Genomic DNA, 64,778 nt, shown 5'->3' with positions numbered 1-64,778 from the left:
TAATTTCAATGTAAGTACTTATTGATTACTAAAATATGATTACTTTACTGCATACGTTTTTTTGTTAAAACAATTTTATTATTGTAACGAAGTAATCGTTTTTTATAAATCTGTTATTTATAATAAGATTAATAAAAATTAATTGTATCTCAATTTCTCAACTAAAAAAATTACTTAACCAATTGAAAGAGCCGAAAAAATAGGCGAAATAATTAAATTAAATTATTGATTTCTTTATAATATTATATGAGTATGTTATTTACTATTTCTTTTGATGTAAATTGTTTGAAGATTTGGGATAGTTGCAAATATACACTATATAGGCCTGTGCTATCCAGGGCTTTGTAAATTTATCTAAATAGCAATTTAATAGCATGTACCTATAAATAACATAAAATATACTAAATATTTTTAATTGAAATGCGCACAGGAAAAAGTGCATGAACATTCTATTAGCCTTAAGTCCAGGGTCCTCGAAATGGAAAATGCAGCTATGGAAAAAGACGGCCGGTACAACTAGTCTTTACAATTAATATAGATTATTTAATGTACTTACTACAAGTTTTTATTTTATTATTACTTATTCCCTTATAGTTTACGATATTAAATATAAGTGCTCTTACATACATGTATACTATTAAATAATATTAAATGTCATAATGTATTTATTCTTAAAATTATGTCATTTATATTTAGTTCATTTCCATATACATACATACATATGTACATTCTCACATACTTAAAATTTTCTACTGAATAAAATGGATGAAATTGCAAATTCTCATTCAAAATTATAAACTAAGAGTTTTTGATAATTATTTTATCAAAATTTAGGGTACAATTTGTATTCATAAATATTAGCATGCGAATTTTTTTAGTTTGCAAATTTTGATTTCTATTGTATTACGTACGTATATATGTAAGTATGTACATAAACTTATACAATGAAGTTAACAAGTAGCGATAGGCAACCGGAAAATCAGTAGTAATCATCAGTTGTGCTGTGCAGAAAATAATATAAAAAAAAACGCAAAACAAAATCCTTGATTTATTTTCTCTTTCTAACTCACTGTTTTCCTTTATTATAATAATTGAAAGTGAAAAATATTTCATTAAATAAATAATAATGGGCAACATATATACATATGTATGCACATAATGTTTGTATACATATTTGTTAATATAATATTTATTTACGTACGATACTCGGTAAAGTTTTCGCGTTTAAATGCGTTATATTTGAAATCATATGAGATTTACATAATCTGAATACTCCTATGGTGTAGTAAAGAGAATATGCATTAAAATCGAATATGTCAAAAGTAGAATATTAAAATTAACAAGCTTCGAAATTATGAATGAAAAGTCATTAAAAAATCACCGATTTACACTGGTCAACGTACTAAAATCTATCTTCTTGCTTAATTTTTACACTTCATTTTCTTAAAGGATGACAAAATTGATTAAAGAGATAACAAACAGTTTAAAAATAGAGAAGGAATTTTTTGTAAGAGAAATACGAGCACATTCTACGTGAAAACAATTTTAAGGTATACTTTACATATTCGACAAAATCTTAGATTAAATATACGATAAAGTCTGATGAGATCGTTTCATTTACATTTCAGACAGAAATTTTCTGATGGTGCTCAGAAGTTACGTCAAAATATGGAATAAATATTTGCTCTGCTGAAATCTTATTTCTTTATTAAATGATTAAAACTTGTGTCCTTAACAAAAGTGAATTAAAAATACATACATACATACTATTGTATGTACTACTTCTCTTAAATAATTTTTCAAATTACACTCGTATTATTTGATTTTTTTACCTACATAATAATGTATATATACACTCAGCAATAATGTATATAAGCATTTGTATAATATTACATATTATGTACACTTATAATTGTAAATAAGCGTACAATTTTATGTTGATGAGATAATTATAATGAAAGTTTATTTTTTTTTTGTTTTGCAATTTTAGATTGTGTGTACACATGTTCAATTAAATAAAAAATTGCTCTTCTTATTAACTTGCTTGTTTTTTTTTTTTTTATGAATTATGTAGTTATTTTAAATAAAGATCTGGTTTGTGGTCAAAAAAAAATTTTTTTAACCTTTTAAATACACTTAATCCATAACATGATTAAGTACATACATATTATATATATATACATGTTTTAGTGTTATGTATAGAAAAAGTAAACAAAATGTTTGCGTTTCGTAAAAAAAAAAAATTATTGTACATGCTTGTAAGTATACGAAAATTAATGGTTGGAAAAGTAGCACATTTCATGTTTACTTTAAGATTATTAAAATTGCATATTTATTTATACATATATATTTGTATATATATAAGCACAAGAATATTTTTATTTGCTGAGAAAACATTACGAAAAAATTACTCGAATGGAATTGACAGAAATTTTCTAAATCTTTTAGAATTTATTTAAGAATTTATTATATATTTTTCCTCGGGTATTTATTATTAATTCTCAATCTTTCTACTTTTCGATCTTGTTAGACTATAATAAATTCAGTTAAAGAATTTTATATTTACAAAAATCTCAAAACAAATTCATTAAATTTTTATTTTCTATCTGTAGGAGTACATATATGGCTCATATATAAGCCGACCCGACGAACAAATAAGCAGAACAAATTGAAATTAGAAAGCATATTTTTCCGAAATTTTTCTTGGAAATTTACTAAAAACAATAAAAAGAACAGGAAAAATAAATGAAAATTAAGAAATGTAAACAAAATATTTTTCATTCATATTAAAAAGAATACAATTTTTTTTTTTTTGTAATATTTCAATCAGAATCAAAACCAAATTATTCTATGTATTTAAAGGTGTTTCATATTATGTACCTATATGCACATACATAAGTATACATACATACATTATGCATACGTAATTAGCATTTATTGATAATTTTGTGGAAAAATTCTTAAAATTTATACACTAAATTTATTTCAATTAAAATGCGTACTGGGAATATTTATGTATGTTTGTATTGAAGAAAATGAGCACATTTGAGAAATTGCTTCAAATTTAAAAAATCGAATCAAATGAGAAATTAATTTTCGGAACTCATAGAGTTTAAACCAGCACAAAAATTTATATTATTTATAGGACAAAAATTTATGTATGTATGTATGTAAGGAATAATTTTAATTTTATTAATGGTTACTATAAAACAAAATTTGTCATTAAATTAAAAATTGTATGTGTATACGAATCTATCTATGCATATATGAATGTATGTAATTACCTAAATTTAATGCAATATTCTTTTATAGTAAATAAAAATTGTTGATAAGCAATAACATAATAAATTAGTTCTATTTTAATTTAATTTTTTTAGCGGGAAAACATTTAATGCGTAAGCTATGCATATATGTACATATTTATTTCAAGAATTACATAATTTTTTTTCAAGAATTAATAAAAATTTTATTGTCATTCTATTTAAGGTGAACTGACATACAAAATTTGTATAAAAAATTCAAAAATTACAAAACTGTTAAGCAGTTTTTCTTTTGAGCACATTTTGTTGCAATGCTCAATGGGCGCTGTAAAAGAAAGTGTTCAAAAACTTGCTAGCAGGGAGAGAGAGAGACAGAGAGAGACCACTTACAAAATAAAAAGCATAGTATATTAAAAAATATAATAAAATTTTTGATTGCAAGAGGATTTTAAATACCAATGACTGCACAGAGTGAGGATTAATTTTTATGATTGAATTGTAATCAAAAATTTTTTTTGTAAAATATATTTGAGATTAAAAAACTAAATGTCATACAAAATTTTAAATAATGCGTGTATGTATGTAGTGTGTATGAAATTTATGATTTTTATAGCTATAATTGATTTTGTGTTATGTAAAAATTTTTTGTCACAAATCGAGACACTTTAATCTTTTAACTTTGTTTTGTACTTTTATAGAAAGCTTTAAGATTTTGTGCACTTAAAATTTTTGACATTTTTTGTGTATAATTGCGAATTTTGACCTTTTTTTGAAAGGGTTCTCATAAAAAATTTACCTCATTAAAATGCATACGCATATATGTATGTACATATATATTTAAGTAAGTAAAACGTTAAAACGTATGTAACTCTATTGTTGTGTGTAGGTATAAATATTTTGTATGTAATTTAAAAAAAGTTTTAACATTTTAAGTGTAAACGTTTGGATATCTACACAAATGAATGCTCATGAAGAAATTTTTGATTTATTTTGTACAAAATTACTTACTTAATTCCAATATTTATAACATTTATAGGTACATACATATGTAAGTGCATAATATCATGAATTAATTATCGAGATTTTTTCTTTGTTTAAGAAGGTATTTAATAATTTTTTTTTATTTTTCGAAAAAAATAAACTTATTTATATCTTAATGTACTTACAAACATATTATATAAATTTCACGTACTTCTGTATACGTACTTGTTCACTGCGTATTAACGTCAGTAGCAGTGCAATGAAATAGATGTAAATAATGTGTGGTAATCTTAATATTATTGTAATTATGCATTAAGTCTTACCAACTTTACTGAAATCTGAAATTAAGTACTTATCATAAAGTTTTAGTTTAATTATGTAAAGAAGAGGGTTGTTTAAAGCCGCCAATTTTCTATTGCTAAATGGATAAGAATTTGGAAAATTCGAGAAATTTCAGTTTCTAAATTATTATGTATTTAGTTTACAAATTATATGTCAGTAGTTTTGGCTTACCTACCTTACCAATAGGTTATAGGATTTCTGTTTATATGTCATTTGCCTTTTATCTACATAATTATGTGGGCTGTACTTATGTATATATGTACATATAACACGAGTACATTATTTAGGCACTTATTTTAATTTTTCATTTTAGACAAACAAAATAAGCTTTGCATCATCAATAAATTGAAACAGGTGTTTTATTTTTTTCCTACGTATTTCACAATATTATTTTTTCGAATTAAAAACCAATTAAAAACAAAAAAAAAAAAATTCAATATTTGGATAAAAACAGCTTAAATTCATAAAGAATTAAAAAAAAATTTTTAATATTTTTATTTTTTGTATTTTTTGTTTTATTTTTTAAAAACAATAACGTGTCACGTAAAATCTGTTAATATTTAAGTAATGACGTTTTATTAAAAAAATTTTCCAATTAAAAGTGACAAATAGATTAGGGGCATCCTTTTTCAAAGTATTTAAATTTAAGCATAAATTACATGCATAAATATGTATGTATAATATGTATAATATTCATAATACGTACATATGTATGTAATAATGTAAAAATTAATTCATATTAATTTTTTAAATTTAATATTTTCCGTGGTCTATATCCAATATCCACATCTTAATCCTAATATAAGAAAAGGTATTTGACAATTCGTCAACGTAAATTATATCGTAATAATTTATGTATACGTATGCCTTACGTGTTTAATTGATTAACCGTTTGAATTTTATGTACCTACTTATTTGTGTATCTTATTTGCAAATCTAATGTTGAATTTTGGATTCTTTTCCATATTTTCCTATATCCTCATATATAAGTTTGTATAATTCATTCTCATAAATTTTGCCTTCAAAAATTTATTACGATCTTTAACATACGATATCACAATTGGGCTCTTTGTTAATAACTGAAATATGAAAAAATCGTATAATTAAAATGAATTTTTTTTAGTTTATTGGCAACAAAATTTTTATTATATAAAATAGTTACTAACTCATATTATATAAGTACTTAATTTGTAAATATTAACGAATAAAATAATATAATATAAAAATATTTAATACAAATATTTTTTCGAAAATTTTTAATATTTTTTTGTTCTATACTTATATTTACTTATTTTTTTTTGAAAATATTATTAACATTAAATAATTATTTAGATGTTTTTAATTTGAATTTTAATTTTATGATGCAATATTTGTTTTTCCTGCCACATACCACACATGTTACCATATTATTGGTAACATATGTATGTGACCGTTTTAAAAAATAATTTGAAAAATATATTTAAAAAAAGATTTTAATTAATTTTTTTGTTTCATTTTCGTCCGTCTGTTTGAATTAAGTGTTTTTAATGCTCTTATTTTATATGAGGGAATTGTTAATCGCAATGTGTATTAGATGAAACATAACTTAGTCTCGTATAGGTAAAGTAGGTGTCTTCAATTTCTGAAAATTTTCTAATGTCAATATCTAAAATCAATTTCTGTCAACTATTAACAAGCTTAAATAAATACCAGTTTTAGACTTAAATTTTGAAATGTGCTCTTTTACAAATCATGAGTTTGATCGAATACAATGTCAAAATTAATATAGAAATATTGAAGTTAATAAGTAACAAATTATTATTCTATAGTTATTTCGATTGCTATTTATTCTTATAATGCAATTTCATGTATATATTTTTAAATATTTCAATGTTATATTTTTTAATTAAAATTTTATTTTTTACATAAACATTATAAATTTTTCAGTTTTAATATAGATTCTAAACGAAAAGAGTATAGTCTAATCATTCTCAATTAATAAATTTTCTGCTCTTATAAATTAAATATTATAATATTTTATGATTTTGTAATTAATTATTTGACCTCGATTCTTTAACATTTTTATTTTTAGTTAATCGATTTTAAAATATGTATACATATATACTTATACATATTATTAATATATGTGATAAATAAGTATGAATAAATAAGCGTTGGCACATAAGTAATTAATAATAGTTCAATTTGATTTAGGGTTCAAGGACGCTTGTACTTAAACAACACAAGATTTTCAATAAGATTGAAACTAACTTTAATATAATAAACATATAAACAATATACAATATAAATATGTATATATATTGTGTACATATGTATGTATACAAATGTTAATATAGTTAAATAAATATTAATAATAATTTTTATTAATTTTTTAATTATTATTTTAATATTTTTAATTTTTAAAATTATTTATTGCGTATTTGATACGTATACTTTGAACGCCTAATATAAAAATGTATTAACTCAAAAAAAAAATTAATTTCGAAAAAATTACGGAAAAACTTCTTTCTTCGACTGACTAGTCACCTGTATAGTTAAAAATCAATGAACATCAAACCCAATGGATAACCATATGTTCCTATATTCTGGTAATATCAATTTTACATCTTAATTTGGGTATCTTAAAAGTTTTTGTATACATACATACTTTTGTATATAGAATATTGACATTTATACATTTCTGTAATTATATTTAGATGCAATATAAATTTTTTTAATATTATTTTAATTTTTAAGGAATAAAATTGATAAAATTTGAACATTAGGACAAATAATTGCAGCATTATTTATACGACCTGTTTTTTTTTTCAGTTTATTAATTGGGGCTCTTTACAATCCTGATTTATTACTTAGTCGAGTTGCTTGCATTGAATTCTAAATCTCTTGAGTCTAAACAGACTTTAAATTATTTGACCATTTGCACAATAGTTTTACAATTTGTACAATAGTCAGCTGTTTTCAATAATGCAATTTTAATTACCCTACCGTTGACAGCACTTTTTATCTATACATTATGGAAAAGTTTTGTGAATTTTTATTCCTATACTAAATTGAATCTGAAAAATTACATTTTCTAAATTTAAAACACTTTCATTTTAAGAATGATGAGAGGTTCGATTTATTCTTTTACTTGTACCTACGTGTACACCACATAAATTTCATAAATATTATTTTATTTTCTTTATTTTTAAGAAAAAAAAAAAATTTAAATAAAAAAATAAGAAACACTTGTCTTTATTTAAGATTTTTGATTATATTTAAAAAAAAAACAAGTAAAATTAAGTAAATAATTTTTAAAAAAATTTTTTTTTTTCTAATAACAAAATTTCAACAACACCATATAACGTTATTAATTTAAAACAAAAAAAAAAAAAAATTTTTTTTTTCCAAAAATAAAAAATAAAAAGTACTACAAAAATTTAACCATTTACGTGTTGTTGTTCAAATTCGTCTATCTATCGGTGTGAGCCGCGTACGGTGTAACATAAAAATTTCGAAAAAAATAAAAAATAAAATAATAACGATACCATAAGAGGAATTTATTAAATTGATCAGTTTAAGTGCGAATTGCATACAGAAAACTACTTTCTTTTTCATTATTAAATACTTACATATTCCGTATCAGAAAAGAGTCAAACTATTATACAAAATATAAAAGAAAATTAAACAAAAATTAAAAAATTTTAATAAAACAAGTAAAATTACAATAATAAAGTGAAAAAAATAAAACGGAAATACGCAAAATAAAAATAAAAAAATATTTTCTTTCTGCTTTTTGTATTTTTTTTTTAAATGTTTATTTTTAATTTTTAGTTTTATTTTTGATTACATTTATTAAAAAAAAAAATAACTTTTTAAAACAAAAAAAAAAAAGTTAAAAAAAAATTGCACTACAAAGAGTAAGAGACTTTCCTTCTTTAAAAAATACACAAAAATTTATTGACGTACGACGACGACGACAATTTAACGTGCATACGAAAAAAAAAAAATCAGAAACAAAATTTTCTTTTTTTGTTTTTTTTTTTACTCTTATTTATATATCACTACTTTTCATTTTACAATCCGCGCTGAATTGCTGCAACAGTGGCATAAACTTAAAAAATACAATTTTTGAATTGAGTTGAAAACAAAACAAGAGCGATTTTCCGCTTTTGTGGCGAAATGTCAAAATTCATATAGAATACACGAAATTACTGCCACGAAATTACCGCCACCAATTTTAACGTACCCACTGTCGGTTAGGTAACAAATAGCCTAAAATCTATTCTGGTTTAACAGCAATTAGTTCTGGATTAGCAACAGAATTTGTCCGCCGTTACCGTTCACCACTTTCAATCTGTTTTAACACAATTATTTATAAAAAAAATAAGCAGTAATTGAAACATTAAATTTTTTAGCCATTTCTCTAACTTACAAATTGTCACTTGCAATAATAATAATAATAAAATAATTCTTGTTATAAGAAGAAAATTATATTAAATCTCAAAAATTTTAAAATTAAATTTTCTCGAATATTGCAAATTTTAAGTTATTTCAGTGTTGCAGTAAAATTAGTGATGTGTGTATATGCATAATATATACATTTACCTGTTGTACTTGTACTCTCTTAAATTCAATAAATTTAAATTTTCTTTTTGCTATTGTTAATTTTTTTTTATTATTTAAAATTTTTTTCCTTTTTTGTAAAATCAAGTTTTGTTGTTATGTTATTACAACAGTAAATATCGTAATACCGGGTAATAATAATATTGAATAACATCAAAAAGTACAATTAAAATAAAAGAGAAAAAAAAAAAATCAAATTTTATAATTGTAACTTGTGTGTGTAGTCCGATCGAGTTTTTTTTCATGTCCAATTTTTGTTTTTAAGTTTAAAAAACTTTTTCAATTCAAATTGACAAAAAAAAAAACTCTCTTATTAAAATTACTGTTATTGTTGTACTCGATTGATGATTACTTTCTTACTCTTGTCTATAACTAAAACAAAAAATAATCGCAAGTAATCAAAGCTACTAATCTGAATTTTGTAAGCAAAAAAGAAAATGAAAAATATTGTAAACATTAAATGAAAAAATACAAAAAAGAAGAAAGAAGAAAAGCAGATAATAAAATTGTGTGCATTTTATTTTGATTATAGATTTTTGAAAAAATACAAATAAAAAAAAAAATACTATAAAATTATTTATACATATATATTTTTTTTCCTTCTTGTTTATTATATAAAACAGATAAATTAAAAACAAAAAAGGCGCCAATTTTAAAATCTTTTCTTTGTGTATTTTATTGTTTATATTGTAAAATTAAATAATCTATAATAATGTACGGAGCGATACGTAGAAGAAATTTATTTTATAATAATGATTTATATTTTAAAAATATGAGCATTTATAATAATAATAATAATGAAGGTGAAGAGGTAATTATTATTTTTTAAATATTTAATTTTTTGTTGTTTTGCAATTTAATTTATTTATTTGTTAATTTCGTCTTTCGGACAAAATGTTGACGGATATTTAGATTAGATTATAGGTACTGAATTTCTCACGAAATAGAATATTGAATTAAGATTTTCCCATAAAACAATTTAAAATTTTCCCTCAAATATTTCAACACATTCATAAAACATCAAAAAACACCAAAAAATCCGATAGTATAACAATAAAATGAAATATGACAAATGAATAGGCTTTTATATGAATATTATAATGAATAATGTTATATGTATGTATATAACGGTAGAAAAATTTTATATATACATACTTAAATATTCACCAATAAAACAAATTGTGGGAAACTCTTACAAATTTTGTTTTGTAAATTTATTCAATTCTAAAAATCTGTTATATGTAGATCAGTATTGTAAATGGTGAAAACTATTGTAATTTATAAAAATTCCCATACCAATAAATTTTTTATAAAATTTAATAAAAAAGTTACCCTTTTTCAAATTTTTTTGTTCAAATTCCCATAAGTAATATGGGAAAAATCCCGCAATATTATAATACTTGCCTTGGCTCAATATTGTAATACCTGCCTTGAAATTCAAACAAATTTCTCTAAAAGAAATAAAATGATGCCATAGTTTAAAGGAAGATTGAAAAAATAATGTTTGTGTCCCCATTTACGCTATATTGGGTCCCCATTATGCTATACCGAAACAGAAATCAATTAAAAACAGTTATCTTATTATAATAACAATTTTGTTATAATAAAATTTAAATAAAGAACGAAAACAGAATTTTATTTCGAAAATGTAAATCTTACCGTTACATTGTACCAAATTGGTTAATTTTAATTAATTTGTCAAAAAAGGCGACATATAAATGGTCCACCCTTTTTAGATATACTTTAGCGTGTATGTACATACATATATGATTTAATACTCAGATCAGAATGAAGAGATTATATTACCTTAAATGAATACATTCTTCTTTAATATTTCATTAGATGTATATACATACATACATACATATGTATGTATATTAGTTATAAATTTTTTTATTATTTTAATTTATTGTGTATTAGCAAAAACATTTTTGTTTAGCAAAAAAATCCCTCATAACTAATCATACACACAAACATAATAATAAATATATATATAGTATACATATATGTATGTATATGTATATAAAAGAATTTGCTAAGTAGGTCACGTTTTTATTTTATTATGCTTATTTAATAATTATGATTTTATAAATTACATGCTTTGAATATTTCTATATACACAAAAAATTTTAAATTGAAGTTATTTTTATTAAAGAATTATGAGTTTTTCTATAAGCTATTATAAACTATAAATAATAATTATTGATAGCAAAAATTATATTACTAAATAATATTTATGTACAATCATCATAATATTTTAAGCAATTCATAAAACCCATATAAGAAACTATAATTTGAAATTAATTATACTTAGTTTTGCTCCTCTGTAATACATGAAACGTTTACTCCTCTATGCATTGAAATGTAAAATACATAAATGCTAGTATATGTATTCTTAATTATTAATAATTAATTTTCATCTGACATTTTAATTATTTAGAAAAAATATATAATTAAAGAAAATTTATAATGAACGGGAGCAAAAAGTGAGTAGGTTCTAGAAAATGTTTAACAACAAATAATTGAAACAATATGAATATATCAAGGGCTTATATGGAAAAACTTCTACATATTATAAAAATTTTCGAAATAATTTAGAACAAAATTCTTAAAATACCATACTTCCCTACTACTTGTTACAAAAACATAATATGTAGATTGTAAATTAAATGAAAAACGATTTGTTTTCCAAAATATTGCAGTCAAAATGTCTAGTAATATAAATTTGGTTCAGGTTCTTAAAATTATTTGCAAAATGTTTAAATTCTCTAAATGTTTCTAATTCTAAACTCACTATAAACCTTCGATATATTAGTTGAACAATTAATAGTTGATTTGTTATATTACTCTAGGACCATTCTAGCTGAAAAATTAGTAAGGCAGCTTTTCAAATTTCTTTCAAACACTTTTATCTTGAAAATCTTAACTTTTACAGAAAACAATTTTCAATATTTTTTATTTAATTTTATGTAATTTGAATATTAATTGTAATAATATATTAAAAAAAACAATTAAATAAGCTAATTAATATTTTTATTTGGAAAGCATGTCCGTTTTAACCAGATTTAATTTTAAGCACGTTTAGAAAATTCTTAAGAATACATACTTTTTTTTTAATAACCCCAAAAATTATATTGATTTTGATTAATAGTTTAAGTATTTATTTACATACATACATACATACATATATAATAATGAATAAATTTAATCACAAAGCACAAATAGAATGGTTGTAGCTATTTACATATATAAAATTAAGATAAAGTTAACATTAAATTTGTCTACAGTCTAAATCATAATAAAATTCGAAATCTGTTGACAAAATTAATTTATTTTCTAAAATATATTCATAATCACATTATTTAAGAATAAAGAATGAACTCTTGCTTAAACTATTACTCTAAAAATTTTCATAGAACAAAAATCTTATAACCAGTTTTTTTTTATAAAATTCTTTATATATACTCGTACTTAATCAATTTCTGATTATACAATTCAAATTTACATAAATGCTAATATCGAACAGAACTCAGGTTAGTGATTTACTAAATAGCACTTAACGGTTAAATCGCAAATATTTACCATATTTATACTTATAACTTGTCTACAAATACGTACTACTTAATTTTATTTTTTTTTTGTTTGGGTGAAATGAAAGGTTTTTGCTCTTTTATAATTAATTATATGCAAAAAAAATTTTTTAAATGATTCAAATAAAAAAAAAATAAATAAAACGATTTGAATTAATTTTTAAAAAATGTTTTTTTTTTTTTTATTATAAGTAGATTCTTCAATATTTTATTCTTCTATCTATATTAGTTATATGTGTAGAAAATAGTTTATTGTTAGAGTTGAGTTACGAAAACAAATAAGATACAAAATATTCACCCTCTGGATTCTTTTACTCCAATCATAATTGACGTTGTTACACAAAATGGTTACGAATGGGTTGTTATACAAAAATTTTGTAATTTTCTGAATCAAATCAATTTTATAATTTGAAAATTCTATAAGTACCTACTGAAAACTATTTTTCAATAATATCCAATTACCTCAAATTGGATACTATTAACAGAATAGTGGTGAACATGAATTTTAAAAGTATTAGGCGTTTTCTTTCCAAAAATTATTTTTTATTAAATAAAAATAATTAAAAAATTTATTTAAAATTATTGAAATACTTAATAGAAATCATATTGGGTAATTAATATTTCAAGTATTTTAAATTCTAATTAAATATTTGAAAAAAAAATTGAAAAATGATTTTCTGAATTCTACAGTGACTAACCTAATTAATTTTTGATACAGCAAAATCTCGTATAAACGAACACAATTTCAAAGTAATTATATGTATGTGTTGTAGTATTTAAACAAATATTTAAATTATAATATGCCGCCTTTATATGTTTTGGTTGCCTTTACCACTCCTGGGATAAGCATAGGGCTGGGACACGATAAATGCAAATAACCATGAGCCAATTTCTTATGTCATTGAGTTTACTATAGATAGATGACGAGCCTATCGTACTTTCTATATTAAATATTTAAGGTTAATGATATTTACAATTTTATTTTGCTGCAATTTTATTTTTAATACTGGATATTATTAAAATATGACAATTTGTTAATATGTATTAATTTTTTATTTTTATATGAAATGTGTTTGTAAAGCTATATAATATTGAATATAATTTTTATAGTGATCTGACTTGGCTATGAACCCGAGATCTTTCTGTTAAAAAACCAGTGCAATAACCACCAATGCACTACACTGGTCAAGTTGACCTTTACCATAATTGTTATTTTAAATCAAATAAAATTTGGAAAATCGAACTTTTTATGCACCAATGTACACACGTACATTATGAAAAGAATTTTTTGAAATTATTATTTATTATAATGTTTCCTATTCAATAAATTTAGGCATTCTTAGTCACTAAAATAGGTATCTCAATAATTTTATTGAATAAATAAAAACAAGATTGCACGTATTGATTCAAATTTTGTATGACGGACGTTTTTTGGATATTTTGAAGTATATAAATGAATGTATGAATTTTGTGGACTCCCATATATCGAAGTATGCCTGTATGATCATTTTATACTCTAATATTATTTTATGAATCTAAACATTTTTATGTTTTTTTTTTTTTTTCTTATATTTTATAATTAAAAATTGAATTCTTTTCTGTCAATGAACTCTTTGACAAAACTAAACAATATGTTGTTTGTAATATTATAAAATATGTAAATATGTACATATATGTATATATATAATATACATACATGTATTTATGGAAATATTTTTAAAATTTGACCTTAAAATTTTTAGACGAAAAAAAAAAAATTTTTTTTTTTTTCTTTCATTTGGCCACCTTTTATTTAATTTTTTTTTTCGCTTGTTAAAAGTTATAAAATATGTGTTTTGGTGTAAATACATACATACTCACATAATATGAATATATGTGTATATTATGAATTATAGGTTAACTTTGTAAAGAAAATGATGATGATGCGTAAAAACTCTTATGTCTTTAAATTGCTGCCTTTTTTTTTCATTTCTAAAAAGAAAAAAAAAAATTCATGATAATAACAAGAAAAAAAAAATGAACAAGCAAAAAATAATTTAAAAAAGAAAAAAAAACAATATTTTTTTTTTTATATATACAAAATATAAAAATTTTCGTTTACCGTTGAGGTCAGTTTTTAGCAGTTTAACTTAAACATTCGAATCAATCGCAACTCAATATTATTAACGTCCTCAAATTGCATATATGTACATTGAAACGCGACGTAAAAACATAAGTTTTTTAAATTTTTTTTTTTGTTTGTTTTGCTTTTTTTTTTTTTTGGGTTTCCTTCTTAATCCGTCTTACAATAAGCCGCAACAGTAATATTACGCGAATCGCACAGAGTCATATATCACAACACTCTTATTTTATTCAAAATTATTCATAATCCTAAATTAATTTCGTTTATGCTACTATTGTAGTTAATTTTATTAATAAAAGTACTTAAAACACCATAATAATATATAAAAATAATTATTGTTAAAAGAGAAGTAGTAAACACTACATATACGCTATTTATTAATTAAAAAGAAACATGCCTATTTATTCAAGTGGATATTATTATTTGCCGAAAAGAAGAGTAAGTGTGTATATTGTGTATAGAAAAAGAGCATTAAATAAAAATATTTAATGGCACAGGGACCATTAAAATTATTAATTTAATAATTTTCCATTAAACATACATATTTGCAATTATAAATAGTAAGTAGCTATAAATGATGAATTGCTTACTATTTACTTAGTATATCTGGTTTTTGTTTTGGGGTAATTTACGCATTGATTCAGTGTGATTTTTAATGTCAATTTGATTTGGTTTGGGTTTTGTCACTTTTATAACCAAAATACAGACTTAAGCTGGAAAATGACGCTTTTAAAATTAACTATAATATTTTAATAATTATTAGTCTTCCAATTCCTCAAACTACAGTGATGACGACGAAATCATTTAAATTGTTGTTTGTATACAAATTATGTTATGAAATTAAACGCGATATTACGATATACAGGAAAGACTGCGTTATATTTATGTTTATAAACAAGTTTTGCTAATCTAATGTGTAAATTTTCGAATTAGAAGAAAAAATCTAATATTCGAAATTTTTACATACCTATACCAAAATAAATATTAGTAGGACAGTTAAATTGTATGAACTGTTTTGATTTTATAGAATAGTAAAAAAGATATTGCATATTCAACACGTTATATTTTTCCAAGTATAATTTATTTATGAAAATTTCTTATTTCTGTCAAACCATCAAAAATCAATCGCATTCTTGTAGAACAATATCAAACATTTTTAATACAATTGTAATGTGCGAGAAAATTTGACTGTAAATTGTCACCAGTCGAAAAATAGTACATACTTATGCGCTTATTTGGAATTTTCAAATTTTTTTTGTTTAAATTTAACTATTAAACACCCTATCATGTACATGAAATGCTTATATTATTAACAATTGTCAGGAAGCTGCAATAATTTTAATACTCGTGCATATTTTTATTTTTTGTCATTTAAAAAAAAAAAAGTTTTTCATTCATCTTAATGCAAAATTGTCTACATTTTTACTACATAAATTAAAAATGTTTTAAATATAGTGAAAAAGAAATGAAATTTTATTATCAACCTCTTCTCTACATCTGTTTATATGTACATAAATACTTACTTATATAAAATATTTAAATATGTTTTTGGTGTGATCAGGGAAAACTTTCTTTTTTTTTGTTTTTTTTTTTTTTCTTGATTTTCTCTTCCTCTTTTCAAGTTTATTATTATTGAAATTGGTAGTCGGAATTATTATGTATGTATGTATGTATGTATATAATTTTTAGTGAAAAAGAAACAATAATATTATTATATATAAAATTTTCCAAAATTAGTAAAATATTATATAAGATTGCTTTTAAATTTTGATACACACTGTACATGTACATATGTAATGTACTAGCTATTTTAAATTGGATATACATACTTACATAAATGACACTCAACATGTTGAGTAGTTGTAAGAAATTTATTGTACAAACAAACAATATCTCTTATCTAGTCCTGTATAACAGAATAAAATTAATTTTAAATTTAATTAGCTTCATATTGGGGTATCAAAAACTGGATACATAGTTATATAACCCTGTGAATGCAGGGTCATTAATATTATATATGATTTTTTAATAATTTGACAAACTAATTTAGTTTTTTTAGTATTTTTGGTGACAATTCTTTTTCTAATAAATTGCATCGAATTAAAAGAAACTTATTGAGAAATTTAATTTTTTTTTTTATTTTTTAGTGTCTTCAAGTTGCTACAAACGTAACAGAACAAAAACATCATATCACACGTGAAATACGTGGTAAAAATTTAGGTGTTTGCCGTGGTTTTCGTGGTTGTACAGTATGGTTAACTGGTTTAAGTGGAGCTGGTAAAACATCAATAGGTTTTGAACTTGAAGCATATTTAGTTTCAAGAGGTATACCAGCTTATGGTTTAGATGGTGATAATATTAGAACGGGTTTAAATAAAAATTTGGGTTTTACACCACAAGATCGTGAAGAAAATATTCGTAGAGTAGCTGAAGTAGCAAAATTATTTGCAGATAGTGGTGTTGTTGCAATATGTAGTTTTGTATCACCATTTGCTGATGATCGTGCAATGGCTAGAAAAATACATAAAGATGGTGACTTAAAGTAAGCTATAAAAAAATATCAAATAATTTTTTAAAAATCTTAAAATGAAATTCATATGCAATAATAAAAGTTATTTTTTAAATTTACCAAAAAAAATACATAGATTCTATGAAATATTTGTTGATACACCATTATCAGTATGTGAATCTCGTGATGTTAAAGGATTATATAAAAAAGCTCGTGAAGGTAAAATTCAAGGATTTACTGGTGTAACACAGGAATATGAAAAACCTGAATGCCCCGATTTAATAGTTAATACTGAAGGTTTCACAATTAGAGAAAGTACTAATTTAGTTATAAAAATGTTAGAAGATGAAGGAATTATTCCAAAAACTTTAAGGGATATTGAAAATGTAATTTTTTTTCTTTTTTTCTTTTCAACGGTTTTTTTCTTAAAACTCCAATTTTATTATGTTTTAGATACCAGAATTATTTGTTGCACCAACAAGAAAATTAGCAGCTATACATGAATCAAAATCATTACCGAAAATTCCAATAACAACAGTTGAATTACAATGGTTACAAATATTGTCCGAGGGTTGGGCATTTCCACTAAGGGGTTTCATGAGAAAACATGAATATTTACAAACAATACATTTTGATTGTATAATAGCAGAAGATGGAGTTTTTAGGGATAATCAGTCTGTGCCTATTGTATTATCTGTCGATGAAGATCGAAAAGTAGAATATGAGGGTAATTGAAAAATATTTATTAAAATTTATTTTGAGAAAATTGAGTTTTCAATTTGATAAAAAATTTTTTTTTTGTTTGTTATTTTTCTAGATGCTAGTGCCTTAACATTGACCTACAATGATAATCCTGTAGCGATATTAAGAAAACCTGAATTCTTCTATAATAGAAAAGAAGAAAGATGTTCTAGACAATTTGGTACAAGTAATCCGTCCCATCCTTATATTAATGTTAGTGTTGTTGTTTGAAACAAAATAATCTAAATTCAAGCTAAATACTTAACAATTTCTCTTTTTAAAATTGTATAGATGATTCAAGAATCTGGAGAGTACTATGTTGGTGGTGATTTAGAAGTTTTTGAACGAATCAAATGGAATGATGGATTAGATCAATATAGATTAACACCAAATGAATTAAGAAGAAAATTTATTGAAATGGGTGCTGATGCAGTGTTTGCATTCCAGGTATATGTGCAATATAAAAAAATTAAAAAAAAAAAAAATGTTTTAAAAATTATTTTATTATTTTTTTTTTTAGTTACGTAATCCAATTCACAATGGACATGCATTATTGATGCAAGATTGTAGAAGGCAATTATTAGAAAGAGGTTATAAAAGACCAGTTTTACTTTTACATCCTTTAGGTATAATTTAATAAATTATTATTTTAATTAAACTGTTATATAAGTATATAAATTTTATTACTATAATTATTAGGTGGTTGGACTAAAGATGATGATGTTCCATTACCAATTCGTATGGCACAACATCAAGCCGTTTTAGATGCTGGAATATTAAATCGTGAAGAAACAGTTTTAGCAATATTCCCATCACCTATGATGTATGCTGGTCCAACAGAAGTTCAGTGGCATGCAAAAGCTAGTAAATAATATTCTACTTTTTTTATTTATAAATACAAACGAGGTCATTGTGTATAAAGTTTTTTTTATACATATTTAAATATATTTTATTTAATTTATATTTACATGTACATAAATAATACTATGTTCATTTGTACAACATTTAGATACTAGCAATATTATTAAAATTTTGTTAAACTATATGTATACGTATTTATTTTAATTTAAGGAATGAACGCTGGTGCCAGTTTTTATATTGTTGGTCGTGATCCAGCTGGTATGCCACATCCAGATAAAGAAATGTATCCAGATGGAAATTTATATGATGCAGCTGATGGTTCCTTAGTTTTAAAAATGGCACCTGGTTTAGATAATATTGAAGTAAGTGTAAATTATACACTTTTAATTCTAAATATTAGAATATTAAAAATTATAAAATTAAATTTTTTTTGTTTTGTAGATTCTTCCATTCCGAGTGGCGGCATATGATAAAACTCAATCAAAAATGTCATTCTTTGATCCAACACGTAAACAAGATTTTGAATTTATATCTGGTACTAAAATGCGTACTATAGCAAGAAATGGTGGAAATCCACCAGATGGATTTATGGAACCGAAAGCTTGGCAAATTTTATCAAAATATTATCAATCATTAACAACTGATTAAAAAATGTATTTTAATTTTTTTTTTTGTTTTTTTTTTTTAATACATAATGTATAGTAAACAAATATAATATTATGTTTATTAAATATTATAATTTAAATTTAGTAAAATGTAATTGTTAAATGAACCAATTTAATTGAAGTATGTAATTAATTAATTAATTTTTTTTTTTGCTACAAAGGAATTAAGAATTGTATAAAGTTTTTTTGTTATAGACAAATTATCCTTTCAGTGATTAGGATTGAATCTTATATTTTTTTTTTTACTGAGTTCATTATTTTATTTTAATAAAAGAAGTATGTGTTATATTGAAAAAACAAAATTGTATTTAAGATAAAAAATTAATTTAATATCTTTAACTTTTTACACATATTTTAATGATTACATTGGTTATATGTAGGATAAATATATATATAAAATAATGTAAATTCATTTTTTTTATTGCTTTTAAACAATGTTAACATTTTTATTTTAAATTTGTAATGTTCTGTTCTGTAATATGATATTTAAAAACGAAAAAACAATAAAAATAATTTTTTTTTCTTAAATCATAATAGTAACAATATTGAAGGATAAATTAATATTTGGCAAGAAGCCCTAGATTTTCCTTTCTAATCTAATTCAAATACAAATTATAGTGAAAAAAGAAGAAGAAGTAGAATTAAAATGCTAAGATTTAGAAAACGCGAGATAAATAAAGGGCAATTTACACAGCTGCATATGAATCAAAAATAGAAGCACAATAGAAGAAAATAAAAATTTAATGTAAAAACTCAAAAATAGCAAAAATATAAATTTTTATATAATAATAATCTTAGTAATACAGAAATATGAACCAATAAAATATGTTTAAAATTCGTTTTTTGCAAAATTAAATCTTCCATCAGCAAATTATTAGTAATGTAGTCAACGGGGGCTTTGCAATAGAAGTAAACTTTGAAATTAAAAATAAAATTTTTCTGATCTTTAAAATTATTTCTGTTATTTGGTTTTTCATTTTTTTAATTATAATAGTTGAAAGATTGTATAGAATAAATAGAAGTTATATTTCTAATTTGAAACTATTTTCAGTATAATAAAAACTAGAGAAATGTTTTGTTTTTATTAATGTTTCTGAGAATATTTCATTATGATAAGGAATAAATGTATGCATTTGCGAATTTTCATAATTACAAATTTTCTCAAAATATTTTTTTTTTTTTTACACAAGACAATCATTTATGTTAAAAATCTGCGACAAATTACAAAAAAATATGTCAATAAAAATCCTATGTCTAAACTATGAAATTTGATATTAAATTTTAGTGCCAATTAAGATCATTAGTTCCTTTCTATTATGTATATATAAAATTTTAATTTTTAATAGTTCGGTAAAGAAATCTTAATATCAAAATTTCTACAATGTTTTAGTGATAACATTAGTTTGTTTGATTTTAGAACCGGATAGAATAAATAAATAGAATGAATTTTATTATGTACAACTCATGGTACACTTGTTCTGTTCTACATTTATGAATAGAAATAGATTTCCCTTTTTTTTTTATTTGAATTTATAAAGAATAAAGCGAATAAGTAATGTTTGCATTTAGTATATAGGTCTAATTTAGAGCTAGCTCTTAATTTTTTAAAATATCATTTAGGAAGAATCAGTGTCCTTTTATTAAATAAATTTGAAAATAATTTTAAAAAATTTATTGGGAGTCAATAATTATGGCTTTTGTTTTTCGTCAATAAAAAATTGTTCGTCAATTCATATCTTATCTATTCATCTATTTAAAAATTAAAATTTTAATAACTGTATCAAGAAATTTTTTATTTAGATATTTTATTAAATTAAATTACGTAAAGCAAAAAAAAAATAAAATAAATTAATTAAAAAAAAAAATTTGCAATTTAATTTGAAAAAAAAAATAATATCAATTTTATATAATTTATGTACATTTACAAATATAAAGAAAAAAATACATATATAATAAATATATATATAAAATATATCTTATACAATTAAACAATAAAATTGTTTAAAAAATTAATAAGCTTGATTCATTTATTATATTTTTTTTGAAGATAAGTATGTAGTCGGATGTAAGTGACCCCCTTTCTCTATTTAAAAATATTAAAAAGTTGTTTTTTAACCTTCTAAATCTCATATCAGATTTAAAATAACACTGTTTTAATTTAATAGAACTTACATATTTAAAAAACCTAAAGAGATATTTCTTATTTCTTTTCATCACATATAATGAATCAAATCTAGATTCAGTTTTGGAATAGCTGAGAGAGACACCCTCATATAATTAGAGGCATCCGACCTAAAAATTTTTCAATCTTAAAAGTAAAATATTATAAGAAAAATAATAATGATTTTATATTCATTTTAACATTTTGCTCTGACTTTTCTGAAATTTCTTTATTATTTACAAAAAAAATATATTTTTAAGTGAGTAGCTTGGTTAACCTTCCCTAAAAAACTACTTGGCCTCCTAAAGCGAGGTCGGTCCTACCGGATAAGAACCCAGGCTATAGACTAACAAATGGCACGGGTTTTATTAGCAAGGATAGAGAATTGCAAATAAATAAAAGTGAATTTTTTTTAAGCTTAGTAATACCATCTCTTTTATTTATTTTATTTGGCTTTTTTTTTTTGTTTTAGTTTTAATTTTTAATTTTTTTTTTTTAGTTTATAACAACAAAAATAAAATAATATTTTGTAATAAGTTTTCGTAATAAAGTCAAAATATACGAATAATAATTTAATTTTAAAATTATAATTTATACTTAGTATAACAGTTTTGTTTTTTTTTTTTTTTGAACTTGTATTTTGTAGAAAAGAGAATTTTTGTATATTTTTAAAATTTTTGCTATGTTTTAGAATTAGAAAAACAAAAATAGGAAAGAAAAAAAAGGAAAGGTTTTGAATTTATCTAATTCATTTCAGTTGTTTTTTGTTTTATTTTATTTTAATATTTAAAAAGTAAGTATTTTTTTTTTTGTTTTAATATCTTTTATTCTCTACAGTCTAAAAATTTTGAAATATTGTGTATGTGTGTTTTTTTTTTCTATTTATTTATATTACTATATAGCACAAAATTTCCGAAATTACAATTAAAATACAATAATTAATAATTAAAGACTAATTTTTATAATTATTCTGTTTTTTAATTTCAAAGGACCATGTCATCAATTGTCACAAAAAAGGGAATTAATGTTAAACATCTGGTATCATTAATTTTTTTTCAATGGCAACACACCAATATTTTTTTTCAATATAAAATTACAATACACAATGACAAATATTTTTGACATTTCAGTTTTTTAATGATGACACTAAAAATGAATGATATAACTTCACTAAAATGTAAGTGATAGAGACAATGATGACAGGCCTCAAAATTTTAATTTTTTTTTCTATTAAATTGTATTGTTCGCTTAAATACATAATAACAAATTTTATAAACAAGGTAAAAAAAAAAAAACAAGAGAAAAACATTTCATTGAAACTAAAATAAATTTTTTTTTATAACGATTAACAATAAATTGTAACATAAAAAAAAACAAAAAATGGAAAAATGATTTAAATTATTATTGCAGTAATATAATTATTAATATAAATGTAAATAATTATATAATTTACATACAAAAATAATATAATAATTATGATTAGATCGATTTAATTATGATTTTCAAAAAAAAATTTGTTTTGCACATTTTACATTTTTTATAATAATTTTTATTTTTTTAATTTTATTAAATTTTTATTTAATTTATTTTGTAAAAACATTTAAAGCGATTTGTTTTGTTTTTTTTTTGTTTATTAATTTATTAATATTTATACGTATATCTTATTAATTTATAATTATATTAAATATGAATAATCATGGATAAAAATATCATTATGGGATACTTTAATTTTCCGACTTAGAATCATATATGAATTCGGTGAGAAAAATGAATAATTATCAAACACAAACGTATATTGATGACGTTATTAAAGTAGTGATGTAGCAAGGTACTGCTACTTGACTTATAAAATAAAAGTTTGTTTTAAGACTCACAAATTTTTTTTTTTGAAAAGAAACCATCTTAAATCTAGTGAAATATAGATTGGATACTGTTAAGGGCAAAACTGCCTAAAATCCTCTTTGTGAAGCTTCTCGTTTCAAAATTTAGCGGTGGTTTAACTTATTTGTTATACCATCATAATCTTCGGCTAAAATTTAATTGAACAACTAATAATTATCAATAATTACCGACAGTTATCGAATTGGTAAAGATAAAATAGATTAAAACTAATAGTTTTGTATAGATTTGAAAAAATATTGCAGAAAATAATAATTGGAAACAATTTCATAATTTCCGAATTTTACAATATCACCATAAATGGCACTATAATAAGTAAGAAATTCAGTAGATTTGAACGTGACAACTGACTCAGAATAGATGAAAAGCTGTAAAAGCAATTATATGATTACTTTTGAAGAAAAATTTTAAATTAGAAGTAAAGCATTACAAACTTTGCTGAAAACTTTAAAAAAGGAAAGAATCATGCAAGACTCTTCATTTGTAACTAAATTGTTTTTTTTTTTTTCGATTTACAAATTCTTTAAGAGAATTTTATGAAAATGTTAGAACTTTTCCTTAATGAAATATTTTATCCAAAGGTTTTAATAACTAAGTTATTGAGTTTCGAAGCAAAAATTACTCGACGAATGTATTTTTATAAAGGAATAGAGTTAAAAGTATTTACTATATACCATTGAATGATTACTATCGCGATTTGATGAATGATGAGATTAAGTTAAAAAAAAAAAACGAATATATTAATTATAATAAATCTATTACTTAAATATATTTATGCATATGTAATTGAAGATTGGTAAATAAAGCTTAAAAAGTTTCCAAATTTTTTTGATATTCATTGAATAATTGATTTTTTTTGATTTTGAAATTTAATCACACAAAAATGGTATTTGATCAAAATTTGAATTTGTTTTTTTATTACGATATGGAATGAACCATCCGAAATGATTATTAGTTTAATTAGAAACTAACAGAGTAGTGTTGTTTCATGAGGGTATTTAAATCATTATTTTTTTGTGATAATTTAGAATGAATCGTTCGCTATTTTTCAGAATGGTTTGCTGCTCTTGAATATTTTAAATATTTTTCCAATGCTTTGATGAAACCTGATAATTAACCAAAATTAAAATATTTATGCTTATACTCTATGCGCTTTTGGGAAGAGTATTCGAAAAAAAGATTCAAATTTTGAGTTTGTGTGATTTGAAATTAAAGTTTTTTAAGCCTTAAAACCAGTCATATACCTACATACACACACATAATACACAATTTTTTTCTTTTTTAGAAAAAATTAATAAAATATTAAGTAATTATTTTTTAAAAAATTTTTTTTTGTAATATTTAAAAAAAAAATGTATATGTATATGTATAATATTTTAATTTATATCACCAAATATTTTATACCACAATAGAAATTACGAATTTTCATTTTAATGGTTAATTTCAAAAAAATTTTTTCAAGATAAAATACACATTTTTTTCAAATCATTTTCACTATCATCTAATTCGATAGCATTTACATTACCATTTGGAATGATACGTCCTTCACAATTTGGTAAATATGGTTCGTATTCTAAATGCTTACGTTCATAAAATAATAGATAAGATGAGCTTGGATCTATATCTGGTCTTTTTGGTATTTCTCTACATGAGCTATCATTAAAACAATACCAATTACCATTTGGATTTGCAGCATATGATACATAATGCCCACCATTTAACATGCCGGAATGTGACTATACAAAATTAAATAAAAAAAAAAATTGGATTTTAAATGTATGAATAATAATTTATATAAATATAATAATGTACTTACAACAACTGCATATAATTTATATTTTAAATCAAGTGCATCTGCACCCTCCTTTAATTTATGATGATGATAATCTTTAAATTGGCCATCAATTACAGGTGTTTTAACTAAACTAGTTGATATTAAGCGTTTACGATTTATTGTATTATTTTTATTGTTATTATTATTATTATTATTATTGTTATTGCTTTTATTATTATCATTATTATTTTTATTATTATTTTTTCTAAAACTTTCTTCTGAATTATTTTCACTTTTTTTATTTTCAACTGTTATTGATTTATTTTTTATTAATTGTTTTTCTATATATGAATTAATTTTTTGTTGAATTTCATCTTTGGCTGTTTTTTGTATAATATTATCATCAATATTTTGTGTAATTTTATTTATTGTAGCATCTTTTTCATTTGTAATTACATTTTCATCATTTTTATTACTTAATATTATAGATTTTTTTATTTGACTATTAACACTATCAATATTATTGAATTCATTTAAATCATTTTCTAAATTTTTTTCAATACGAATATCAATACTATCATCATCATTTTCGTTATCATCTTCATTGCACGTAGAGTTTCTTAAATCATTATAATTAAAGATTTTTAAGTCATTATGACGCAAAATGGTCTCTTGTGGCACAGATGCCAAATATGGCGTTGGATCGAAATTATCAAAGGGAAAGCTAACATTAGCGTGTGATTTCACCCATTTATTGTTTACAAAATTAAAACGTTTTAAATGAATTATCTAAATTAAAAGTATAAAATTAATATAAAAAAATATTAATTTAAATTTAAACTTATACCAAAATAGGAGGTAATCTCCATATTTGTAATTTTTTAGTTGCAGGAGTTTTAGCTTTGCAATGACTACAATGGTACCACTGTTCTAATTTTTCCTCTGAAGTAAATGCTCTTAAACAATGATCTAGATCAACAGGTTGCGATTGCTCTCGTTTGCATATATCAATGGATTCATGATCAACCCATATCTAAATTTTATTTATAAATGTTTATTTTTAACTGGTTGTATAATTTACAATTTATTTGTTATACTATATGCATTATTTATACCTTTTCTCTTGTGCTTTGATATCGTAAATGTAATGCTGTAGGATCCCAATCAATTGCAATATAAATATTATTGGCACTTAAATTTATACTATTGCTCTCGACCGGGGATAAACGATTGGGATCGAAACTAGGAATTGAAGTTACTTTGTGGGATAACTTTGGCGTAGAAGAGTTACCTAAAAGTTTTTTATTGCTTAAATTTTATTTTATATTTGTTTTATTAATATAAAATTAATAAAAAATGAAAAATTAAACTAACTTGAACATGCACTTGATGCTTGCAGTTGTCCTTGTAATATAAAATCATCATTGCAAGGAATTTCACAACCATGACAAAAATTTGACCAAGGACAAAGAGCACACGTTTTTCCGTCATAAGTACACACACTTAACGTAAATGGAAAATCGTATCCCAAGCTATCATCACTGAAAAAGAAATAATAAATGAAAAGTTTAATTTTTTTAAAATTATATTCACCAGTCAGCAGCATGATTAGATTGATCTGGGGTAGGTGGTAACGGAGTTAGTAAGCGATTTACTTGCACCCATACAGCACAATATAAATCTTTATTTGTTGCATTTTCATAGCATGGTATTAAAAGTGGCACACCAAATAAATTTGGACGTGTTTTATGATATGATAAGAAATATGCATCTTGCCTATTCAATTTTCTATGTACTGCAACTAAATATTTTCCAATTTTAGCATGTGAATAATGTAAATTTCGTTCCAACACTATATTTCTATATTGCACATCAGTTTCGTTTTCATCAAAGCTATTTGTTTCATTTTTTATATAGTTCATTCTTAGATTTTTATTTGATTTTTCTGAATTAATTGAATGGTTACTATCATCACTATCACTATTATTTGAAATACGTTTACAATTTGAACGTGTTATTATTATATTTTCATTACGTAAAGGATTTTGTTCTACGAAAGTATTTTGACGAACACCATTTTCCTGTTCTAAATCTACGTTATTTAAATGAGATAAACGACTTAATGTTGGCCCTTTTTCGATACTACTGGTTGTACCTTCATCTGAACTGTAACTAAACATTTGAGTATTATCAGAAAGTAAATTTGTGGTTGAAATCCTTTTACGCCGTAAATTATGAACAAATGAGCTCTCAGGGCTAGTACTTATATCAATTGATTGCTGTAATTAATATTAAAAAACATAAATTCTTATTAACATAACAAATTATCTGATTTAATTTTTGCTTTTTCATTTAAATAATACCAGGAAAAATTAATAAAAAAAAACGAATTCTTGGATAATATAAAACATTAAGGGTAAAAACAAAGAAAAAACACAAAAAATTAAAACGACTTAACAATTTTAAAAACAAACGTAACAAATATTACTAAAAACAGTATTAATTTAAAAAAATAAATTATTGAATTAATTATGGTAGTTCAATGGCCGAACATTGTAATATTATGTTCTCTAAAATATTTTCGTAACAATTTTCAATTGTTAAAGGAAATGCAACTTAAATATTTAAATATACATTTAGTTATATAATATTTATTTATTTCAAACGTTTTAAATTTAAAATATGTTATTAAAATTACGAATTAAACACAACAAGCATTTAACAGAAATTAATGTGGTCAAAATTTTTAATTTCAATAATCAACCTACTGAATTATTACTTAAAATGAATAAGAAATATAAACACATATTTAAAAGACACTTATTTGAAAACAAGTTACTTTGCTTCTATAATTATTATTCCATAATCTGGTTAGTTTCATGTTTGTTTAATGTAAAATCAGTAAATATGTCATAATGAAATATTTAATTAACAAAAAATTATGTACTTCGTTATTTTTTGTGAAAATACTTTTGCATCTTTAATATTATCCAAGAATTTATTTAAAAAAACCTTTTTCAAGATTTCATAAATATTAGCATTATACAGTTTATAAGAAAAGCGGTATCCAGTTACTTCAAATTGAAAATCAATTCAAATTCTAAAATAAAAAAAAATAAAACTGACTTGTTTTTACTACTCTGTGCATTATTTATAAAAATTGAAATTAATTTAATAGAATATATTTATTATGTATTTAAATTACCAATCTATTTTATTTGTATTAGAATAAATTTAGCTACAATACAAAATTATTTATTTTTACAAATTCGCATTTATAAAATTACCAAAACCAACAATATATATATATATATATATATTTACATATATATACTTTAATACAAATAATTGCTCCAATTGACCATTACGTTAGATAAATAAAATGTCGACCAACGGAAAATTTTTAATTATTTAAAAATTAAAAAAATTATTTGCAACAAAAATTTTTAATAGGAATTGCTGCTTCAAAGTGATTTTATATAAATAACTAAAAAAAGCCATATTACATAATATTTTAATTAAAAGGTAAATAAAATTAGCATAAAAAGATGATGTGAATTAAAAAGTGAATAATATTAAAATTGTATTTAGCACTTTCGTATAAACGAAGAATATTTTAATATGTACTTTTTAAAAAGCGGTTTCTTCGTTATTGTAACATTTGCTTTTGAACTTTTAAAAATTTCACCTTATAAAGAATAACTTTCTTTAACATTAATTTCTATACTTAAATTTCGAAACTCATCAATCAATGTATTATTCAAGAAAGTTTATTACTTTATAAAATAAAATTTTGTATGAAAGAACAAAAGAATTTAGTAGAATACTAGATTACTAGTATTACATATACATACACTGCTTCTCTCATAAATTTTGTTTTTATTTTAAATTAAATTGAAATGAATGAATGAGTTACAGAAAATTAAATAAATATGTAAATGAAATTGTTTAAAAACAAAAATTAAATTGCACTGTGAATATATTTTGTTTATTTGGGAATCTATCTCGATTGTGACTTATTTCAATAACTCTTTCGCCATTAAATTAAAACTTTTTAAAAAAAAAAAGAGAAAATTTTCATTTCATTTTACTTTAAAATACTTTTCTTCTATATCACTTTCTAACTAAATACAATGGCTAACTACAAAACCATACCTTGAAGCACAACAGGGTCTGGGGCATGCACATAGTGGTGTTTCCAAAGCACCGTCTTACCTTCGAAGATTTTTTTATTTCAGTTTGCTCAATAAATGTAGCTGGAAATGAATTATCAATAGCAGTAGTTTCGTCAGTGGTGTTCGATGAATATGAATTTTGTGGTATTGATTGATTGTTAAAATGTGCAATTGTTGTTGAGGATTGTGTTTGTAATTGATTATTTTGCTGGTGAGAAGTTTGCTGATTATCTGATGCTATAAGTAGAGCTAAAAAATCTTTTTTTTTAATAATTCAATATTATTTGAAAATTGAAAAAAAAAAATAACAAATTTAGTTTTACCTGGACTTCTTTGGATGTCTTTTAATCCTTTTTCGATATTAACACCTAAAATTGAACTTGTCCTTGACCGATTATCGTCGTTATCTTCAGGTAGTTGATATATATGAAGTTCTGTAGGTGTAGTTGATTTAAATTTTTGCTCATCATGAAATATAATTTTAATTTGTGAATTGGCAACTTGACATAATAACATTAAATTCGGATTAAGATGACATAAATTCGAAACTTCTTTTTTAATATCATAATAGGTAGAATCAGAATTAAGACGTATTCCGTATTTTGTAGGAACACCACCATCAAGAAATATTACTAAAATTAAAATTTTTATTCGATTTCATTTAAAAAATGTTTTCAAGTAAATCACCTAATATTTCAAAATATATGTAATTTTCAACCGGTAATGGTAAACTTAACAGACTAAATGGATCAAAACGAACAGATTCTTTTCCACATCTTAAACAACTAACTTTCGATTTCAACTGACCATAAAACAAATCTATAACAATACTTTGGTTTCTGGAATGATGGAGTGTCCAGGCTTCATGAGCAACTTCTTCGTCAGGACGACCATTTGAATCTTTTAATTCCGTATATGGCTTTTCGGTTACTCTATTTAAATCCTCATGCAGCCCATCAAGCATCCATTCTAATAATTCTTGAGAATCATGTTGACCACCCCCCGCAAACTGTGGTGCGAATTTAGTTACACAAAATCTTAATTTCAAGGGTGCAACAGAACGTGTTGTTGACGTCCAAATCTCTTTTAATAATTCTGCATAACGAGTTGCCAATTGACCTTTTGTTCCAAGTTTATTCGCTGTATTTAATTCATAAACATGCATATTTTTTTTAAAATACATGCTTAGTGGGGCTGTATTGAATAAAACCTGGAGAGCTGCGTTCATAAAACATGTATTACCCAAATTATGTAATCCTGTTGCACCTGGCACATGCATTGAATGAATTGAAGCCCGTGTCATTCTTCGATCTTGGACATGACTTCCAATACTTGCGCTTTGAGCCAAAGAACCTAATTCTTCTGGCCACGTAAGATCTTTATTTCGAATTTCTAAAAGTAGTTGACCCTTATCTGTTATATAAAGATCCTCTAAAGTCATTGTTTCTTCATCCAATAAAACAGGAATATCATCGCAGGCATTTTGTGAATTGGATATATGCCATAACCTTATATCTTCATATTTAAGTTTAAGGTTATCGCAAAGAAATTCACCAATTAATTTAACGGTAGCTAAACGACTGAAGGCAGCTGTGTAAGCTAAATATCTTTTAGGTGGTTGCAAATTCGATGCAGAATTCATCGACACAAATGCACCTCCTGAAGCAATAGCACCGTATCCACCTAAAATAAAAATGTAAAAAATGGTAATTATAATAAAAAAAATGTTTTTACCTGACATTGCATTCCATGTCGGAATTGTTTGAGATGTCATAGGAACAATTTGATGAAGCAAAATTCTTAAATTTAAGGGATACAATTCGAGCTCTACATCAGGAGAATTGGGCGGTTGAATTACTTGTCTAGGCAGTGGAACGATAGCCGTGTACCATCGAGCTAGAGCATCCCATAAAGATTTCGGAACTAATTCAAAATCATGTCCTTGAATCAACGGTGTATCCTTTTTCAAATGGCCTCCTTCACCAGTTAAAGTATGTATACTTTTGAATGGATTCGGAATAATTAAATTTGTGTTATCGATAGGTCCTGGCTGTTTAGTGTACTTGCCATATGATATACCACTACTTCCAGATCCTTACCAGTAAAATAAAAAAGTTTTAGTCTGTATGTTTACATTTTATTTAAATTTGTTTTACCTAAGCTTGAATTATCAGTATTAGTCAACAAATCTCCTACAGATTCTGATACATTAGAAGAAAAACTTTCGTCGCATACTAATGCCTCATCAACGCTTGTTCCAACACAACCTGACGAAATGCTTATATTTTTTGGTTGCAAATTGCTTGATGCTTTGCAGTATATACAAGGCACTATTGTAAATGTTTGTGTATATTGCACCCAAGAATTCCACCAGTCTTTAGATATTAAATACCAAAATTGACCTACTCTATGGCCACGCCGATCTTCACGATTAAGCCATCCTCTAACTAAAAAAAAATTTTTTTTACTGTCTGCTATAAGATATTTAAAAAAGTTATTATTACCGATTTCATATTCCATATGCCTGCATTGTGGTGGAATGCCAAAAATTATATGACAAATTTCAAAAGTTAAATCCAAAAAAGGTCGAACTAAATTCAGTGAGCTTTCAACATTCCACATCATAAAATCTTCTTGAGTAAGAGTTAATGAGGAACTCAAATCTTCTGCATGCTCGGATACTTGATTTGAATCTTTTTTTCTAACAAAACGTATTAGATCGTTCAATACATTGTTTTTAGTTATTCTTTCATAGTCATTTGCTGAAGAGCTTTCACGGGCAACAAACATCAAAATATCTATCATCTGATTAACTTCATTGAAATTTAGGAGAGAGTCGCGATCCAAATCAAATATTTTAAAACAAACTAAAACATGAAAATACATAGTTTATACTTAGATTATTTCTTCGTATAGTACATAGTTTATTTCTTAGGTTATTTCCTTCTCAAAATAACTATTTAATAAACTTACATTTGCTTCTTTCAACATTTGGACCTCGACAAGCGGCGCTTACTCCACAACAAAGTTCTTTAAAATCAATATGACCATCACAATTTTCATCAAACGCATTAAAAAACCCTCTTAAAGCCGTCTTTGGAATTGGTGGGCTTAATAATGGACCTAGTAAATCCAAATCTAGTTGGTTATTTAACGATGAGCTTTTTAAACGCCAAAACTCTTTCTCTAAATGGCCAATATCCTAAAAGAAAAAAGGGAGAAAAGCAATAATATTGTCACATATGTAATTTTAAATATAAATCGCTTTTACTTGTTCTTCCAAATGTGTGACACCAGCTAAACTCTGATAAAATGTAGGAGTTTCTAATTCCGAAGTCAAACAAAGACATTGTTGAGATAACAACCATTTTGATAATACAGTCGAATTTTTATGGGATACAATCCATTCTTTGAATTGATCAAAAGTAACTCGTTCCGATTGTGAAAACAATGATAATACATCTTTTGTATTTGTTAATTTCTGTAAATCTTTTGAATGCGCATTCAATTCTAAATTCAAATACTTTGTATAATCTGATTTCAAAATATAACTTCCAGCTTCATTACTATACAAATTCCACAAAAATCTAAAATTGAAAATGATATTGAAAAATCCATTAAAATTAAATAATATAATTGAATTTTGTTGTGAAAAGTTTTTAAGTTTTATTTGAAACAAAAACCTTAAATATTAATTAGGTACGTATATACCTAGTAATACTTAATGTTTTATATCAATATACCTAATTTTTTCTTCATCTTTTCCTCGAGTTAATAAAACTAGGGCACAAAATAAGTCTTTAAATAAAATTCCTTTTGACGTTCCACCACATCCTATATAAATCCATTCAGCTACAAGAGGAGGAACTTTCTCGCATAAAACATCTTGTTTAAAGGCACTTTGGCTTAAATATTGAATACCGGGTCCTGTTGATTTAATAAACGCCTCTTTAATTCTTTTCGCTTCTGCATCAGATACTATAAAGAAAATTATTAAAAAAAAAATTTTATAAATTATTATGGGTATTATAATTTTGGAAAACTTAAGCACATTAATTTGATAAGAGATTAATATAATCTGAAATTGTTTTTATTTTTTCGTATTTATATCTCTTTTTGACTTAATTGATTTTAGCCTTGAATTTCTGAAAGAAAAACAAACAAAAACTAAAGAAAAATACAAAAAATTCATAGAAGTCAGGTGCATTGATTATTCATTTGATACACTTTAAAGTGAAATTCTTTCACATTCCCTTGCGAAATTATTTATGATTTTGTATTATGTAATTTAAATATTGAAATTACTTTTAATTAAAAATGTTTCGATTGTCGAAATACTTTTCATGAAAAAATTACAGTCATATATGTAGATATATAATTAAAGTCTACTAATGTGTATTTAGAAAAATTTTCTAATATGTGACGCAAAAAAAAAATTTTCAATATAATTACATACATACACTTGTGTGCAAACAATAGTCTCTGATACCAAATATTATAATGATGAAAAATATTTTGATAAAAATTTTATATTTTGAAAATATTTGTATTTTAAGCACAAATTGGTTTTGAAAATTATTTGAAAATATTGAAAATTTAATGCATATTTGAATTTTTGGTATTTCAAATAAAATTTTATATTAATTTTTTTATTGAATCTTACCCCTCTTTAAAGCTTCTTCGTAATTAATAATACAAGGGGGCTTTGATTCCTTTGCACCCATTTTACAAGCAATAAAATATAAACCAAAAATTCATTATCATTTTTGTAAAAACATCTCACTGCAAATTATTATTTTAATATTTACAAAAAAAAATTTTTTCCTAATAACTTTTTCTTTATTTTTAAAAACAAGTCTTCACTTTACGTCTACTTTCAATATTAAAATAAAACAGTGTTACCCATCTGTCATAATTCTTTTAGCGTTTTTTATTATTAAAAATAAATACATACATAAATATTGAAATTCTAACTTATACAATTGAAAAATTTAGTTTTAACCATTAAACTGCTAAAACATTCAAAATATTTTTTCTTCAAAGAATTATCATAATTGTGGAATTATTGCATTCTCGAAAAAATTCTTTATTTTAATCAATACAATGTTTCTTTGTTTCAAGGATAAGGTGCGCCAATTCTATTTTAAATACATATTATTTGTTTTGTAATATTATTAATTTTATATAACAGAAAAATTTCGCTATATCTAGACATATAGGACAGCTATGTTGAATGCATTATATTGCAATATATGCAGGGTAATTTATTAACTATTTATGTCTCATTAAATCTTGGATAATGCAGAATTTAAATAACAAAAAATAAAAACATCAAAGATTAATTATAAATTTAAGTTTTAATACTTTGTATGCTTTATAATTTAATATCTTTTTTTTTTCTTTATTTTAAATTTAATATTTTTATATAATGTTGTTTTCTGCAAGATCAAATGTTAAAGATGATTTGTTCATTAAAGAAAAATAATATAGGTAATTTATTCTAAGATAGCAGATAGCCATTGATAATTAAGATTCAAAATGTTCAATTATGTTCTCAAACCATAAAATAACAATTTTGCTAATAACAAATTGTATTTAATATTAATACACAAGTATAAGAGTAATACTTTTATTTTTTTATAATAATTACCTTTAATAGTGTATAATAACTACTTGGCAATCCTGGAAATTGATTTTTAATATATTCTTATTCAATTCACCCCTAATCCTCTTATAATAATTTTAAATAATCAAAATTTTCATCCATGTTCCAACTTTGACAACTAAAACTTGTGTCATCAATATACAAAAGGAAAAGTAAAAAATTTTTTTATAAATTTCCAATTTTAAAAATTGTGTTTTAATTATTAAATAATTTAAAAAATATTCAAAAAATCATGGCTAAAACTTATGATTATTTATTTAAATTATTATTAATTGGAGATTCTGGTGTTGGGAAAACTTGCATTCTATTTCGGTTCTCCGAAGACAGTTTCTCATCTAGCTTTATCTCGACAATAGGTAAGTACCTACTTTAATAAATTTTTGTATTCCTATTGGTTTATTCACACTATATACCTTTTCGAAAGTTAGTTTCAAACATAATCATATAACATAGGACTTTTAACATGTGTAAGGCGCACTTTTTTGCTACAACTAATCATAAAAAAGAAAAAAGAAACGGTGTTGTATTATCTTTAGATAAATGAATGATTCATAATTATTCTTACGTCTTAATTGGAAAGAAGAAAGAAATTATTCGATTAACTTATAGTGTTATATTAAAGACAAGATTTACATTGATAACATATCAATATGATGTTATGATTTATGATTTTATCAAAATCATAATATAATTCGAGATTTTTATTTTGAATTTATGTTATTGTACTCAAAATGTGCTATGCATTGGAATATTTCAAGCAAATGTACTTATACTAAAATTTATTATTTTAAAAAATGAGACTCCATAGAAATTTATAAATTTAGAGTTTTTAGAAAAGGAGACTCTTAACGTTATAATTTCATAACTGAAATCCTTGTATATACCTACTTGCATATGGGAATTGCATTTATTTTATAATATCGATGATATTTTTCTTTTATAATTTCTTTTTATAAAATAAGTTCCTATTAATAAACAAATTCATATATAGGTGCATATTTGTATATGTACACATCTATGTATGCATGGACTTTCTACGTTAAAATAATGCAAAGTTATTTTTTTTTCTATATTGTGAAAGAAAATCAAGTAAAAGTAAGTAGTGGTTTAGATATGGGTATCTGCTAAATATAGAGAAAAATAAAAGTTCGTCAAAATAATTTGTGTTTTGTTTTGGTAGTATGCTCATGTTGGCAGCTAATATTTTCGGATTTATTTTTGTATCAACTACGTTATCATACAAAATAATATTTGTTTTGTAAACATTGCATTTAAATTTCGCAATTCCAAATATACTAAATAAATTTTGTGTTATAAAATACATAATATATAAATAAGCGCCGACCTGTAGGTACGTACTATAGTAAAATTGGAATTTTAATGGTGGGTGCCTAGCAAAAATTACTACGATTATAATAAAAACTAAATAAATATGTATTGGTCGTGTGTACTGCTGGAGTTGCACCAATTTTTAGAATTTACATCCTTATATTATTGTTAAGTAGGTATTTAAAGTTATTTTGCCTGTTATAGAATAGAAATGATGACGGTTTTTTCATATAAACATTTTTACAATTTATAATAAAAAACTCAATAAAAAAAATCATTCAATATCTTTGATATGGATTTTAAAAAATACAATATTATAGTGGGAAACACCTACCTACATAATATGAAAAATCATTTATTTCTCCATCAAGTCGTTTTTGTTTTCTCCCTATAATTTTGGTTGTAGTAGAAATTTCGGTTATAGTTTACCTAACCTGTAAAATATTATTTATTTACATGTCAAAATACATTTTCTTATTTATTTTATATTTATATTGTTTTTTAATTTGTTTCTATACTTACTAAGTATAATTAATATTTATTTTTAACAAAGAAAATTTTTTTTTGAAAAAAAGAAAAGTTTTTCTTTTTCAAAAATAATTATTCGTATTATCTATTTAAAAAATTTAATAATTTGCTGTTCATTCCTTTTTTCGTTAAATCTATAATTCTGTCATTTCTAAAAAAGTACTATATAATTACTCAATATTTAAAACGTTTTAACTAAAGATTGAAAAATAAAAAATTGAAATAAAAATGCTTTTGTTTATATTTTTGCATAAAAATATTGAAAAAATTTAATTTGTCATTATTTGAAAACCAATTAAAAGAAAAGAAACCTTCAAAAAAAAGTACTTCAAAACTTAAAATACGTTTCTTTGAAATAAAAGAAAATGGATATACGTCATTATTTTTCCCGGTAACAACTCAGAATTGACTTGACATATTGAAAAATCAAACAATATCGCCATTTCTTTTCTACCATTAGTGCAGCTAACTTCACTCGGTACTTTTTTCACTTGCTCTCCTCAGCCTGAAAAAAGCCAAGCCAGTGTCGTAAAAATTAAAAATATTTAATATAAAATATTTCAATAATATTCTGAATGAATCGGATATAAATTTAAATTAAATATAAAAAAAAATTTAATATTTGTTGGAATGGCAAGTGTAGTTTAAATAGAATTCGTAATATAGAAAGTAAAAATATTGAAAGACTTTGAAGTGCGCTGGGTATTTGTATTTTGTTGAAATGGTGTTGTTTCTTTCGACTTACATAAATTTTCGATAATAATAAAAAAAAAATCAACATAAATTTTTGGAATATTCTTTTGAGAATATTAGCTTAGAATAATAAAAGAAAAATATACAATATTACAATAATATAAAATAAAAAGCTTTCCGGAAGAAGTGCAAATAATTGTGAAAAATGACGGAATAAAAGAAAAAAAAAATGAAATGAAATTTATTAAAGTGACATTTTGGTATTGGACATTTTGTTCTCTTTGTTGAAAGAAAAAAAAGTGTACCTACTAGATCTTACTCTACCTTCTTTACATATGACTGAAATTTGATTTTAGAACAAAAATTTAATAAAGATGGAATAAGTCGTGGCAAATATTTAGCGAAAAACTAAAAAAATATCAAAGGTCTGCATTTGTCGAATGGCTGCAGTGGATGGCCCAACTAGGCAATCGAGAGTTTCTATGAGCATCTCTATGTCGTTAGTTCAAGGTGGTGCTGCAAGTGGTGCACCTCAAGGTGCAATATTAGCAGCTGCTTCTCCATATTATCAACAGCCAGCCATACCACAAGATGTACAACCAGATCGGCCAATAGGTTATGGAGCATTTGGTGTTGTTTGGGCTGTAACCGATCCTAGGGATGGGCGTCGTGTTGCATTAAAAAAGTTGCCAAATGTTTTTCAATCATTGGTATCATCAAAACGAGTTTTTCGTGAATTAAAAATGTTATGCTTTTTTAAACATGAAAATGTTTTATCGGCCTTGGATATATTACAACCACCACATTTAGATTTCTTCCAGGAAATATATGTGATAACAGAATTATTGCAATCCGATCTCCACAAAATAATTGTATCACCACAACATTTATCTGCAGATCACATAAAAGTATTTCTTTATCAAATTTTACGCGGTCTAAAATATTTACATTCTGCTCGAATTTTACATCGTGATATTAAGCCAGGTAATCTATTGGTTAATAGCAATTGTGTTCTTAAGATATGTGATTTTGGATTAGCAAGAGTTGAAGAACCAGATCATTTAAAGCATATGACACAAGAAGTTGTTACACAATATTATAGGGCACCAGAAATTTTAATGGGTGCAAAACACTATTCTGCAGCTGTTGATGTATGGTCAGTTGGTTGTATTTTTGGTGAGTTATTAGGCCGTCGAATTTTATTTCAAGCTCAAAGTCCAGTACAACAATTGGAGTTAATAACAGAATTGTTAGGTACACCATCAATGGAAGATATGCGACATGCTTGTGAGGGAGCTAGATCTCATATGTTACGTAGAGCTCCAAAGCCACCATCATTTTCTGCATTATATGCATTAAGTTCACATGCTACACATGAAGCTGTACATTTACTTTGCCAAATGTTAGTTTTTGATCCAGATAAAAGGATATCAGTTATTGATGCATTAGCACATCCATATTTAGATGAAGGACGTTTAAGATATCATTCATGTATGTGTAAATGTTGTTTTACAACATCATCTGGTATGAGACAATATACTGGTGAATTTGAACCATCAGCTGGTCAATTCTTTGATGATTTATGGGAAAAGAAATTAACATCATTACAGCAAGTTAAAGAAGAAATGCATAAATTTATAGCTGAACAATTACAAACTGGACGTGTACCACTTTGTATAAATCCTCAGAGTGCTGCATTTAAGAGTTTTGCAAGCTCAACTGTTGCCCATCCATCTGAACTGCCACCCTCACCTCATCAATGGGAATGACGACAAAACGAGGCTACAGCTGCCTAAACAAAAAACAAAGCAAAAATAAACAAAAAGAAAAAAAACCATATAAAAAGATCTGGATAATATTTTTAATTTTTATTAACATTTTAGATATAATTTTACTAACAATTTTTAGAACTTAAAGATATCAATCAAATACATAAATGTATGTAAATATATATTGATATGTTAATATACATTCACATTATATGTATATGACTTATAAAGACGTTCATATATATATATATATATATATTAATGTATATATATGAAACAATTATATTTTCATATGTATATCTATAATATATATGATTATATCTATATATTTCAAATTAATTTCAAAAAAAAAAAATACATCATTGTGTCTTTAAAATTTAAGAACAAAAATGCAAAATATTAAAAAAAAAATTATAATATAAAATTAATCTGATTAAGTTAATTTGAACAAAAACAAAAAAAAAATTAATACAAAATTTAAGGTACTCTCTTTATTGAAAACTACTATAATTATTACAAAATTAAATACATTTAAAAACAAAAAAAAAAAAAAAATTAAAAATATTTCAATAAAATAAAATTAAAATTTAATTTGACAAAAAATTAAAATTAATTAGTTAATATGCTAGTCTGATAGGAAGGACTTTACCAGCATCAATTTTAATATTAATTGTAAAACTTAGAAATAGCTTTTTTTCTTGTAATAAGAAAGACTTGTAATATATTAAAAAATTAAATAATAATTGATAATAAAATACCTACAAAATTATATATATATATAAATAAATATAATTCAGATTTAAACTTGATTTTGTAACGACCTGATTTGTGAGTTTAAATAATAAGGAAATCCAAAAAATTATAAAAAAAAAAAATGAAAAAAATTTAAAAAAAAAAAAAAAAAAACAAAAAATATTAAGAATGTACGGAAAAAAATAATAATAATGGTCAAAAAAAAGAAAAAAAAATACTCAGAATATGAAAAATGTTTCTTAATTCCTCTTTTTAATTTTTTTTAGAGAAGCAGATTCAATATTCAAGATTTTTTTTTTTTTTATTCGGCATTAAAATAAAAAAAAACCTATTTACAAAAACAAATATTATTATTTTCTTTATTTATTCAGAACCAAAAAAAAAAAAAAAACATTTTATAGAACAATGTCTTCCATAACCCTGCAATTTAATTAATTTTTAGCATTTAGCAAACATTTAAATTATAAAAAAAATATAAGTAGGTATACATAGGTACAGTTTTATAGCAGGTGACGCGATAGATCTGCGATATTCACGGACACGGAATATATACATAGTTTTTAAATAGATTTTCTACTATATTTTTGTATCTTGTAATAAATTCTAAATTAAAAATAGATTAGTTTGCTTTTTGAAACAATTAGGTACTTACTTTTTTTTCGAAGTAAATAAGATCGTGCACATAAAATATTTATCATAAAAGATTATTACAAACAAAATTTTATTGGATAAAAAATTGACCTGATTACCTAAAAGCAAGAAATATAAATTACCGAAATTAGTGGTCTGTGAGTATAGCTTTGACTGTTCGCCGTTTATCTAAAAATTTTACGAGAATTAAAAGAGTATTTTAGCCTTTCTTTTACTAAATAATCCTGTTATTAGCGCTTTTCTTCCGTAAATCATAAACAATAACGCAATATAAATGAATCTAATTAAATACTTTTGTAAATAATATTTTAATGTTTTATTTTTTTTTTTTCTAAGTAGACCAAACAAAAACAGGCACCTACTTTCAATGAAATTAGAAACAATTAAATAACTATAATATTTTTTTTATAATTGATTTTATTTTATATACTTTAAAAAATGTAGTAAATGAATTTTTGTACATGACCTATGTTATAATAAAAAAGAAAAGAAATTTAATTGAAAATATTCTCAATATTTATTTTTAAGTATGTATGTACATAAAGTATATACAAAAATATTTTCAATAACGCGAGAATATCTTTAGAAGAAATTTTTTCAAAAATTCACTTAAAATTATACATATGTATACATATATATATATATGAAAAGTTTGAATATTTTGAAAGTAATTTTTTTTATACACACTTTTCTTGAAAAACATTTCCAATTAAAAAAAAAAAACATAAGAAACACAAGAAAAAAGGAAAATTATGTATGAGTATGAATAACAACAATTCATTAAAAAATGAAAAAAAAAAATGTATATTTTATTTTAAACAATGAGTACAATGAACTTTTAAGAGTAAAGAGTGGGCAGCAGGGGGAGATGACATGCCGATGGGTCAGCCTATCTAGTACACTTTATTTACTACGTTGTTCTTTTCTTTTGTACGTTTTTATTATTAACTTAAATAAATTATATTTTTTTTATTATTTTTTTTTTTTTTGGAGGACACAGACCTGACTGGCTGACTGACTGAGTGACGGGGGTTTTTCTTTCTTATTTCTTATTTTCTCAATGAAATTTTTTATAATTTTTTTTTTTATTTTTCAAAATTTATTGTATTTTATTTGTATGAATTTTACAATTTCAATAGTATAATAATTATTTTACCTTGTATGATTTTGTTATAATTTTAAAAACGTTTCATACAAATATAGAATTTCAAAAATAAAAATATTATATCTTCCTTGTTTATTTTTAAATGTATGTATGTACATTTAGAAAAACAAAGGACATTAAGCGCATAATTTGTACACAAAAATAATTGCGAAGGTTTGTAACACGTTCGAAAATTGTACGCTGCACACACTATAAATATAGATCGTTTGGAAATTTTTTGCTGTTGTAAAGTACTTTCGCAAATTTATTCTGTAATAAAGGAATGTCAGAAATGTTGCGCAGACATCTAGAATAAATTTTTTCGTTCTATCGTGGAATTTGTATTTATTAAGCTTCAGAATTCGAAGGCAAATATAAAATACATAGCTGAAGTTTTTGAAATTAGAAATTTAAATTTTGCCAGCTTGCATAAATTAGAAACGCTTGCGCCTAATTTTTTTAAGATTTATGCTATTTTTTTTTGCATTTAATTTAATTTTTATTAATTTTCATATATTTTGTTATTAAATTAAAAAAATTTTTCTATGTATTTACACCCTTGAATATTAAAAATTTTATTAAAAATATTTTAAAAATAGTGAGTGAAAAAATAACAAAAGAACGGGAAGATATTTCTTTCTTTTAAAAATTCTCAAAGACAAACATTATTGAGAATGCCTAGACTGTGTATGTGTTTTTGTGTTTAAAATGATTAATGCATTTAATTTTTCAATTTCAATTAATTTTTCAGTTTCTTATTTTGATTTCCACGTTTGTTGTTTTATTTTTTTATTTATTTTATATACAAGTATAATTTTTTTTTTTCAATAAAAGCAGAAATGAATTCTAAATTTTAAACAAAGTAACGATTCCTTATTTTAAGATCTTTGTTTCGTCAAATTTTGATTGCATGATTGTTGTATTTGAATTTTAATGTTATTGTATAAGTGTTGAAGTTTTATGTAAGGAAATCAAAATTAAAAATTACTTAATTTTTGAAGCCTATAATGCTATCAGTTTTTCTGTTTTTTTTTGTCTTCTGGTAATTTGGTAGATTTTTTCCAAAAAATTTCCTTTAATATAATGAGATCTACCTAAAATTTATAATTCTTTTGACCTGATCTGATCATTTTTTTCTCGTACTCTTTTTGGTTTCACGAAACAAAACAAAAAATATAATAACAAAAAAAAAAAAAGTTAAAGGTAAATAAAATAAGGATTTTTTTCTCGGGACTTAAAACCGGTTTTTAGCTTAGCCATCTTTCATAATAAAAAATGTTATTCCAAACAACAGTATGTTAGTTAGTATATGGATGGATGTAGGTATACGAAAATGAAATGAGACAAAATTTTGTATAGGTGGTTTTGTTTATGGGTAGAATTGTTACAGGTCTTTTCTACTGTTTGAAGATTTTAAGAAAAAATTTATATTTAGATTTTATGAATGCACTTATACTCCATTATATACCTACATGTATATACATATATGTATGTCTTCGAACAATTTTTACAGCTGTTATGATGAAAATAAAAAGAAGAGAAAAATATCTATTTTTTTTTTAAAGTAAATTGGGTTAAAATTAACATTGGTACTTGCGATGGTTTTTGTTTTCAATATTTTTTTTTACCTTTGCAGCGCAACTACTTTTTTGTTTTTGTTTTGTATTTTAATTTAGAAAAAAGAAAGAGAATTAAAATTATTTTACCTAATAATGATATGGCTGTATCTTGTATACATCTACATCGTATCTTAGAAATTTAACAAAAAGTATATTGTAGTTATTCTATTTTATGATTTTTTTTTCTTTGTTATTATTTTTGTATCTGTTGTATATCATAGATGAATACTGGATATATAATAATTGTTCATTATATTATGTATGTATGTATGTATTTTTTATTATAATGAACAATATAAAATGTATATGGATGAATAGAGATGTAGGTATGTAGCCATTTATTATAATATTAAAGGTACGGGAAGATCTATGCAAGTATATAGTATAATGAGTAACATAAGTAATACAAAATGAATATTGTTTTTCAGATTTTCGATTATAAAAAAAAAATAAAATAAAAATGGTGTTAATGACTTAACATAATTTTCTTGGAAAAATTTAAATATATGCATATGTATGCAGTTATTTATTTTATTCGTCATAATAAATTTAAGATTAAAAATAATAAATTTTTGGAAAATATTTAAAAATATTGAAAGAGAAGGTAAAACAAATCTTTTAATTAAGGATTTTTAAATTTTCGAGAAAATCGTCATTTAGTTTGAAATAAATGCATGTTATGTACACATTTTTCCTTATATTTTATTTTTACCCATAAGATTTTTTATGAATCGCAATTCACTTGCATGAGCACTATTTTTAGACCCGTAGCAAATCTCAGTATTACGTCCGCTGGCAGTTGTCAAGCTCCCGAAGGAGTTACAAAATTTCACCCGAAATTTCTTATTTTTAAACGGACCATAGCCTCATATTCGCACAATATATGCTCTACGGTCTCACTCACTTCCAAGCCGAAACGTTACAGTTTACACTTCACCTTTTCCATTCTAATGACCGGTAAGAATCTGAATTATCAGCTTTATATACAATTTATAATTATCAAACATGCATAAAGCAATAAAGTCTCTAATTATATTAAATGATAATTTTTATATTAAACTGTTTTTCATTTAAAAAATTCTAATTTTCCCTGCGAATTTGTTTTATTTTTTTTTATATTGCAATTAATACATCTTATGAATTCTGTTATATTGAATATTTAAAAGCACAAAAAAAAAATAATAATCCAACAATTTACAGCTTTTATTATTTCCTTTGTATTAAGAATTAAATTTAGAAATTCTGAAATTTGATCTTTTAGGAAAAATATTTTTTTCTAAATATTTTGCATCTAATTGAATCAGATAATTTTTCATTGTGGTAAAATGCTTTTTCAAACGCATTTACATTATTATTTTTATTAGTAATTTAATTTTTTTTTTTTCAATATGCAGTAATTAAACAAAGAAAATAATTTAATTATTATAATTAAATTTTATTTAATGCATAATTGCATTGCATTTTTTTTTAAACAATCCGAAAACTTGGAACATAATGTACAATAATATGTCTATTGTTAAATTTCCGTATTTTTTAATTATTTCATTTATTAAGCATAGATTTGAGCATATTGAGCGTAATTAATTTCATATACATATGTATGTATGTATGTATATAAATATGTAGATTAAATTGCAAATACAGATTTTATCAAAATCAAAAATTCTAAACTGCAATTTTACAAACCAGGACTCTATTACACCAACCCCTTAAAGTTTTGATACTACTTTATCATTTTTAAAAAAGTGCCTTATTATTACGAGTATATTAGTACAATATATGTAGTTCATTAGTTTTTTGAATTTTTGTGCAGAACAGAAATTTTATTATTTTAAAATTTTACGAAATCGACTCTACATAATGAATATGGGAGAGTAATGCAATTCAATTTCAATTTTTCGAAAATTGAAATGAAATTTTTCATATTTACTCCATATTTTATAATAGACACATCACTTAAGTATATTGGGGCCCTCTATAAATATAAAATAGAAATTCTAATTCAAAACAATTCCATCATTTCTAGTGAAGCATCTAAGAGAATATGGATGATTTACAATATTCATTAAAAAATATTAACGCCAATAAAATAGAAAAAAATAAAATTTCCTTTATATGCTAAATTCGAATTAATAAAATGATTTACATACATACATATATACATAAATTTTATTATATTAAGAAAATCTTCCTCAAGAAAATTTATAATATTCTAAATTAAACCATTAGAAAATATTAAAAATGATAAATTGGCACGCAATATTACATAAAAACAGAATACATACAAACATATTTATTTTATTCTATAAATTTTTAAATATTGAACAAAAACATTTTTTTCGAAAATAAAATTTAATAATAATTTTGAACAGTGATGATAATTATAAATTTGTTATAATGTGTGTATGTTGTCTAAAATAAATTCAAAACAGATGTTAAAAATATTATTTTCTTTTTTTTTTGTATATTTTTATAATATTTTAATTGAATGTGATTGACCTTCACATTTTCCCTAAAAACAAAAGAAGAGAAGCAAATTTAAATTCTAATTATTGCCTCTTATGTTACAATTTTCTTGAAAAAAAAAAATATTCAAATTATTATGAAATTGAAATAAAAATTTCTTTTCTAGATGGTTGACAAAAAAATTTATAATTAATTCTTATAATAATAATTATTTTAAATAGATAAGTGTACATTCATAGTATCCACATACATGTATATTTATATATTATATAGAAAATATCTTATTATTTTAAAATTTTTAATTATGTATTTTTTTTTTAATTTTAGGCATCGATTTTAAAATTCGTACAATAGAACTTGATGGAAAGAAAATTAAATTGCAAATATGGTAATTAATTACAACACGATATTTATTTACATATTATGAATTTGTTAATAATTATAAGAAATAATTAATATATTTTTAATTATTATTTTAGGGATACAGCTGGACAAGAACGTTTCAGAACTATAACAACAGCATATTACAGAGGTTCAATGGGTATAATGCTCGTATATGATATTACACAAGAGAAATCATTTGAAAATATTAAAAATTGGATTAGAAATATTGAAGAGAATTCAGCAGAAGATGTTGAAAAAATGCTAATAGGAAATAAATGTGATTTTAATCAGAGACGACAAGTAAATTCAATAAATAATAATAATAAAAATATTATTTCATTTATTATTATTTACAATTTAAATGATTAAATTTTTTTCTTTCTTTCTTTTCTTTTATTTGTTTTACATAAAAAAAAAAAAAAAAAAAAAAAAGGTTTCAAAAGAACGAGGTGAACAGCTTGCATGTGAATATGGTATAAAATTTTTAGAGACATCTGCAAAATCAAGTATTAACGTTGAAGAAGCCTTTTTAATTCTTGCTACTGACATTAAAGCTAAAATGGAAAAACGAATGGTATAATAATTATTATTTTAAAAATTTATTTTGTTTGTTTTTAATTAATATAATTTTTTTTTATTTTAGGAAGCAATTAATCCACCAAAAGGTGGTCGTCAGTTAAGTAAAACTGATCCTCCTAAAAAAACAGATAGCTGGTTATCTAGGTGCAGTTTACTTTGACGTGTTATTATAAATTCAAAATACCGAAATAACAATAATAATAATAATGATAATAATAATAATAATGATAAATATTATAATTATAATAATATTTGTAACAGAAATATTTATAAAATTACTAAATTTCATTACAATAAATCACTTAAAATTTTATTATTTAATCTTATTTGTAATAAAATAAAAAATATATTGTACATTATGTGAACGGCCTGAAATACACACAAACTGGATAGACAATATATTATTTACGGAAACGAAAAAATAAAAAAAAAAATTGAGAGAAAAATTAAAAAAAAAATATAAAAATTCTTTTTTTGTGTAGTATTTATGATTTTTAAAATTAGAAATCGAAGGGTAAATATTATTGACAATGAAATATGTAGTATGTAGTACGAAAACTCATATAATGTACAATTAAAAAAAAAAAAAACAAATGTTTTTTTTTGTAAATTTTTTTAAGTAAAAAACAAGACAACAACTAGAAAACAGCACACATTTTATAATATTATATAATAATACTTAAAAATATGTATACATTTTTACATTACATTTAATTAATGCATATAGATATTTATACTGTTTTTAAATCATTATAACATGAAAATTAAACTAAAGAAGTAAAAATATAAAAATTAAAAATATTTTTTATTCAAATGGAAAAAACAAAAAAAAAACAGAAATTTTTCAAAAGTAATTAAGAAAAGGATGCCATAGCACAAAATAATAAAAAAAAATATAAACGTGAAAAATAGTGTAATTCTATAAATTTGATTTTTTATTTTTTTTTTTATTAATTTTCTTTATTTATTATTTTTCCTATAGCTTTTTGTTTTGATAAATTAAAAATTTTATTATTTGTAATGTCATTTTTGACATAACACATTGGTTGCCTATGAAAATGCAGATCAAAAGACGTCAAATTTACTTATTCAGTAATCAAAACAGTAATTACTGATTAGGTTAAATTGATGTTAGATCTGTCTTTTTGGTAAAACCTCATTAATATAAAAAAAAAAAAATAATTAAAAAAATAAATTTAATAAAAATCTTATCCCGCGAAAAATTTCCATTGAAATTGTAGTAAATTTTAAATAATTTTTTTTTTTTAAACAAAAGTGTATAAACAATATTTTTTTTTAATTTTATTATACTTTTAAATACACATTATTTAACAAGAATCTTAATTCTTGTATTTTAATAATTAAATATTAAATGGTGCTGGTTGTAAAAAGTTTAAAATTTTTTTTTTTTTTATATAAAAATTTTTAATTTAAAATAGTTGTTCGGTATTTTTTTTTTTTTTATAAAGGAAAATAATCTTGCAGCAAAATAATTATAATTTAATATGCATAATATTTAAGAATTTAAGATGCATATTTTCTTTATATAAGTTAAAAATTTAATATAAATTATACGTTTTTATTAAAAAATAGAAAAACGTTAAAAAAATAAAAGGTAAAAGTTATAAAATACTTAATTACATTATTTTAATCTACTATGATATATTATTATTATTTTGGAATGGAAAATTATTTTGAAAAAGTTGAAATTTTTTAAATAAATTCTCAAAAAAAAACATAAATATAAATACCAATATTCTGTTAATCGCATAACTGGAAGCAATGTAATATTATTGAATAATATTTTGATTTTCATTATTGAATTTCAAGTTTTGTAATTGATTGAATGGAACAATCCGACATGATGGGTCAAAATGATGTGACTAACAGAATTTGAATGGAAAATATGAAATATACCTCCGAAAAGTTTTTATAAAAATAAAATAAAAAGACAATAAAATTTTCAGATTTTCAAAATAAATTAAGAACATAATTAAACTAAATTTTACAAGAATAAAATTTTCTGATATAAATAAAATAATATTATATACTCTAATCAACGTTCATTAATTAAATATAATCATTAAAATATAAAAAAAAAAACAGATTATAAATTTTGTCTTATTACAATTTTCCATACAAGTTTCTTTTATCAGTGTCTTATCACTCTTATTAATAATAATTTAAAAAAATAAAAATAAATTTTAGTTTATATTTGTCTTATATTGTAATTTAATTAAATTCTAAATTAATTTTAATAAGTATTGTGTTTAATTGTTAAATTTAAATCATATTTTTTTTTTTTAATGTAATAATTATAGTATAAATTTCATTCCATCCCATTCGTTTTTTTTAAATTCTAAAATGCGATATTACTGCAAGAAATTTTTCCTAAAATCGAAGAAAAAAGAAAAAAAAAGTAAAAGTAAATTTCGAAAAAATTAAATAAAAATTCAAAAAATGACCTACAAAATTTTTTTTTTGTTAAAAAGAAAAATTATATGAAATTATAGTTCAATTTTTATTATAGATTTTGTTATATGTATGTATGTAATTTAATTTAATCTTTTTTATTGGTTATTGAAATTATCTATTATAGTGTTTTTTTTTTCTTTCCTTATGTATTTTTTTCATTTCTTTAGTAATTTCCTTGTGTAATCAATATTGTAATTTAAAATTAGATATCAATTCTATATTAATATAATTAATACATACAAAAAAAAAAAAAAAAAACTTTTTCACTGGTAGATTTATGTCATAAATATGATTTTAAACGTATAATGAAATACATATATATTATTTAAATAAAAATTTGGAAATATATGATGAAAAAAATTTAAATTCAGTTTTTATTTTCGATACACCCTTTGTCTTTGTTTGAGATCGTTCTTATCCGGTCATTTTGTATAGACAATTTTCTATTTCTTTAAATAAAAGTATAATATAATAAAATAAAAGTAATGATCCTTAGAATAGTTACTTACCAAAAAAATTGAATATTTACTTCTTAATTTAAATATGCATACTTTAATTTAAAATGTATTTAATTTATGTTAAATATTTTGTAAAGATAGAAATCGTACTAGTAGTGATGGTAATTTTAAAAAAATTAAACTATCAATATTTTCAATTTTATTCAAAATCAGTTTCTCTCAAAAGCTTCGTTTACTATTTTTAACAAATATAAAGATTAGTAAATGGTGATTTCTTTAAATTTCAAATTAGATTTAGATTTTATTGCATTATAAACTGGAAATCTTATAATTTAAAATTAATCCCATTTTCTATCGTAATAATTACAAATAAATTAAATAAAAAATAAAATCTAAAAAAAAGATCCACCAGCGATTCAAAATAATTTTTTTTTACCAGTTTAGTTAAAGCTTTTATGAATAAATAAAATCAAATGTTTATAATTTTTTATTCTAGAACAGAAAATATTTTTATTCTTGCCATTAAAAATTTTATATTAATTTACATTTAAATTGTTTTTTTTTTTAGTATTTAAACAAATTTATTTTTTGCTTTGATTTTCTCTTCTCATATAATTTAAAAAACATTTCTACATAATGGACATGTTGATTTGCTGCTTGTCGTAAACCATTTATACTAAAACAAAAAAAAAAAATATATGATTATTCAATTTTCATATGCATTTAAAAAAGCTTGAAATGTCGGATTTGATATAAAAACTTACAAGGCATGGTCCATGGAATTTTTTCTTACAGGTTTTACATGTTAATTTAGGTAATTGACATGTATCTTGATGTATAACTGTATAACAAACATAACATTCTTCCACTCCAGAAAATTTTTTATCCAAATTCTTTTTCCATAGTGACAGTCCATCAAATATACATCCATTCTAAAATTTTTAAATTAAAATTTAGCTTAGATGATCATATATCTACATACTTATATGTAAAAAAAATTAGATACTGAAAATAGTTAAAGTTAATAGAAATATTTCAAATACCTGATGAGTAAGAAAAATAGTTAATTGCATTCCTATATTACGTGATGATGCTTTACCACCAATTTGTTTACCCATTTCAACTTTTATAACACCTAAGGGATGATTTTGTGGTAACGTTATAACTAACTCCATTCTAGCTTCATCTATTGCATAAAAAGCTATTACCTCACGAGTTGACTGATGTACTGTGATCTAAAAAGATGACAATAAGATTTAGAAAATTTCGTTTTTACTTAAAACAAAATTAATTTACCTGCATATTTTCTTGTTTTTCGGTTTTATTTATTGCTTGTAAATCCTCTTGCCATATTAAATTTGATACATAGTTTGTTGTAAGCTTATCAACAAAATTCTTTTGTCGTGAATGTGCACTATTCCACCATTTTCTTACAAGAACTGGTAAATTTCGTAGCATTTGTGTATACATATAGCAAGCACATTTTTCAACTGACAAAGTTCCATCTAATAAATTATAAAATAAAATTAATTTTAAATTTAAAATTTGAAATTCTTGTTGATGTCAATCAGATCAATTTAAATTTTTTATTATTTTTTTTTTATATATTTTTTATGAATATTATATTTTTTGTAAAAATTCGACAGTGAATCTTTCGAGAAAAATGTTTGAATATACGGACAATGTAAAAACTTTTGAAGATCCGGACATAATATCTTTAGATTCAATTGAAAGCGAAAATTTCACAAATGTAAATGAAGAAATAGAAAGAGGTCAACGTCTTAGTGAAGAAAGAAAGTATTGGAAAAAAGAAAAATGTCCAGAAATTCGACCACTTTTTGAAAAAGATTTGAAAAATTTGAAGAGTAACAGACGAGCTGTCTATCGTCAAATTGTAGATAGAATGAAACCTATATATCCAGAAATCTGTAATCATTGTGGTAATTTTATTATAGATCGCTCAATTTTGACAAGAGATGAACACATTAATTTCTTATCTTTTCCAAAATGTATTAAATATCCTATGAGGGAGGAGTATGTTAAAGTTTATTATAAAAAAATATTCCTACCAAATTCAACAGCAAGAATAGAAAAATTAGCTACTCCAAATCTAAGATTAATGGAAAACACTATGAAAAATTTTTCTCATTATTTAAAAGCAAGACAATTAGAAAATTTAACATATATTATAACCGGTCGACATTTCGAAAAAATTGTAACCGTTGACAAAGCACTTACGTTGATACAACAAGAAAGAGATCAAAAACAATTAGTCAATAGAAAATTAAAAGAAGAAATTAAAGCTATGCAAGACATAATAAAATCGAAACGTTTGAAACAAATTCAACAAATAGTTTGGTCACTATTTGAAGTAATGAAAGAATATTTAATCACGGAACACGCAGTAAATTTAAAAAGCGAAATGCGCTTATTATCAAATTTTATTGTTCATAATATAGCAGAGTTCGCTGGTAAATAAATAAAATGAATTATTCATGAATAAATTTCAACATTAATATTTTTAGGTTTTGAAATTCCATCTTGTAATTCACAAGAGTTCATTGACAAATTTATTATAGATTTGGCAGATAATTTAACTATATGGCTAGAAAAATTTACAACAAGTTTTGGTTTCAATCCATTAATTAAAGAAGGTTCGTTACCAAAACGTAAATTCCTTATAGAAATCAAAAAATATTCAAAAGATACAAATGAATTTACAAAATACCCCGACGTTTGCAAAGAATTAAAGACAAAAACAATTGATGACTTTAGGGATGGAAACGGATCTATCTATTTGCCAATTGACGACTATATAGCTTTATCCGAACCATCAATTTCTGATTATGAAGATGTGCTATCTAATAAAGTGTGTGAAGGAGCCATGGATTCTGCAAAAAGTGAAAATATACTTTCTGAAGAAAAATAATTAATTTTTTAATAAATCATTGTTGCAATGAATGAAAATTAAAACGAATTTGTAAGAAAAATTAAAGTAAAATTATAAAATACAAATTTGTCCTTACCTTCAAATTGTGATTGCCAAATGTTTATTTTAAAAATTTCATTATTCACAGTTTTTTGATCATGATTTTTTAATATTTCTATTGGCATAGCTCTAAATATAAAGTTCAGCAAAAGCTAAAATAATAAATTAATAAGTTTTAGTTTTGTAAATCAAGTAAAAATAGTTATAAGGAACCTACTTCCTCATATTTATTATTTGTGATCCATGTAGCATATAAAGATTTCAATTCAACAGGTGCTTTTGAAAATATATAAATTATACAATCCCAGAGGTAAAAATATGTCAACGCGGAATCTTTTTCGATTGGTTTTAAGTCCTGAAGTTCAGTCAATTTAAAACTTAAAATTAAAAAATTTTATTATTAAAAACCAAAATCAATTAAGTTTGCAAAAACAATACCTAAACTCGTTTATATATTTTTCTACACGTTGTCCATACTTTTCAACAAAAGGTTCAAATCTTTTTAGAAAATGATAATCCTCATTTGATTTCTTAACAGCATTGAAACTTTCGTTATTCCTTTCTAATTCTTTTAAATCATCTTTCATTACATAGACTGAAATACCTTTCAGGATGTTTGCACAAGACTTTCGTACATTTTTCAAATAAGATAGATTTTCTAGCGAGAATTCTATAAGATCATTTACATTCATTTTGAAACCATGTTGACATGCCTAAGAAAAAAATAAATTTATTATTTTTTATTAAAATAAAAAACAAGTTTTCAGTATTATTACATTGTAAATAATATTGTAGTCCAAGTGAATAACACATGAAGCAATCTTCTCTAATATTAAGGCAAAGCTCACATTATCTTTTCCTTCTAAACATAATTTATCAATGTTTTTCTTTTTTTTTTCTGTTTAAAACTTCTTACCTTTCATATTTACCAAGAAATGAAAGTTTTTAAATAATACTAAATTAACCTCTTTAGAAAAAACATTTTCCCATTCATCTATAATATTCAAAAGAAATTGTGTTGAACTTTTAGATTTTTCAGCTTTGATAAATTTTGATAATGATTCAAAAAGCTCATAAACTGATACCGTAAATAATGAAACCTAAAAAATAAATATTATAATCACCAGTCGATTAATTTTAATAATTTTTTTTTTGTATATTTTAAAGAAAAATAATATTAATAAAACCTTAGGATCATAAATTTTCCCAATACTTTTTGAAATAGTCAAAACCCAAGAGCATAAACCAATCCTTATGCTATCCCAATTTTTAATATTAAGTTCACTTGGAAAACGATTCAATGTTTCTGTTAGCAATTTGATAAATTCATTTACTTCAATAAAACTATTGAATGGTTGGATTCCAATATCACTGAAATATCAAAACAATGAATTTTAAAATTTTCTTATGTGCATATGCGAGTATCTTTAAAATTTACTTACACATTATACAAAAATTTTTCTTTATTAACTGCTTGTTGTTCTCCTATCTGGCTAACAAATTTAATACAACTTTTTACTAAATTTTTGTCCTCTAAATTATTATAAGTTCGATTTGACATGTGATTTTCTAATAAGTTTCTTAACAAAGACGAAAGAAATTTTATATTATTGACATTGGACAAAATATCTTCATTGAAAATTAAAGAACATGGTGTTAAGTGAGGTAAAAAGATCTTCAATAAAAAAAAGAAATAATAAAATATATTATAATGAACAGATTTCCTCAATATTTGTAATTACTTCCGCTAAATTATTGTAAATTTCAAATTTTCCGTTTCTCAACAATAAATCTGCTACTTCCTCCATTAAAACTATAGGACCACTTTCGTTATACTGTTGATAATATTTTGTATGTAATAAGTATGGTAATGACCTCATCCACAGTAAATCACCATTTAAGGCTTTTTGGATGATTTTTTCTTTTAATATATTTACATTATCTTCTGAAGAATTTTGCAATAAAATAGTTATTTTTTCAGATAAATTTAGAATAATTGTTTCAACTTCCTCATTCAGCTGAAAGAATTTACTTTTTGTTAAAAAATATCATAAATCAATTTAATTTTACCAATGTAGAATTTTTGAGTAACGATTCACCAAGAGCGCTCATATTAGTACAAACAGCAATAAATTCACATGTTTCTGAGGACCAATTCTCTGATAGTTCACCATCTTCATTTTTTCGTTTTTCGGGGTTTTCAAGTTCTTCTTCGTTTAAAGAAGTTTCATCATCGCTTTCTGCTTCACTATTTTTCTTTTTATCCAAAGTAACTTCGCAAAATAATTTAAATATAACAGAATATGAGTAATATACTCTCCTATAAAAATTTCGGATCGTATCAATAGAAATACTTCGACTATAATCATTTGTTAAATTATCGACGGTTATAACTTTTTCTAGAGCTTCATGAAACTTACAAATGTTATTAAGATCAGTTAAAACTTTTGTATGCAAATCCGAAAATTTTAATAAGATATCTATAAATTCAACGTTTTCTTTATTGTTTTGATTTTTTTCGTTCAAATCTTTTAAACATAAAATTAATTTTGCAACCATATTTGATATATTATTCATGTTTTCTATTGACAATTCATTACTACTTGTTATTCTGTTCTCTAAAATATTTTTGCAATCGAACAAGAGTGATTCATCCAATGATATATCTTTACAAGATAATGAATCTTGCCAACAAGTTGTTACTTCCCATAAGGAATCTTCAGATAAATTCTCGTTAACACTCGAATTAATACTAAATTTAAATAATTCCAAAAAAACTTTATTTCTGAATTCGTTTGTAGAATTCTCATCCATACATATTATAGGCATTATTTGAGCAACAAAACTGGCGCACGTATCTATAATTTTTTCTTTCCCAGGTGTATTTAATGGTTCAATAACAGTGTTTACAATATTCTCCATTACATTATTATTAATTAAGATTTTATCACAATCTGGTTGGAAAAAGCACTTTTTTAAAATATTAAATTTTTCTGATGAATCTTCGTTGACTGCTTCTTTTGATGTTTGTATAATAATATTTACTACATCCTTCTCCGTTAAAATATCTCTTATTGCTGGCTCAACACACAAAGGATATGACAAAATCCTTTGCAAAATTAACAACTGCAGTTTTGGATTCCGAATCTAAAATTTTTAGTTATATGATAAAATTTAATTTTCAAATTTAAAAAAACAATAAAATTGAAATTTACTTTTACTAAAATTTTTAACTGTTCCGTTTTTTCGCTTTCATTAAGCAGATGTAAAATTCCAAAGAGTACATCCAACAAATCGTCGGAAATAATTTCAGAATCACTTATAATGTTGATGATTCTTGTAATTGTTGTCAATAAATTTGCATCAGAAGATAATCTTTTGTAAAAGTCAATGTCCCCAAACATCTGACAGAGAGTTTTCAATTGACAAGCGTATTTGCAGGTCTCATTTTTAGTAGTGTTTTCCAAATATATTTTAACAATTTTAATGACGATTTCTTTTAGATCCTTTGAAACATATTTTGAGCACTTAATTTTAGTGTCACTGTCTTTTTTAGTAACATTTTCTTTTGAGTTATCTCCAAACTTAACTTTACTATCATGAAGAGCTGGTGAGGCAGAATATAGATTCTTAATTAATTCAACAATATTTTTTACAGATATTTCTGATAAATTATTCACAGAAATACTGTTTGTAATAACACTTAATAAACTTGACCAAAACAAAGATAGCAATTCTGAATAGCATTGAGTTTGACTGTTACTTGACCAATATGCAATCAATGCCGAACAATGCTTATAAATATGTTTGTTCATTTGGTTTTCAATTTCCAAATTCCATTTTAAAAAATCTATAACATATTTTTGTAAATATTCTTGATAAACTTGATTTAGAGCAATATTTTCTTTAACATCATTGCTAATTTTTTTAAATACGAAACGTAAACATTCAAAATAAGCGATGACTAAAGAAATTACGTCTGCTTTGCTAATATTAACATTAGTTAAATTTGAGCTCAATTGGATTGTAGATTTCACATTATCAAAAAATTCTATATAAAATTCATAAAGGCGCAGATCTTTAACACTATTTTCAGAAAGCTTACACAAAAATGGAAGGAAATTTCGAGCAATACATGATGCACCACCATTTGAAATTGCTTTAAATATAGTTGCAAATTTTGGCTGTATAACTTTTTTAAATGTAATTTGTTCATGCCAATCAATAAATAAGCTTTGAATTAACAACACGCATTCCCAAACGTGCGGAGAAGTAAGGGGATCTAGGTCATCTAAATTTTGAAAACATACTTGTATTATTTGACTTTTATTAGCTTCTATTAAACGTGGCGCATATTGTAATACAGCAGAGAGCAGTTCAAAGAAGGCTGACCTGTATTGGAAAAATACTATGAAAATTATTCAATGCAAAACTTCTTTAGAATTTTACCTAATTTTAGAAATTTTGTTTTTGGAGAAAGACCAAAACTTTTGATGTTGTAATAATGTTTTACATTTCTCGTCAACATCCAAATTGGATTTTGATGAGGTTTTCTCTATAAAAAAGGAAAACGTTTTCATACTACTAATAATCACTCGTTGATATTTGCTTTCAGCTTCTTGGGGTGTAACACTTTTCATATTTGATAACGTTGATGCTGTATGAAAACTTATATTTTTTGTTAAATAGTCCATTATCTCATTTTGGCAATATAATAAAACTTCTTGAACTTTATGTGGAGGAAATGATGTTTTAAATGACGATATAGCTGCACTACTAGCAGGGCCATAACTATCAAATTGGCTTGTTATCCAAACTGGCGCTAATTGTTTAATATAAGGTGCAATAAATTTTCCAGCTTTTTGACTAATACTACTTTGTACTAATTGTGTTGCTTCTCTCACGCGATGCTCAACATCGTTAGATAAATTATGATAGAATTTTGGCCATAGTGGTAAAATGCTTTTTGTCATTTCTATATCTGATTCCATTATTTGAATATTTAATTCTTGAAGAGCTTTTGCTTTAGTTACAGGATCTTTTTTGGAAAGTTTGCGTAATGTAACTTGAATCTCCGGTGATATATTAGAATCAAATGTCTCCGGCAAGGAATCTACAGTTGAGAAACCAGGTGCAAGAGGAATCATTCCAAGATCAGAATGAGCTGTAAATCCAACAAAAGTTGGAACGGTGCTTCCTAGAAGTTCCGCACTTCTTCCACTGTTAGATGGCTACAAAATTCAATTTCACAATTTTAATCAATTCATTTTGAATTTTAATAAACTTACTCGGGCATTATTTTTGGTTCTCGGAGCTTGTTTAGTTTTTCCACCCATAATGTCAAAATATTTAAACTGGATAATTGTTTTGCAATTTTTTATTTAATTTGGTTTTATTTATTCCTCAAAATTGGACGATCCACGCAAATAGTTTTATGAATTACGAGATGACGTTTCTTACTTGTCAAAGGCACTGATGTTTATTAATCAACTAATAGCTGTTTTTAAAGTTAGAACTCAATAAAAAATTTTCTCTAGATTGACTGAAAAGTTTAAATTGATTACGTGTGTGCTTTACTCATGCCTTTTGAATCAAATTTTTTTTTATTTTTTCTTCTGAGATGAGAGAAAAATGATGTTATTATTTACTCAATTAATGATTTATTTATTCTGGACAAATTTTAGATGTGATTTGCAGTGTTTTGGGCATCGCCATTTGTCAAGTTAAATATGGTCCCATCACTATAATACTAAATACATATTTAATAGTTTTATTCCAACATAGCTTTTTTAGTTTATGACATCCTCATTTATGTCAAGTATACCTTTCACCCGTAGTCAAAATACAAATAAGTAAAAAAATGAAACGATAAATGTGACAATGACATTTCAAAATTATCGTTAATAATATGTGGAAAGTGTGATCGTTGTTTTTCAAATATTATTAAATTAATAAAAAATACCGCTTCCTACTATTACATAACATGTAACATAATTTTTCTTTATAAGTTTGAATTAAACATAATCTTTGATAAAACTATTTTAATAAAAATATTAAAAAACTTTTTTGCGTTGCATTTTAGTGTAACATTTGCTGTCAATTTTGATATAGTAATTTACTATATTTTCATTAAAATGGCAGTATAGTTCGTTTTATTTTGAAGTTAATTAATCAAAACAAAGAGAAAATAAACAAATAAAAACACGTGTTTTTTAATATTTTCATGTGAAGCGAGTTTGAGCAAACTTTTATTTTTGTAGAAGTGGTTTTAATTTTTTAATTTGCTTTTCAAAAAAATGACCAAATTTTTAGCTTATTACCATTTAAGGCCAATACATGATATAAAAGACTTCATAGGAATTTCTGAAGACAGTAGTAATTCAAATATTATAGCAACCATTGGAAGAAATGTTGTCAGCATCACAAATGTAAGTTTGCAACATAAAATTCTTAATGGAAACTAAATTTTTTTTCTTTAGATTGCAAGTCAAAAAGAAATTTGTAGCTGGACGGTTTTGGATAAGTTATCGAGTAAAGTTGTGTACGATAAAGCAAGCAGATCGTACGTTGGCGTATTTGGCAATTCTAGCATCCGGTGTTGGAATAGTGAAACAACAGATTTAAATAATGTTAAAAAATTAAAGGTATGTATTAGATATTGTGCAATTGTACTTTAAATTTAGTAAAATTTTTTTTGTAGTTTAAAAGAAAAATATTAGACTTAATACCGAATGACACCGATAGTGTATTAGTTCTTTATTCGAATGGAACATGCGAACCTTTGCCTTCTGCTATTGAAAACAGAAAATTATGTGAAGAAACTGAAGGAGAATTTCGTGAAAATATGGAAATATTTCAAAGCAAGCTTTTCAATATTCCTAATTCACCTTATAAACTTTTAACTTATTTTCTTAAAAGAGATAAGAAAATTGAGCTTGTAACTATTTTACTAGATAAAGAACTTAGCACAGTAGGGGAGCCAGTCTCTTATTGTTTAATTCGACATGATGAAAGTTTAAAATTAGCTGGTTACACTATTGTCGAAAATCAATTTTCACCTTGTCTCCTTACAATTTGTAAGTGATGTATTATTGAAATGTGACATAAGAAAGTTAATAATAATTAATTTTAGGGTCGGATAAAAGAATATTCATATTACCATTAGATAAAAAATCATCTCCAGAAGATTCACCGGGCAGTTTTGTTGCAATGTTAAATGCCCTGAATACTACACAGCCATTGTCAATAATTGGGCTTTCGAAACACTGCATTGTAATTTATGGGGCGAACACTTCTCAAGAAGGTGGTTCCCTTGTTCTTTTCAATACGCAATACAATGTAGTTAAAGCAAAACAATTTTTTAAAATTTATTTTAATTTTTCAAAACTTTGGGTAATCAATAATTATATATTATTAGCAATGGGACAAAATTTATCTGTTATTACTTTTGATGTACGTCAAGAATTACTTTGTGACATGGTGGGCTCACAATTTTCGAATCATAATCAACCGGTTGCTATTGATGAACTAATAGAAGAATTGAATGAGGAGTGTTATCTTGAAGAGAATATATTTTACGCTGAAAACGCAAAAAAACCAGTAAGAACAACACCCTCTAAAATTGATGATATAAAAAAATGTGAAGAAGGTGAAAAGGCAGATGGTAAAGACGTAGCTTTTCGACCTTTTCAAACTTTTGATGAACAGTATAAAAGCTTATGCAAACAAAATATACATGTTGAAATGTTTTCAACAAAAGATACTAATGATGATATATTTTCTGTTAATTTAATGTCCAACATGAATGCTGATAGATTTACACGCGAAGAATTTGAAATTTTCGCGAAAAATCTAAAGAAATATGGAGCAAGTGAACAGGAAATTTCTGAAAAACTTATTATATTAGCAATACGAGCAAACTTAATTGAAGATATTGCTATATGCTTAAGAACATATACAAACATTTATGAACGGATTATCGTAAGTGTACTAAAGTTTTCATTACAAGGAATAACATTGAAAAACTTACCTGATATAACTGATAATTCTAAAACAAATTCTGAAAATGGGTTTATTTTGAAAGAATATTCATGTCCTAATGATGATTTTCCTAATGTTGATATAAGTTTAGGTAAACCTAATATAATAGCAGTATCGAAACCATTCGACTTACTTAATGTTGTACTTTCATGTTCTTTTGATGTTGATTTAATTTCAAAATATATTCGATCTGAAATTGAATTAGAGGAAGCATTAATTCTTATGCAACATTTATATAATTTAATTAAATCAAAAGAAATTTGTTTAGAAGAAAGGGCTGATACAAGTATAGAATTCGATGAAGATTCTAAAATTTTACAATGGTTTGGAATTATATTAAATACACATTTTCAAAAATTATCACTTTCACGTGACATTGAATTAATTGAATTATTAATGAAATGGAATGAAATTATATTAAAATTTAGAAGTGAGATACTTGAATTACAAAATGTTGCATCGTCTTTATATAATTTAGTTGAAAGAAAAAATCGTGTTCAAAAAAGTAAATATTCGAAATGGTATTCTGTAGAACGAATACAATTTTTTTAAGTTTTTAAACGAATTAATGAAATATTCTTTAAAGAAATGTATTTAAAAAAAAAAAGAAATAAATTTATTTTAATGTTTAATTTTGAAAAATTGTTTTCGTATAATTAATAGTTCAATTAGTACTGCTCATATTTCCTATCTATTTTCATAGTAGATAAAAGATATGGGCATTATTCTATTGCTATGTTAAATATAAATTAATTAGTTCTATTTTGTAAATTAATTCACTTTAAGCTTATTAAGAAGTAAGCTTAAGCTACATATAATAAGAATTAAACTGCAATTAAATTTAAATCGTTGAAATTTATCCAAAGGATATATAAATTTTAAATCGTCTTATATCCATACAAAAGCATAAAATATTGTTGATTATAAATATACACAATAATATATTTGCTTATCAATATATAAAACATAGCTAATTCGCAAAATTGCATTTAAGACAAAATGAAAAAGCAAAAATTTGTTTTTGATTTTCTTATTCTCTTAATGCATCCTTTATTGTACATCTTATATTGTATACATGTATGTATATGAACTTATATGGAAAATTTAACCTTTTTAAAGTATGTATCTTTAAAAAGAGTTTTGAGGAGGAGAATTTTTACTGGAATGCAGTTTTTTTATGCGCACAACTGTACCCTTTTTATTGCATTCTGGTTGAGAAAAATTCTAAAAATAAGACGGGCGATTGAAGATATAAATAACACTAAGTTATTCCTTTTTTTTATCATTTTATGTTGAATATAAAATGTAATAAATGTTTATATATGTATAACATACATTATAGGGAACCGCGAACTCTAGATCAAATCGTAACGTTGATTTTTTAAAATAAATCGCGTTTTTTCTGTTACAAAAATAAAAACAAAAAACGAAAAAAAAAAGGAATATATTAAAAGTATTTGTTGAATCTCCATCCTCCAAAATGTATGTATTTAAAAAGAAAAGGGTAGGTTGAAAATAACTGAATTAATAGATTTAATATTTTCGTTTGAATTTTCTCCAATTAGAATGATTTAAGATTTCTAAAATGATTATACTAAAAAATTAAATATGTATGTATTAATTTTCTTGCTTTAATATAAAAATTTAAAGATATTTTATTTAATAATCACATATTCTATTCAGCCTACTCCTACAGTCTTATAGTTCTAGTCCTAAGTAATAACAGTTCCAATATAAGTAATTATACACAGAACAATAATTATTAATTTATAATTAATATGTTGAAATATATTAAAGCATTCTTTAAATTTTAATAAATTTTAGATATTTCCATATGGAAAAGGTACATATAAGGTAATCGGGCTTATTTATGTTAAAATAGTGAGATTCAAATGATATTTCGGATCAACTGCGAGTCTTACAACTGCGTGATGTTTCATTGCAATTAATTTGGAATTATAAATAGTTAAGCTATGAGAATTTTTATGGTCTTTACATGAATGGGATCTATTAATTTACATTAATGGGATCAATTTCGTGCCTTTACAAAAAATTTTAATTTCAATCCTATACGTACAAGACTAACTGAATTGTGTATTTTAAAAGTGACCTAAGGCCATTTGCAATTTCAAAACCTCTTTTGTTTCCAAAGCAATGACAATGAAAATATTGTTAGAATTTAGACTTGTGTAGTTAAATAAGAAAATAAAGTACTTACAAAGCAAATAACAAGTTTATCGAATGTTTAAATACTTTAAATGCAAACGGAGGTCAAATGATTCATTTTTATTTGAAATCGTTTTAGGCCACTTGCAAAATAAACCATCGAAATATTCCAGTGTAAAAAAGAAAGTTTTATATTTTACATTCTGAATCAGCCTAATTTATCAGCATCCAAACTTTAAAAATATATGTACAATTTTTTTTTTTTAGCAACGAGTTAAAGAAAAAAAGATTACATACCAGTTATTATAAAAAAAAAAAATAAGAATATTGGAGTTCAGAGCAATGGTAAAACGAGCGATAAAATAGAAACGGAGATAAAAGTATTGTTACTTTTGAATTTTTTTGTGCTTTTTATTCGCTTTTTTCAACGTTCAATTTTTTATTATGTAGGTACCTTTAATTTTGATCGCTTTTTTTTTTTTATCACCGAAATAAAATGAACATTTTCTGTGGTTCACCTTTTGAAATGGGTCTTTTTTGTTTTTTGTTTGTTTGTTTTTGAAGAGTCAGAAATTGAGAAAAGAAATTATTTTTATTTTTCTAAACTGGTTTTATTTCAAGTATCATGTTTTTGCGTCTTGTATTCTTTTTTTTCTTTTGGTTTTTTTTCTTTTAGTTTGCATCTCGAAATTTTTTTTTTTTTTATTCTAAGTTGTCTTATTTCTTCGCACATGCCAAAATCAAAATTTTTATATTTGATCAATTCAGAAAAAAAAAAAATGGTTTTTGGTGGTTCTTTCCTTTCTTTCTTTTAATTTTTTTTTAATTGGAAAACTCCCTACGGCGAAGTTTTTTTTTCTTTTGCAAAATTTTTAAGTACAAAAAACCTGGAATTATGCGTAAAGAGTTCACCTTATGTTAAGAAAAAAGAGTGCGCTATAGAAGTGTTTTTTTATTTTTATCATATTGTCACATACATATATTTTTATCCATCATTGCTATTGTTATCTTAAAAATTTTCCAAATGTTAATCTTGAAATAATTTAAAAAATATTAAATAAAATATTATGTTAGAAATCTGCAAGAAAATATTTTCTTAAAAAAAAATTAATTATGTACTTACATAGGTAATTTTTCATGAACACCCGAATACAAGTGTTATTGTGTTTCAGAGATGTTGGCAGTCGTTGACATATTGTCAAATTCAATTTAATTTTGATGGTTAAATATTTTCATTTTGTTCATGTCACATTACGCGTCACACCTAATAAAGCATTAAATACCGATAGAATGCTGTACATAATTATGGACGTATGGGACTGTTCCAATATTTTAAAAATCTTTTAAAAAAATATGATTTTAAGGGATGAATATTCATTATATAC

The 64,778-nt window shown here is 23.5% G+C and overlaps 6 protein-coding genes across 8 annotated transcripts; 4 read left to right on the top strand and 2 right to left on the bottom strand.

Moving 5' to 3' along the window:
* The first annotated feature begins 9,877 nt into the window (after positions 1-9,877).
* LOC129606771 (bifunctional 3'-phosphoadenosine 5'-phosphosulfate synthase) lies at positions 9,878-20,880 on the top strand. The gene is made up of 10 exons (XM_055517310.1): positions 9,878-9,999; positions 17,048-17,442; positions 17,546-17,795; positions 17,863-18,136; positions 18,227-18,363; positions 18,442-18,597; positions 18,671-18,776; positions 18,850-19,014; positions 19,222-19,373; positions 19,453-20,880. The coding sequence occupies exons 1-10, from the start codon at positions 9,901-9,903 to the stop codon at positions 19,657-19,659; spliced, it is 1,941 nt and encodes a 646-aa protein (XP_055373285.1). The 5' UTR covers positions 9,878-9,900; the 3' UTR covers positions 19,660-20,880.
* A 2,445-nt stretch (positions 20,881-23,325) lies between these two features.
* Positions 23,326-34,558, bottom strand: LOC129606782 (ubiquitin carboxyl-terminal hydrolase 32). 3 transcript variants are annotated; one of them, XM_055517331.1, is made up of 16 exons: positions 34,349-34,558; positions 33,429-33,663; positions 32,957-33,272; positions 32,659-32,887; positions 32,190-32,552; positions 31,842-32,132; positions 31,420-31,779; positions 30,373-31,368; positions 30,009-30,317; positions 29,666-29,943; positions 27,104-27,789; positions 26,885-27,051; positions 26,626-26,801; positions 26,358-26,543; positions 25,553-26,299; positions 23,326-25,472 (listed from the first exon to the last, which is right to left on the bottom strand). In XM_055517331.1, exons 1-16 carry the CDS (start codon positions 34,407-34,409, stop codon positions 25,194-25,196), a joined length of 5,679 nt encoding a protein of 1,892 aa, XP_055373306.1. In that variant the 5' UTR covers positions 34,410-34,558; the 3' UTR covers positions 23,326-25,193. The 3 variants fall into 3 exon arrangements, with proteins under 3 accessions (XP_055373306.1, XP_055373308.1, XP_055373307.1); XM_055517333.1 differs by having other exon boundaries at positions 29,726-29,943; XM_055517332.1 differs by having other exon boundaries at positions 29,666-29,934.
* Positions 34,559-35,467: 909 nt separating this feature from the next.
* LOC129606713 (ras-related protein Rab-8A) lies at positions 35,468-49,665 on the top strand. Its single transcript, XM_055517199.1, has 5 exons — positions 35,468-35,706; positions 46,630-46,690; positions 46,782-46,986; positions 47,120-47,260; positions 47,330-49,665. The coding sequence occupies exons 1-5, from the start codon at positions 35,583-35,585 to the stop codon at positions 47,423-47,425; spliced, it is 627 nt and encodes a 208-aa protein (XP_055373174.1). The 5' UTR covers positions 35,468-35,582; the 3' UTR covers positions 47,426-49,665.
* LOC129606712 (serine/threonine-protein kinase NLK) lies at positions 37,497-39,817 on the top strand. The gene has a single exon (XM_055517198.1). It carries the CDS (start codon positions 38,341-38,343, stop codon positions 39,667-39,669), a length of 1,329 nt encoding a protein of 442 aa, XP_055373173.1. The 5' UTR covers positions 37,497-38,340; the 3' UTR covers positions 39,670-39,817.
* A 1,023-nt stretch (positions 49,666-50,688) lies between the features above and the next one.
* On the bottom strand, positions 50,689-58,917 carry LOC129606857 (E3 ubiquitin-protein ligase listerin). The gene is made up of 16 exons (XM_055517458.1): positions 58,476-58,917; positions 57,637-58,418; positions 56,403-57,579; positions 55,258-56,334; positions 54,930-55,205; positions 54,630-54,862; positions 54,375-54,558; positions 54,104-54,287; positions 53,964-54,049; positions 53,626-53,900; positions 53,405-53,564; positions 53,225-53,339; positions 51,495-51,703; positions 51,242-51,433; positions 50,963-51,130; positions 50,689-50,874 (listed from the first exon to the last, which is right to left on the bottom strand). Exons 1-16 carry the CDS (start codon positions 58,521-58,523, stop codon positions 50,815-50,817), a joined length of 5,226 nt encoding a protein of 1,741 aa, XP_055373433.1. The 5' UTR covers positions 58,524-58,917; the 3' UTR covers positions 50,689-50,814.
* A 506-nt stretch (positions 58,918-59,423) lies between these two features.
* LOC129606948 (uncharacterized) lies at positions 59,424-61,779 on the top strand. Its single transcript, XM_055517597.1, has 4 exons — positions 59,424-59,615; positions 59,667-59,831; positions 59,888-60,263; positions 60,320-61,779. The coding sequence occupies exons 1-4, from the start codon at positions 59,484-59,486 to the stop codon at positions 61,777-61,779; spliced, it is 2,133 nt and encodes a 710-aa protein (XP_055373572.1). The 5' UTR covers positions 59,424-59,483.
* Positions 61,780-64,778: the final 2,999 nt, after the last annotated feature.

Source organism: Condylostylus longicornis, unplaced genomic scaffold (assembly GCF_029603195.1).
Source record: "Condylostylus longicornis isolate FDR11 unplaced genomic scaffold, ASM2960319v2 ptg000022l, whole genome shotgun sequence".
Taxonomy (NCBI): Eukaryota; Metazoa; Arthropoda; class Insecta; order Diptera; family Dolichopodidae; genus Condylostylus; species Condylostylus longicornis.
The sequence above is the reverse complement of the archived record's forward strand: the minus strand, read 5'-3'. Positions and strand labels throughout refer to the sequence as shown.

What these genes read in the sequence shown, in the direction of transcription:
- LOC129606712 (XM_055517198.1), top strand. Translation starts at nt 38,341, where the DNA reads ATGGCTGCAGTGGATGGCCCAACTAGGCAATCGAGAGTTTCTATGAGC.
- LOC129606857 (XM_055517458.1), bottom strand. Translation starts at nt 58,523, where the DNA reads ATGGGTGGAAAAACTAAACAAGCTCCGAGAACCAAAAATAATGCCCGA. An exon ending in AAAAACAAGAAAATATGCAG is followed by an intron (nt 51,434 to 51,494) that starts GTAAATTAATTT and finishes TCATCTTTTTAG; the next exon opens with ATCACAGTACATCAGTCAAC. An exon ending in AATTCCATGGACCATGCCTT is followed by an intron (nt 50,875 to 50,962) that starts GTAAGTTTTTAT and finishes TTTTTGTTTTAG; the next exon opens with TATAAATGGTTTACGACAAG.
- LOC129606782 (XM_055517331.1), bottom strand. Translation starts at nt 34,409, where the DNA reads ATGGGTGCAAAGGAATCAAAGCCCCCTTGTATTATTAATTACGAAGAA. An exon ending in AGCATCAAGTGCATGTTCAA is followed by an intron (nt 26,802 to 26,884) that starts GTTAGTTTAATT and finishes AAAAACTTTTAG; the next exon opens with GTAACTCTTCTACGCCAAAG. An exon ending in ATAAATTATATGCAGTTGTT is followed by an intron (nt 25,473 to 25,552) that starts GTAAGTACATTA and finishes AATTTTGTATAG; the next exon opens with TCACATTCCGGCATGTTAAA.
- LOC129606713 (XM_055517199.1), top strand. Translation starts at nt 35,583, where the DNA reads ATGGCTAAAACTTATGATTATTTATTTAAATTATTATTAATTGGAGAT. An exon ending in TAGCTTTATCTCGACAATAG is followed by an intron (nt 35,707 to 46,629) that starts GTAAGTACCTAC and finishes TTTTAATTTTAG; the next exon opens with GCATCGATTTTAAAATTCGT. An exon ending in AAAATTAAATTGCAAATATG is followed by an intron (nt 46,691 to 46,781) that starts GTAATTAATTAC and finishes TTATTATTTTAG; the next exon opens with GGATACAGCTGGACAAGAAC.
- LOC129606771 (XM_055517310.1), top strand. Translation starts at nt 9,901, where the DNA reads ATGTACGGAGCGATACGTAGAAGAAATTTATTTTATAATAATGATTTA. An exon ending in TCGAAAAGTAGAATATGAGG is followed by an intron (nt 18,137 to 18,226) that starts GTAATTGAAAAA and finishes TTATTTTTCTAG; the next exon opens with ATGCTAGTGCCTTAACATTG. An exon ending in TTTACTTTTACATCCTTTAG is followed by an intron (nt 18,777 to 18,849) that starts GTATAATTTAAT and finishes TATAATTATTAG; the next exon opens with GTGGTTGGACTAAAGATGAT.
- LOC129606948 (XM_055517597.1), top strand. Translation starts at nt 59,484, where the DNA reads ATGACCAAATTTTTAGCTTATTACCATTTAAGGCCAATACATGATATA. An exon ending in ATGTTGTCAGCATCACAAAT is followed by an intron (nt 59,616 to 59,666) that starts GTAAGTTTGCAA and finishes TTTTTTCTTTAG; the next exon opens with ATTGCAAGTCAAAAAGAAAT. An exon ending in ATAATGTTAAAAAATTAAAG is followed by an intron (nt 59,832 to 59,887) that starts GTATGTATTAGA and finishes TTTTTTTTGTAG; the next exon opens with TTTAAAAGAAAAATATTAGA.